The sequence below is a fragment of the Vicugna pacos genome, unplaced genomic scaffold (assembly GCF_048564905.1).
Source record: "Vicugna pacos unplaced genomic scaffold, VicPac4 scaffold_16, whole genome shotgun sequence".
NCBI classification, from domain to species: domain Eukaryota; kingdom Metazoa; phylum Chordata; class Mammalia; order Artiodactyla; family Camelidae; genus Vicugna; species Vicugna pacos.
In genome coordinates this window covers 3,449,238-3,521,326 of record NW_027328737.1, presented here as the reverse complement: position 1 = coordinate 3,521,326, position 72,089 = coordinate 3,449,238, and the positions used below count along the sequence as shown (strand labels likewise).

Below are 72,089 nucleotides of genomic sequence, written 5' to 3'. Positions count from 1 at the left end.
CAGGGCCATGTGGCAGTTTATAGTTGTATCAAACAAAGAGGTTTAAGTAAGGATTCTGGGCCTCCAAGAGCATCCACATCTTATAAATCATTACCCTCAAGATGGGGAGGGAATACCGTGGCAGAGGGGTCTTGCTTTACTCTTAAAGAGGGTTTTATGGCTAGTAAACTGCCAGTCTACCTGTCTACTGCCCTGCTTATTTCCTTCTACAGTTGAGTGGCCTTCCTTTGAAAACTAACAAGGAGCCTTGCAGAACAAACATAAAATTAATGCAGATTCAGGAATTCGGGGGACTTAAAATGTCTTTTATACTCATTTAACCCCTACTCTCATCCCCACCCGATATTTAACTGAGACTTTTTGCACAATCATCCTCAACACTCTGATTCAATTAGGCAACATCTCTATCTCAGGATTGCTGAGATCACATTCCCATTAAAAAAAAGTTTTTACAGGAACCTCTCAAAGGAATAAAATAAAGACTAAAAACCTCAGCATTTGAAGCATATATGATCAGTTTGTATAAATGAAAATAAATGGCACAACTGTGTTATATGAGATGGAGATGTGCCTGACAGAGACTGATTAGGACTATGGATTGAATTACACTAAAAAGGAGTAAGAAGGCTGTCTTTGTGACACTGCTCTATTCTCTATTTGTCCACTACATTCTGAGCTGACAGCTGTCCTTCCTGAGCCTTGGAGGAAAGGCTGAAAGAGCATTTTTTCCTTCGGTCATCGATAGAATTTTTATTGAGCTTATGAGTGTGAGACAGATGAGAGTATGAGTTTATGGACAGATCTTTTAAGGTAATTTATATTTGGGTTTGGTCCTCAAACTGACTACAACCTGGAGGGGAAGATAAAAGCTACAGAATTAAGATTGAAGGAGGCAAGATGGCGGAGTAGAAGGACGCTTGTAAGTCAGCCTCTCCCACAAATACACCAAGACACACATCTACAGACCCACTCAGCCAACAAGAGCACCTGCGGAACTCCAACAGATCATCGCCCTCTTCAAAAGATAAAGACACCAAAAATGTGGTAGGAGAAAAGGAAAAAAGAAAGAACAAAAGGCAAAGCAGCGCGGGACGGGTCCCGCGTGGAGGGAGTGGCAAAGGAGAACTGGCGCTTGCTCGCTGGGTCTCCCGTCTCCAATTGAGAGGCCAGCGGGATGGAGGGGGAGCCTCAAAGGCTCGGATCTGTACAGAGCAGCCCTTGTCTGACAAAACTAAGTTAAACGGGCACAAAGCATCCCCCTGACACCCAGCCTGAGACGTGGGCCGGCAGCGGCGGGCAGGGCCAGGCTGCACAAGCCGGGCGGAGGACGGGGGCGGCTGCACGGAGGCAGCTCTGGGGGACTGCAAGGGGCTGGGTGCCGTGGCTGTGGGAGTACAGGACAGAACAAACTGGGCCCTCCGTAAAACAGCAAGGTTGATGTGCTCTAGGGGGAAGGGTGCATACCTCCATCTCTGAAAACCCGCGGAAAGTTTTCAGGGGAAGAGAGGCGGGGCTCAGGCACAGCCGCCATATCCTCCGGCGCTGAGCACCCAGGCGGGGGCGGGGGCGAAACCTGCATCCGCACCAAAGGGCTTAGCAGCCTCAAGGGCCAGACTGAGATGGGCCTACAGACTGGGGTAGATAGGATCCTTCCATCCTGGTCCCTCAGAGAACTTGCTCCACAAAGACAAACAAGCAGCTGGGTCTTGGCTCGGAGCAGGGATGAGGCTGACCCTCAGTCTTCCCAAGCCCACCCGGGGAGGGCAACCAGGGCGGAGCGCCGACCAGGGAGGAGCGCCGGCGCGGACCGCGCAGCCGCACAGAGCAGCGGAGCTACCGGCGGTGCAGGCAGGGGGACAGCGGCCCCCCCGCCTGTCAGGCAGGAACACAGCCCCTGACCGAGGTGCTGGGAGGGGGTACGACCCGCCCTCCTGCCTGGCCAGTCTGCAACATCTGACTGAGGCATCCCGAGGGGCAGTGACCCGCCTGCCCGCAGCAGAGGAGAGCTGCATCTGACCCCGTGTTAGGAGGAGGCGCAATCTGCTTTCCGACAGTTGCTGGGAGCAGCACAGAATAGGGCGCCAATGGAAGGCCTATGAAAACAAGCTGAGCTTCCAAAACATGAAGAAGACAGAAGGACTTCACAATAAAAGCACACAGACTCCAAGAGAACACCGACAACCCCCCCTTTTTTGTTTTTTGGTTTTTGTTTTTTGTTTTTGTTTTGTTTTGTTTTTAAATCTGTTTTTACCTGTTCTATTTTCAATTACTCTCTTAATTTTTACTTCTTAATTCATTTCTATTTCTCTTGGGTTTTGATATCCTGTTTTTGATTAGACACAGGCTTCAAACACATATATTCATCTCCCCACCCCTTTTTTTTAAAGTTTTAAAAGGACGTCTCCACCCGATCAATACTTTGCTTCAACCCGCTCTACTATTATTTATTATACATTGTTTTCAGACCCTCTTCCTCCCTTCTTTTAAAAATCTTTCTCTCTCTCTACTATTTTTCTCTGTTTTCTTTTTTTCTTTCTTCTTTTTTTCTAAGTTCTATTCCTAAATAGGCATTAGATAGATAAAATACTTAAGATCCAAAATAGACAACAGATACTCCATAAACCACAGTGACAGAGAGGTATGAGCAAGATGAAGAAGCAGAGAAACCTTTCCCAATTAAAAGAACAAGAGGAATCCCCTGTAAGAAAGCTCAATGAAATAGAAATCGATAGCCTACTAGATCAAGATTTCGAAAAAAGAGTGATCAAATTGCTGAAGGAATTTAAAGGGATAGTGCTTAGAGAAATAAAATATGTCAAAAATGAAATTGAAGCTATAAAGAAGAGCCAAGCAGAATGGGTAAACTCATTGACAGAGATGAGGAATGATCTAACAGCTGTGCAAAGCCGACTAGTTAATGCAGAGGAACGAAATAGTGATCTAGAAGACAGGGCAACAGAAAGCACCAATTCAGAAGAACTACAAGATAAGCAAATAAACAATAATGATAATAGCATAAGGGACCTATGGGATAATATAAAGTATCCCAATCTTCACATAATAGGGGTCCCAGGAGGGGAAGAAGGATCAAAGAGGATTGAAAAGGTTTTTGAAGAAATCATGACTGAAAACTTCCCAAACTTAAAGAAGGAATCAGATATACAAGTACAGGAAACTCAGAGGGTCCCAAACAGGAAGAATCTAAATAGACCCACACCAAGACATATCATAATCAAGATGGCCAGAGTCAAGGATAAAGAAATGATTCTAAAGGCAGCAAGAGAAAAGCAGAGTGAATTACAAGGGAACCCCCATAAGGCTCTCAGCTGATTTCTCTACACAAACACTACAGGCCAGAAGGGAGTGGCAAGATATATTCAAAACCCTGTATGATAAAAAGATGCAGCCTAGGATACTTTATCCAGCAAGGCTATCCTTTAGGATAGAAGGAGAAATAAAGACTTTCACAGACAAAAAAAAGCTGCAGGAGATTAGCAACACTAAACCCATGCTATAAGAAATATTAAAAAGGGCTATTCTAAGTAGAAAAGCAGCAGGATGCTACAGAAATGAGAAACTCACAACTGGGAAGGTGATAACTCATGAATTACAAATAAAGAAAACACGAAATTATAAAAGAAGACATACAAATCACTGAGAGTGGGAGAGGGAGGCAGGGAAATATAGAATTTTTTTTCTTTTTAAAATTCTTTTAACAGTAGGATGGGTTTGAGATCATGTTATTATCAGTTTAATAAAAACGGGTATAGGTTAATAGATTTACAAAAAAGTGTAACCACAAGTCAAAAATTTACAAGGGAGTCACAAAAATTAAATAAAATCCATGATAATACAAAGGAAAATTACCAAACCACAAAAGGAAGAAGAAAGGAACAAAGAGGATATACCAATTCAACTGCAAAGATAAGTTCAAAATGGCAATAAACACACATCTATCATTAATTACTGTAAATGTTAATGGACTAAATGCTACAGTCAAAAGACATAGAGTGGCAGACTTGATAATAAAGCAAGAACCTTCAATATGCTGCATACAAGAGACCCACTTTAGGGAGAAGGACACATATAGATTGAGAGTGAAAGGATGGAAAAGATATTCCATGCAAATGGAAAAGCAAAAAAAGCAGGTGTTGCAGTACTGATATCAGAAAAAATAGACTTTAAAACAAAGGCCATAAAGAAAGATTTAGAAGGACATTTTATAATGATTAAAGAGTGATACAAGATGAAGATATTAGACTCCTTAATATATATGCACCCAATATAGGAGCACCTAAGTACATGCAAGAATTACTAACAGAGATAAAGGGCGATATTGATGGGAATACAATCATAGTTGGAGATTTTAACACTGCATTAACATCACTAGACAGATCTTCCAGACAGAAAATAAACAAGGCAAAAGAGAAATTAAATACTACAATAGAAAAACTAGATTTGGTGGATATTTTCAGAGCTTTGCACCCCCCGAAAATAGAATATATATTCTTTTCAAGTGCACATGGAACATTTTCAAGGATCGATCATATACTTGGACACAAAAGAAACCTTAACAAATTTAAGAAGATAGAAATTACCTCAAGCATCTTTACTGAACACAATGCCATGAAACTGGAAATCAACAACAGAGAAACAAAGGAGAAAAAAAGAAAAGAATGGAGATTAAACAATGTTATTGAATAAACAATGGATCAATGAGGAAATCAAAGCTGAAATTAAAAAATACCTTGAGACAAATGATAATGAAAGCACAACCACTCAAAACCTATGGGACACAGCAAAGGCAGTGCTAAGAGGGAATTTTATAGCAATACAGGCCTTCCTCAAAAAAGAAGAACAATCTCAAATAAACAAGTTAACCCACCACCTGAATCAATTAGAAAAACAAGAACAAACAGCCCCAAAAAGCAGCAGAATGAAGGAAATAAAAAAGATCAGAGAGGAATTAAATACAATAGAGATTAACAAGACCATAGAAAAAATCAACCAAACCAAAAGCTGGTTTTTTGAAAAAGTAAATAAAATCGACAAACCTCTGGCCAAACTCACAAAGAAGAAAAAAGAGAGAGCACAAATTTGCAAAATAAGAAAGAAAAATGGAGAAATTACAACAAACAAAATAGAAATACAGAATATCATACGAGAATATTATGAAAAACTATATGGAACCAAACTGGATAACCTAGAGGAGATGGACAAGTTTCTGGAAACATACTGTCCACCAAAACTGAATCAAGAAGAAACTGAACACTTGAACAATCCAATCACTTGAAAGGAAATAGAAATAGCAGTTAAAAACCTCCCTACAAATAAAAGTCCAGGACCGGATGGCTTCACTGGGGAATTCTATGAAACATACAAAAAGAACTCATACCAGTCCTTCTCAAGCTCTTCCAGACGATTGAAAAGGAGGGAATATTCCCAAACTCATTCTATGAAGCCACCATCACCCTGATACAGAACCAGGGAAAGACACTACTAAAAAAGAGAATTATAGGCCAATATCACTGATGAACATAGACGCCAAAATCCTCACCAAAATTTTAGCAAATAGAATCCAACAACACATAAAAAAGATTATACATCATGACCAAGTGGGGTTCATCCCAGGGACAGAAGGCTGGTTCAACATACGCAAATCAATCAATGTAATACATCACATCAACAAGAGAAAGGACAAAAACCACATGATCATCTCAATCAATGCAGAAAAAGTATTTGATAAAATTCAACACCCATTTATGATAAAAACTCTCACCAAAGTGGGTATAGAGGGAACTTATCTCAACATAATAAAAGCTATATATGACAAACCTACAGCCAGCATAGTTCTCAATGGTGAAAAACTCAAAAGCTTCCCACTAAAATCTGGGACAAGAGAAAGATGCCCACTAACACCACTCCTATTCAACATAGTCCTGGAAGTCCTAGCCACAGCAATCAGGGAAGAGAAAGAAATAAAAGGGATCCAAATTGGAAAAGAAGGTTTAAAAGTGTCATTATATGCTGATGACATGTTACTGTATATAGAAAACCCTAAAAAGTCCACAGAAAAGCTACTAGAGCTGACTGAAGAATTCAGCAACGTAGCAGGATACAAAATTAACGTTCAAAAATCAGTTGCATTTCTTTACACTAATGATAAATCAACAGAAAAAGAAAGTAAAGAAACAATCCCCTTTAAAATAGCACCCAATGTAATAAAATATCTGGGAATAAATCTAACCAAGGAGGTGAAAGAATTATACACAGAGAACTATAAACCATTGATGAAGGAAATTAAAGAAAACTTAAAAAAATGGAAAGATATTCCATGCTGTTGGATTGGAACAATCAATATTGTTAAAATGGACAGACTGCCCAAGGCACTCTACAAATTTAATGCAATCCCTATACAATTACCCAGGACATATTTCACAGAACTAGAACAAATCATAATAAAATTTATATGGAACCATCAAAGACCTAGAATTGCTAAAGGATTAATGAAGAGAAAGAAAGAGGCTGGAGGAATAACTCTCCCAGACTTCAGACAATACTATACAGCTACAGTCATCAAGACAGCATGGTATTGGTACCAAAACAGACATATAGACCAATGGAACAGAATAGAGAGCCCAGAAATGAACCCACAAACTTTTGTTCAACTCATCTTCAAAAAAGGAGGCAAGAATATACAATGGAATAAAGACAGTCTCATCAGCAATTCGTGTTGGGAAAACTGGACAACAGCATGTAAAACAATGTAGCTAAAACACACCCTTACACCATATACAAAAATCAACTAAAAATGGATTAAAGACTTAAACATAAGACAAGATACAATAAACCTCCTAGAGGAAAACATATGCAAATTTTATCTGACATACATTTCAAAAATTTTCTCCTAGAAGAAATTAAAGGAAAATTAAAAAAATGGGACCTAATGAAACTTACAAGCTTCTGCAGAGCAAAGGAAACCAGAAATAAAACAAGAAGAAAACCTACGGAATGGGAGAAAATTTTTGCAAGTGAAACCGACAAAGGCTTGATCTCCAAAATATATAAGCAGCTCATACGACTCAATAAGAAAAAAATAAACAACCCAATCCAAAAATGGGCAGAAGACCTAAACAAGCAACTCTCCAAGAAAGACATACAAATGATCAAAAAGCACATGAAAAAATGCTCAATATCACTAATTATCAGAGAAATGCAAGTCAAAACTACAATGAGGTATCACCTCACAGCAGTCAAAATGGCCGTCATTCAAAAATCCACAAATGACAAATGCTGGAGAGGCTGTGGAGAAAGGGGAACCCTCCTACACTGCTGGTGGGAATGCAGTTTGGTGCAGCCACTATGGAAAACAGTGTGGAGAGTCCTCAAAAGACTAGGAATAGACTTACCATATGACCCTGGAATCCCACTCCTGGGCTTGTACCCAGAAGAAATCTACTTCAGGATGACACCTGCACCCCAATGTTCATAGCAGCACTATTTACAATAGCCAATATATGGAAAGAGCCTAAATGTCCATGAACAGGTGACTGGATAAAGAAGATGTGGTATATTTATACAATGAAATACTACTCAGCCATAAAAACTGAGAACATAATGCCATTTGCAGCAACATAGATGCTCCTGGCGAATATCATCCTAAGTGAAGTAAGTCAGAAAGAGAAAGAAAAATACCATATGAGATCTCTAATATGTGGAATCTAAAAAACAAAAACCAACAAACAAAAACATAGCATAATTACAGGACAGAAATAGACTCATGGACAGAGAATACAGATTTGTTTTTACTGGGGGGGGTGTAGAAGTTTGGAAGGGATAGACTAGGATTTCAAAATTGTAGAATAGATAAACAAGATTACACTGTATAGCACAGGGAAATATACACAAAATATTATGATAAATCACAGAGAAAAAATGTGACAATGTGTATATGTCCATGAATAACTGAAAAATTGTTCTGAACACTGGAATTTGACACAACTCTGTGAAATGATTATAAATCAATAAAAAATGTTAAAAAAGCTACAGAATTAATTATAAAACAGGGAAAAAAGTGAGTGTTATGAGAAATACTGATTGTGAAGTCATGATATTAAAAATTGAAAATGTCTAATTTCCCATATGTGTCTTTGAAAATTTAGAAGGGAATATTCTCTCCCCTTAGAAATCTTTGAACAGAGAATGCATTCTTCTGTCACAGAAATATCACTACCTGTGTGATTTGGGGGAGTCATTTCATATGCTTGGGAGTCAATCTCTTTATTTATAAAATATGATATTATAAACTAGGTGATCTGTTAAGAATTCAATTCCAATGAGGGTACGAGTGAAACAGTTCCTCCCATGCTTGGTAATCCATGTCACCATTAGCAGGAAGATAAAGTGCTCAAGTTCATTAAAACCATATCAGCTCTGGGTTCATCTCAAATATGTAGCTTATAAATATGTTTATTTTTTCCAATTCTCATTAATAAAATCACCCTCCATGGTAACAACACATATTACTAACACTGGAAAAAGTGGGCTTCTGAATTTGGGATATTGCTCCTTGGAATCCTCCTCTGAAACTGTAGCATCAAATAGATGTTTCTTTGTTTCTTCTTCCTCCCATTTCACTTCATATAAACTGCCTGCATTACAGTGGGGAGAAAACTGAATAACCTCAAACACTGTTCTCGAAGAACTTTAATACTACTCACATGATTCGGGCCCAAAAGGAAAGAAAGTATTTAGGAACTAGAAATTACTGGCATCCCAGGGTAGGCCTCATAATGAGAAATACAAAACCACTTGGTGTTTTATGTCTGTTCCCAGTTTTTCTACTACATTGCAATCTCTTTGAAATATGTCAGGTGAAGTCTTGAAATATGCTCAAATCCTTAAAGGAATATCTGAAATTCTCTAAGGGACCCTCTGATCAATTTATTTTGATCAAAGAAAATCAATTATTCTGTTCATAGAAAATTCTAAAAGACTCAGTTACTATTTCCATAACCAAATTTGTCAAAGTGTAAAATTGTGTTTAGATGTCTCATCATAAATATTAAGCACTTGTTTTGTGCCCATCAGTATGCTAGATATCAAGCACAATATCAAAAAAGCATCAACCTTGGTTTCTGACCTCAAGCTGCTCAGAACTTAGGTGAACACATAGAAAACAACCAAGTACTACTTACATGAAGAGATGGATCAGTGCAGGTGGTAGTAATCAGAAAGAGTCCCATGAAAGACAAGCAAAATTTAGAAAGACCTAAGTTCTATTCCTTTGCCTTATCTGCCCCAAATATTGTCTTAAAATGACCAATCCACCCTCAGGGCTCAGTCAATCTGTTTCTGGTAAGCTGAGAATATCCAGAAGAAACAGACATAGAAATACTCTGTTTTCTACAGCATCCCATTGGTTTGGGGAAATATCTAGGGGTAGACTCCTCACATTCATATGATAAATGGGATGACTGTGAGCAGCAATGTGGCCTGTTACTCTACCCACTGGCACAAGCAGAGTTACAAATAACAGAAATGGAAGGATCACTACAAATAGTATTATTTAACTGCATGACCCACATGGAACAATCAACTCACTCCTAGGTTTGGCAGGGCCCTTCTGAGTTGATTCCCTGAAAAACAAAGCAAAACAATAAAACCCAAACCAAACCAAAAAATAAAAAATATATATAAAAAAGAGAGACTCTGAGTGTCATCAGCTTTGCTCCATGTTGCTGCCTTGATAAGAGTTCAGTTCTCTCTGTCATAAGAAACATTTTATGATTAATGGAAGACAGAATATTATCCAGTATTAACAGTTCTTTTCCAATTCTGTATTATAAAATTATTTCTGATAATGGAAAATTCTCTATTACTTTAAATTAATTAAAATATTGAAAGTCTACAGTGTATAAAAGAAAGCACTGGAGTTCTGGAGAGGTGAGGCAGAATACCAAGGTAAATAGGAATTATTCCTTTTCTCAGAGATATGTACTCTACAAGGGAAGCATGCAGCACCTGAAAGGGGAGGAGAGGTTGGTGGGCCATGCAGGGTTGAAGGAGGAGCATAGGAACATGGGTCTGGGAAAGGTTGGCTAGCTTTACTCTGCTCAATTGAAATACTAATTTGGAATATTTTCTTAACATCAGGGTTCAAGTTTGTTAGTTCTACTGAGACATCAGGTCAGAAGAAAAGAACAATAGTGAGAAGGCATTCATGGCTTTGCATTCTCAGGAAGTCATCCTGCTGTTTCAACTGTGTATGATTGAACATGTTGTCATTGATAAAGAATTTTTATTTATTTTTGATCAAAGACTTCACCATGTTTTCTTGAACTTTTCAATCTCCTGTTTGCCAAGGTTTAATATGAGCTCTCCTCGGGCCTGGGAGAAACTCTGAGAATGACCCCTAAGAATGAGCTCAGTGGTGAGAAGTCCAAGGACAGGATGAGGTTGACATAGCATGTGTTTTTGGAATAAGGTAGCTTGACTAGAAACTGTAATTGTGCAAGGCCAGCTATGCACTTCTGTGTGAGCTGATCCCTTATCATGGTCCCAGTCTTAAATATTCATGACCAATTACTCTGTGTTCTCAGTGCCCACTGTGCTGATTGATCCTCTGCCTTAACTATATGACATCCCTTCTTTTATGACAAGTGTTAGGAAGATGATCTTCCAGGCTCTTCTTCAAAGGAAAAACATGATTTCCTGCAGCAGGATGCCCGCCATCTCCAGCTAATCTGTCTTCTGGGAAGACGTCCAAATATTTCTTTGAAACTTTGCCATGCATCCCATTTAAAAAATATTTACTGTCATGTGGGTCCCATATTGGAATCTGCCACAAAGGAGCCAGCCAGTTATTGACTATTGTCTCTTTCCCATCCATAAAATGAAGACTTCTAAGAAAATATTTGCAAGTGAAACCAGGCTGAAAGCTTAGAATTAAAGCAGAGTTGGTGTTCCTTAGCTCCTGTGAAGTGATCTTAAAAAAGCCCTGATGGGTTCTGCTAGTGACTGAGACAGCGCTTGCTGGGATCCCTGTAAGCATTCAATCTGTGTTCCCTGGACCATGTTGAAATCTGGGCAAAGTTTTCCTGATACAGTGAAAGCAGCTGGTTTCTGAGGTTCCTCATAGTCAACTCTTTCATTTCTTGGATTTGAAGTAACCCAGGTCTAATACCAGCTACACCTTAATTCTATGCCCCTCCCATTTGTTTGCTCAATGGCTGTGTGTGTATGTATTTGTGCATATGTGTTTCTTGGCCTAATTTTAGGCTGTCTGTTAATTGTAATACACATTTAATACTGAGCTTCAATTCTAAACTTAACTGATTCTCTAAGACTAGGACATAATGTGTATGCATGTATATATGTGTGTGTGTGTGTGTGTGTATGTATGTATATATACACACACATATATAGTTTGTTAAGAATTTTTAAGAATCAAAATAAATCGTAAAAGAACAAGATTCAGAACATTTTAGAGATAGAGAAAAAGAGATATGTGCCCGAAAGTGTATGAGAATTGGTATCTTGGGTTCTGCTGGTGGCTCTTCAGGCCATGAGATCTGGGGGAAGCCACTAACTGTCTAGGCAGGAGTTTCTGTTTTCTATGTGTTTAATGTAAATATCCTGGACTATATCAGAAAAGAAGATAGGAATATTTCATATTGCAGATATCTCAGACTTTGTTTCACTTTACTCACTCATTTATCATCCAACAAATATTCATTCTATGCCTACTATGTGCAAAACACTGGATTGTTTTCTGAGGAAACATTGGTCCATTTAATGGATGTGGCCTTTGCCCTCCTGGGGTCCACAAGTCTCCAAGCTTTCCTCCAGGGACCGTTAGGCTGGACATGATAAATAAGTGAGGACTAACTAACCAAACCCCAGTGTGTCCTCACACCACCATTCTCTGTGGCTTTGTCTCCTGAATCCTATGTATCCAAATGCAGGTGCACCTTCCAATTATCCACTTATTCTGCTAATTTATCTCTGCTAACTTCTTTATATCCAATTCAGTCTCTCCACCGAATTGTTTTGGAGGATATAAAAGCAAATATACATGTGCCCTCAAGAAACTTAGAGTTTAGAAAAAAAGAGGCAAATATGTAGCTGGATATATGAGCAAATTCAGGGCTGAGTAAAATCTCCTAATACAGGATATTGACATGGTTCAGATCCTATGACTCAAATACGCTTTATAATAGCTGAATGTAAGTAGGTCACCTTATGATAAAGAGCTGTATGATAATAAACCAGGTGTCCTTTATATCATTACAAAATTGAAGGGCAAAAGTAGTTGGGTCTTACATTGGTAGATGAAAGAGTGGGTTAAATTGGAGAGGACTTCCCAGATTTCTCAGAGAAATTGAGACCTAAATGGCAAATTAAAAAAACTTAAGGCTTAAGGAAGCCTGTTGTTTTTGTGAGCAGAATAGCTTTTGGTGTCTGGTAAAGGCCTCTGTGTAACTGGGGGAGTTTCAGACAGATTGATTACAAGTAAAAATGAGGGAAGAAGCATACTAAAGGATGAGAACAAATATATAGGTGAGTGTAAATTTTGCAATTTTACCTTCATCTTTGAGTGAACTTTATTATCAAATTAAATCCCTGGGTTTGCTTAATTTACTTAACCAATTCAATAAGCTGACATAATATTTTGCTCTTCATGGTCCTCAAGGACAAAAATAAAAAGCTATGTATATTCTGACAAAATACAATCATAATACAAATAATTTATAATTATAAACTGTTTTATAGTTCATGCATAACACTCAGTGTATTACTGTCATTTCTAATATGCTCTCTACTCTGTAGTCTGCACACCTGAGAGTGGCAGAAACTATTAACAGTCCCATCTTGCTGAGTCATTCTGTTCATCCTCCTATAGCTCAGCCATCATTCAGAGACCCAGCAGTTTGAGAGTTGACAAGTGCTTAGCTATGGATCCCTAACTTCTTCTGGAGGAATGCTGCAAGACTGTGCACCTCAGAAGGTCAAAGGTCACATCCATCACATAGACTAGCACATCCCTAGAACCCAGTGCAGTGTTGTGCAGGCACCAAATAAATATTTGTTAGATAATAAATGAATGAGTGAAATGAAATCTTAGACTTCTGAAATGGACATCTTCTCTATCTTGTATAGTGCAGGGTCATCTCAAGATTTAATCCCTAGCTCTGTCTACATTAACATGTTCTTACTTGATTGAAGAATCAACACACTAAAAGACTGGGATTTGGAAGTGAGAAGGAGTACATCGGAGTGATTCAGGAAACCAAGAAATGAGATACAAGTGGCAACATTTGTCAAAGTAAGATAAAAAATTACTTATTACAAGATTACTTATTATATTTCTCATTGCTGTGCATGTCTTCATCTTCACCTTCTGGTAACATATACATCCACATTGATTTGAGCTATTTTCCCCAAATTGAGGATCTTGTGACTTTGAGGTACCATAATATCTTGAGATTTTTATGATAATTTTTGACCAATGGGTTCTGGAAATGCTGGAAACCTTGACAGTATAAAATAACAAGACAGTGTGTAAAAACATGAGTCAGAAAATCATGGTTCCCTTTAGACATAGCTACTTAAATATAGCATTGTGACTAAAAGTATGGATTCTGGAGCAAGACTGCTTAGATTCAAATTCTGACTTTGCCCTTGTGAGTTGTTTGAATTTTGTTGTTAACTAATTTCTCTGTGCCTTAGTTTTCTATTTGAAATTTGAGTTGTGGTGAGGATCGAATAAACAATACTGTTAGAGCAGTTCTAGGCATATAGGAAGTGCTGTATTAATCTTAGCTCTTGTCGTGATCCTGGGTAAGTCACTTATCCACTCTGGGTTTAAAGTTTTCAGGTGTAAAATGAAAGATTTTGACTAGATTTTCTCTAAGGCCCTCCTGAATCGATTGTTTTCAAATGCTTACAGTCCATGTGCTTTTCTATATGTATGTATGTAGTTTGTGATAGGAAAGTGCATGATTAGTTTGTAAATGCTTTCCTTGTTTGATGGAAGGAGAGGTTATTAGGGGATTGAGACAGTTTTCTTCACTAGGCTAAATTCCTTGAGGGCAAGAGTGCATCTTTTCCTCCTCAGGATCCCAAGGCCTAATGTGGTGCCTGGGGAGAGTGGGTGCTCTGTAAACTGTTAATGGATATGGAATAAATGCCTATGTCTTGTGTACCCAGGTATGTGGGAATGGGAAAGGTTTGTAACACCTTCCTAAGACTTATCTCAATTAAAGCTACTTACACTGAATATTCAAATATCATTAGTGCTTTCTACTGGAGATATTCCTAGTACAGAAATTCAAGTTTGAGTTTTTGATGGCAAATTCTGATTTGAGTTCGTAAGTCCTGGATTTGAGAAGTAGGATATAGCAGATACACATAGTTTACTGTGTTGCAAGCACAGATTTTGTGTTATGGCATTGAGGATGGCATTATCAGCATTAAAATGCCAAGTCTCATTTCTTTGTCATGAATTTATGCCTTTCTTCCAGAGCACCTGTGTCTACACATTTGTAGACATGTTGTGTTTGCTCATTCATTTTAATTTAAAAAGAGAGAGAGAGAAATAGCATTAATTAAAAAAACTTAATGTTAAGAAAATGAAAAGACAACTAATAGTATGGTAGAGAATATTCACAAATAATATATCTGACAAGGGACTTGTATCCATAATTCATAAAAATGAAACTAAGCAAAACAATGGGATTTACACTTCCCATTTAAGTTATTATTTTCTCTATACCTCAAGTTTTTTTTTTTTTTGGATTACTGGTTTCTTTTTCATTAATGGAATATATTCTAATATTATTTTTTAATTTATTTAGTGATTTTCTTGCTATATAATTTTAGTTATTTACTTAGTGATTTCTTTAGGCCTTACCATATATGTCTTATCAAAAACAGTTTCAGAATTACACCAGCAATTTCAGAGAATGTAGAAACAGCATTCCCATATAGCTGCATTCTCTTTTCTTTCTTGCTGTGGTATTCTTACCATAGGTATTATCTCTATGCATGTTATAAGCCCAACAATACATCAGTATAATTATTATTCATTTATGTATTTTATGTCTTTAAAAGAAACTGAGAGAAGAAAAGAGAACAAGTTTATATGTATAACTTTTTCTTTTTTTTAAATTGATTTATAGTCAGTTTACAATGTTTCTTTCAGTTTCCAGTGTAGAACACATTTTTTAAGTTATATGTATAATTTTTCTCATATTAGCCTTCTTTCCATTTCAGGTTCTATGCATTTGTTCCTCTGGATTCAAGTGAAACATCTGAAATTAATTCTTAGCCCAATGTTGGTTTGTTCTCATCAACCTCCTTGCCCTGCTCTTGGTAAATATATTACATTTCTGTATGTTATTTGCCCACAACTACAAATAAATATATATTGCTTTAGGCTTTTTAAATAAGATAAGAGAAGAAAGGATAAGAAATAGGCATTTATACTCTTTTATAATTGCATAATTACTTTGATCAGTGTTCTTGGTATTTTTTGTGTGTGTATTCAAATTACTGTCTTGGGTCACTTGCTTTCAGCCTGAGGAACTAACTTTAGTATATTATGTAAGATAGGCCTACTGGCAGCAGATTCTTTCAGATTTTGTTATCCAAACATCTTTTGATTTCATCTTCATTTTTAAATGATAATCTTACTGGATATAGGATTCTTGATTAAAAGTTTTCAAAATTTGAGGGCTGAGAATACATTATCCTTTTGCCTTCAGCCCTCTATTGTTTCTGATGATACACATAGTCATTTTTCTCCTGCTGCCTTAAAATTTTTCTTTGGCATTTTTACTATGTGTCTATTCATGGGTCTTTTTAAGTTTATCCTACTTGTAGTTTGCTGAACTTCCTGGATATGTAGATTTAAATTTTTTTAGTAAATTTGGGAAATTTTAGCCACTAATTTTTCAAATAATTTTCTGCTCCTTTCTCTTTCTGTTATTCTGGTACTGCCTTTATATGTCTGTTGACATACATTAGTGTCTCACATTTCTCTGAGGCTTTGCTCATTTTTTGTTCATTCTTTTTTCACTCTGTTCTTTGGATTGCATAATTTCTATTGATCTATTCTTATGTACTTTTACCTTCTGCCATTTTAAGTGTATTATTGATCCCATCTAGTGAATTTTTAAATTTCAGTTATTGCTCTTTTCAGCCCCAAAATTTCTATTTGGTTATTTTTAATAATTGTTGTCTCTTTATTAATGTTCTCTATGTTATGTGACACTGTCATCATGTTTTAGTTCTAAAGACATGGTTTCCTTTGTTTCTTTGAACATGTTTATAATGGCTTCTTTTCTCACATCTGGTCATTCCTGCAGGTGGCTTTATTGCCTGCTTTTCTTCTGGTATCTAGGCCATAATTTCCTGCTTATTTTGCATGTCTCAAAATATTTTTTGGAAAATGAACATTTTCGATATTGCAGCAACTTTGAGTACTGGCTTCATCTCTCCCCTCTTTCAGTGCTTGTCATTGCTGTCAGTTTGTTTACTTGTTTAAGGACTAACTGGATCATTTTAGTGATGTCTGTTCCCTTCTTCTCCTCCTCTTTCCCCTAAACAGACACAGGATAAAGCCTCTGATATTTTTTCTCAGAGATTTGTCCTTGTATATGCCCAGCCACTCTGGGATAACAGGGTTTTAGCAGGACTTTGGCAGTGTTTGTCTAGTTACCTGACCACACTAACTACTGGTTAAAAGCTCTATTGTTCATATCAATGCCCTGGAGAATAAATTATTTACATCCTAATCCAATCATATTCAGGCTGGTATGAAGGGACAGTTCCTAATGGCCAATGTTTGAAAGTTATTCAGACTCTAGTTCTTGCAGTTGTTTTCTCATTTTTCTCCAGCAACTAGTTGGCTTACCATTTAGCCTGCATCTTCAATGAATTTATCAGTCTCCTCTCCATTGCCTCTCACAACACTTCTACTGTTTTTGAAAGCACCCTTAGATTTGAACTTCATATGCTGTTGCAACTAAAGTTGGCTCCTTCGGGGAGATAATTTAAGCTCTCTGTTTTATGGCCTACCTTTACTCCCAGGGAAAATCTCTGAGCCACAACTCTGGTGCTGGAGTAAGTAACAATAGGTCAATTCTAAGTGACAGCCCAGTTTGAAGAACTAAGTGCTCAGTGGATAAATGGGCAAGAGCCCTAGGTGTCTTGGTCTTGTCTCCCTTGGCAAAACCCCCTGTCCTATGAGCTGAGACAAGAGCAATTGTGACCTCAGTGTCCTACCATGTCCAAGGTAGAACCTTTGTCTCATGAGAGAAAACTTAGTGTAAGAATTGAGTCCCAAACTGTTGGCTGCACTTGTCCAGAACTTTGCCTCAGCAACAAGCATCTTGGGGCAGTATGACAAATGCTAATGCCCTGTCCTTCTCAGGAAGGCAAACCTCCAACCAGGACCTGGGGGGAGTCAGAAACTTGTGTTCTTGGTTGTACAAATCTGGGTGGATTTCCCAGCTCAATGAGTGGAGGGGGTAACAGTACAGATCTTCAAATACTAAAGGTTCATCATTTTATGGAGTTTTAGTAAATGTTCTTGAGTAAATGTGTCCTTATTTGCTGTATATCTGTAGCAGCACTTCCATTTTTGTATGCTCATAAGGCCAACTATTTTTAAATGGGTTTTTAAAAAATAATTTTCATCAGTTTTGCTGAGGAGTGATTCTGAGTTGCACAACATCATGTCAGAAGTGGATCCAGGAAGGGGAAACTGATCCAGTATAGATTAGCATTCTCTTTAGCTGAGGGCTTGATGTATCTTTGGTTGCTAGTGGAAAGCCTAAGATATATTTGTAGTATTAAAAATAAAAATTAAAAAATAATTTTCTAATGTTATTATCTTAGAAGCAAAACATAAGATGGCAATTCCTGTAGACAATTTGTTGCTTGAATCCTCTGAGAAGAAATCTTTAGAGAAGTTGAGACATAGGAGGTTGCCAGGCATTTCTCAAGGTAGATCATATGTGCATTTCTAGCAGCCAGCACTCATAATATCTTGGGATGGATATTCTGCTGTAAAGAGACTAAGAGAGTTCAATAGCAGCTATCAAAATCTAAATCAACCTCATAAATATAATCATAGTAAAGAATATATAAAGACTAAAGAGACTCAGTGATATAACAGCCACTCTTATTGGACACTTTCTACCTTTTAAGGAAGTACACTTACTATCTCTAATTCTCATGATCACACAGTAAATTAGATATTCCTACATTTATACAGGAGATTAGACCTAATCTCTTCTATGTCACTTAGCTTGGTTCTAGAGCTTAGTCTCAGATGCAAGTTCTCTGACTCCAAGGCCTGTCCTCTGTTCATTACTTACACAAAACTGTTCAAAAAGAGGTAAAGAAATGAGAAAAGAAAAAAGAGAAACAAAGGGTAAAAACAGAGAAGAGAATAAAATGGTAAGGAAAAATGTATAAAAGTATAGTCATTCATGGGAGTACCAGGGCAGGATCAACAGATGCCCCTGTAGCTCATCATTAGCACATATACCCTCCAATTTGGTCTAAGCCTTCTGAGGTGAGTTTTGTCAAGGATCAACAATGCTGAACCCAAAATCCTTTCAATGTAGCCCTATCTCTACCTTGGGTTTTTGCTGAGAAGGCTGAGGAAAAACTCCCTTAAACTTTCTAGAAGCCCAATTGTTTGACAGCATCTATGATACACACTATATCTCCTCAGAGAGTCTTTTTCTGACTGTCATACTCCAAGGATCCAACCTTAATGATTCTGAGGTTTAAACAAAAGACCCTTCAGTCACATCCTTCATTTCACATTTGACCCCTCCATCCTTATTTTTTTCTTTTCTGGCAACACCCTGGATTTGTTCTTTGCTTTGAAATCAATTCTTAATTTAATTTTAGGATCATTTCCCTTCCTAGGAACTGCTGCTTTGTGTCTTCCTATTCCCCTTCCCAAAATTGAATTTATGGTCTCCATAAGAATATATACCATGAAAAAAGTGTCTTACAAGTCTCCTTCAACTTTCACTGTATTTCACAAATTTTGATGAGTTGTATTTTTATTTTTATTTCATTGAATACATTTTCAAATCCCTCTTGAGACTTATTTGACCTATGTATAATGTTAAAGTGTGTTGTTTGCTATCCAGGTATTTTAGGACTTTCCAGCTATCTTTCCATTGTTGATTTCTAGTTTAATCTCACTGTAGTCTGAGACATACATTGTAACATTTCTGTTCCTTTCAATTTTTAAGGACTGTTTAATGATCCATAATGAGGTTTATCTTGGTGAATGTTTCATGTTAGCTTGAGAAGAATGTGTATTCTGATGTCTTTGGTATTCTATAAATGTTGACCATATCCTGTAGATTCCAAATAGAAAAACCAATCAATATAATATATCACATTAAGGGAGCAAAGAAAAAAATTGGTCATCCAATCGATTCACAAAAATCCTTTAACCAAATTTAGTAATCTTTCTGTTACCAAAAAAAACCCCTCAAAAATTAGGAATAGAAGAAAACTTCCTCAACATGATAAAAACCATACATGAAAAATCCACAGCTACATCATATTCAATGATGAAAGACTGAAATCTCCTCCCCTAAGGTAAAGAAAAAGACAGTAATGCCCATTTTGCCTCCTTTATTTAACATAGTATTAGAAGTACTAGCCAGTGTAATAAAACAAGGGAAAGAAATAAAGAGATTGAAATTTGGAAATGACATAATAAATCCTCTCTTAATACATGACATGATATTAAATATAGAAATATCAAAGATTTCACCAAAAAATAATAGAAAAATAAACAAATTCAGCAAATTTGGAGGATACAAAATCAACAATTAAAAATCAGTTGCATTTTATACACTAACATGACAATTCATAAAATTAAGAAAGCAATCTTATTTAAATAGGATCAAAGACATTAAAATAATTAAATATAAATTTAGCCTAGAAGTAGACTTGTATACTGAAAACTATAAACATTGCCAAAAGACATTAAATAAGGTATAAAGAAATAGAAAGACATCCACATTCATAGGTTGGAAGTTTTAATATTGCTAAGATGTCAGTACTATCCAACACATTCTACAGATCTGATGCAATACTTATCAAAATTCCAATATTTTTCCAGAAAGAAAAAGTCGTTCTAAAATTCATAGGGAATTCCAAGAGACCCTAATATACAAAGAAAAAATCTTGAAAGAGAAGCACAAAGTGGGAGATATCATACTTCCTGATTTCAAAACTGACTACAAACTATTGTAATCCAAATAGACATATAGACCAATACAGTAAATACATATTCTCATATGCAGCCAAATGATTTGGTATTTGTTTCAAGACCATTCAGTGGGGAAAGCACAATATTTTCAACTAGTAATTCTGGGGAAATTCGACATTCACATGCAAAAGAATGAAGTTATACCCTTACCTTCCTCTATATTCAAAAATTTACTTAAAATAGAACAAAGATCTAAATGTAAAAGCTAAACAAAATCTCTTAGAAGAAAACGTAGGGGAAACCCTTCATTCTATTGCATTTGGCAATGATTTCTTGGATATACACCAATGTGTGTGCAGACAACAAATAAAAAATAGATAAATTGGCTTTTACAAAAACTTAAAACTTTTGTGCATATCAAAGGACAATATCAAAAGATAAAGGGAACTCACAGGATGGGAGAAAATATTTACAAATCATACATTTGATAAGAAATTAATATTCAGAATATATAAAGAACCCTTTAACTCAGCAACAACAAAAACAAAAAACAAAGAGCTCAATTCAAAAATAGTCAAGGACTTGAAAAGACCTTCTCCAAATAACAGAGATAAATGGCCATTAAGTACCTGAAAAGGTGCTCATCACCATTATTCATTAAGGAAATGAGATATATTTCACACACATTGATATGGTTGCCATATCTTTAGAAACAGAAAACAAATTTTGGTGAGGATGTAGAGAAATTGAGAATCTTGTACATCATTGGTAGGAATGCAAAATTGAACAGCTGCTATAAAAAACAGTATAACAATTCCTCAGGAAATTAAACATAAAATTACCATTTGATTCAACAATTCAACTTCTAGTTATATATCTCAAAAGTACTGAAAGTAAGAACTAAAACATATAGTTGTACACCAATGTTTATAATATCATTATTCAAAACAATAAAAAAAGGAAACAATCTAGTTATCCACCAACATATGAATGGGTAAATAAATTGTAGTGTATTAGCTGGTCAGAATGGCTGTCATCAAAAGAACACAAATAACAAATATTAGCAATGATGTGGAGAAAAGTAACCCTTGGTAGCCTCTTGGTGGGAAAGTAAATTCATGCAGCCACTGTAGAAAATATTATGGAGATTTCTCCAAAAATCTCAAAACAGAATAACTATATGACCCAGCAATTCCACTGCTGGGTATATAAAACCAAAACCAAAAACAAATACAAAAACAATAATTTGAAAAGATACATGCATGTCAATGTTCATAGCATCATTATCTACAATTGCCAAGGTATGGAAGCAACCTAAGTGTTCATGAACAGATGAATGGATAAAGAAGATATGATACACACACACACATGCACACACATATAGACAGATAGATATAGATAGATATAATATGTACAGATATTTACTCTATACTATACACACACACACACAGTGGAATACTACTCAGCCATAAAAAATGAAATTTTGCCATTAACAGCAACATGGATGAACTTGGATGGCATTATCTAAGTGAAATAAGTCAGACAGAGAAAGAAAATTACTATATGATATCACTTATATGTAGAATGCAAAAAATACAACAAACTATTGAATATAACAAAAACAACAAAAAAGAAGCAGACTCACAGATATAGAGAACAAGCCAGTGGTTAACAGTTGGAAATCCAGTGGGCAATATAGGTTTGGAGGAGTGGGAGGAGTGGGAGTAGCACAATATTGAGTATAAGACAGGCTACAAAGATGTATTGCACAACATGGGGAACATAGACAGCATTTTGGAATAATTGCAAATTAAGTGGAAATGCAAAAGTTCTATTAAAATTAAAAATTAAAAAAATAAAATAGAATGTAGTATATTCTTACCATGGAATATTATTCAGCCTTAAAACGAAGGATATTCTAACACATGTTACAGCCTAAATAAACCTGAGGACATTATGCTAACTGAAATAAGCCAGTCACAAAAAGAAAAATACTAGATGATACTATTTTTATGACTTATCCAAGGTAGTTAAATTTATAGAAACAGATAGTTTACTCAAGATTACCAGGAGCATGGGGAGAGGGAAATGGGTACTTGTTCATTGGATACAGAGTTTCAGTTGAGCATGATGCAAAGGGTTGGAGGTAGATAGTAATAGTGATTGTAACATCTATGTGAATTTATTTAATTCCACAATTTGTACACTTTAAATAGATAAAATAATAAATATTTTTGCATATTTCATCAAAATAAAATAGATACTTTAAGTGGAAGGGAAATACAACTTGATTGTCTGCATTTTCTATATTAGTGGACAGTCAGCAGGGACAGAGAGAGATTGGTGCCTTAGACCAAATATATCAGGGGAGGAATTCATTACTCATGTTTGATCAGGGACTGTTTCCTGGGCAAAGAGTTGGCACCATATTCAATACAGCCTGGGACCACTGTCCATAAAACAGTGGGCCACTTGTCCACAAAAACAGTGGTCAGAGAAAAAGATCACATTATCTGAAGTAAAAGAAATTCCATCCAAATAACACTGTTGAGTAGCACAACCACAATTCCATGGAAAAATAGACACAAGGAAGAACATTCTAGAGTTGACATATCATTCCTAGTACAGTCATAGAAACAGAATCCACTTTAGTTTATTTAAATATAATAAATTTGTACAGGTGATAGAGGAATAGAGATCAAAGAACACAAAATTCTACATCAAAGCCTTGAGATTTTTGCCTATTGGTAATAAGAGGGATATTTATTACCCTTTGAAAAGATAAACAAATATCACCCTTATTCATTCATCCAACCATTAATCTATTTATTCATTGTTTCAATCACCATGCACCCTGGGTGTTACCTTATTTTAATGTTATCATATTTGTTCCTTAGGGCTCTATAATACACAAATATATCCCCAGGCTAGATGCACTAGTTTGAAGCCAAACTTAAAAAATGATTATTTGGTTGCTACTTAGATTCTTGGTCACTACACATAAGATATATACACACACACACACACACACACACACACACACATACATACATACACACATATATACACACACATATATACACATATACATATATACACACATATATAATTACAATATTTATTTCTGCCTAAATAACATTATATAAGGCCCAGACAGGGTGTAAGCTTCATGAGGATAAGATCTTTATTTTTCTCTCTTTACATAATCCAGAACAAAGGCAGGGAGGACATAAGAATTTAGCAAACAGTGTAAATAATTAGAACTAAGCATTCCTTAATGAGGATTAGAATAGATATGTGAATAAAGTGTTAACTGCTTTTTAAAGCCTTTTTATTTTTCCAAGTGATCATTATAAGTCAGTTTTATTATTTTTGTATTGAAAGGAAATAGAAACAGTATTTCAAAGAGATGTCTGCACTGATGTTTATTGCAGCATTAGCCACAATAGCCAAGAAATGAAAACATCCTAAATGCCCATCAACACATGAATGGATACAAAAGGTGTGGTGCATATACATATACACAAGGGAATATTATTCAGTCACAAGGAATGAGGATATCCTGCCATATGCAACATCAATGGTCCTTGAGCACATTATGCTTAGTGAGATAGGTCAGAGAAACATAAGTACAGTGTGATATCACTTACATGTCGAATCTAAAAAAGGCAAGGCTTCTCTTTGCTCTTCAATTCAGGATGTGTCTAGTCCAGGGGATTAGGACATCTGCTTAAGTCAAGCTCTCAGTGGGGACAAATATACAGATACTTCTGTAGAATAGTTTGCTTTTCCACTAAACCCCACGATATATTTGTCACATATTCATTACTATATGGTTTCTTCTTTTAAAGGCAAAGCCATTCATTCCTCCTTCTGAACACCTGAAGCCATGGCTAGATGGAATCATTTAAAGTCTCCAGTGCAGATGAGTTAACATCCTCACAGAGATACAGAGACTGTGTGCATAGGTCACAGAGGGGGAGACTGTAATGAAAGAGTTTCTTCTGCTCCTCTGGCACTTAAGTCAACTTAGAGACTTTAATCTAATATTTAAAATCCAAACAATATGTTACCTCAGAACTTTGGAGTGTTCATGGATTTCTGGCAATTGAAAACAATCACGCATGTGTCAGCTTTTTGTTTTTTCCAGAAGTTTCTACTAAGTACCCTCTGTGCCAAAACATAAACTATGAAGATGTACAGAAAAAAATACATATAATGGTGTCTGTCTTCAGATGAACTTTACTTTTATTTGAAAACAAATACTAGACCAAGTTAGTTGCACCTGGGCCAAGACAGCATTTATTATCATGATGCCATGTGCATCTCTAACAGGGAAACTGTGACGTCTTTTCAGGATCTGAACATAACTGCTAGCTTGGATTCTGATTCTGAGAGTCCTTGAAATGTTTGGGCATTCTCATTTCCCAGCACACAGATCCAAGTACATTTCCAGTACTCCTCTTGGAGAGGGACTGTGAAAATCATTATCATTTATCCTCATCCCAGAGTTGAAATGTCCTTTCTCTTGGGATCCTGCCCTCCCCTCCAGGTGATAGATCCATCATCTGAAATTGGTTCAGATCAAGGCTAGTGATTATAACCTTTTATCTATGCTACCTCCCAGCCTCCTATAAATGTTCTTGATTCTATTTAATTTTTTCCTCCCCATTCCTTTTTTCTCTACAGACACCTTGTTTTATTTGCCATCTTCAGAATTTTCTCTGGTCAGGTCTGCTGGCTGTCACTCCAACCGTATTATAGACTGAATGAATGTGTTCTCCAAAGTCCATTTGAGGAAACCCAAACTCCCAATGTCTCAATGTGTTTGGAAGTGGGGATTGGGGGGATTAGATAATGAGTGTGGGGTCTTCATGAATCTAATTAGTGTCCATATAACTCAGAATCATAAGATCCATTCTCTCTCTATCTCTCTCTCTCTCTTCATCATGTGAGGACACAGTAAGAAACTTGTTATCTGTAAAGCTGGAAGAGGACCCTTACCAAGAAAATAACAATGCTGGCACACTGATTTTGAACTTACAGCCTCCATAACTGGGAGAAATAAATGTTTGTTTTGTAAGCCACACAGTCTATGGTAATTTGATATAGCAGCCTGAGCTAAGACAAATCACAATGCTCATTACTCCCATTGTACGTACTTGGATTCTGATGTTTAAATGCCAACACTTGGCCTCTGTGTGTCTGGCTTTATCATTCCCCAGTACTGTCAAGGTATCCGTTTCTGCAGTAGTGGATCACCCCTTCTGTACTTGTCTACAGCAGAGACACCACCACTGAACTTAGGGATGATGGGAATTCCTCTCAACAGTGAATATTCTTAATAATTAGCAATTTGTTTTTAAACACATTAAAAGTGTAATTCAAACCTATGAAGTAAAGGTTACTCTTGCTGAGATTTCAAGGGGTAACAGGAAATTTCATACCTTATTTTTGAGGCAAATGTAAGGGATTAAAAACCAAGGCCAAAGTGAAAACAAGATTAGGATGCAAATTTTATTTTCTAGTATTTTGATCTTAGTCTTAGACCCCTTATTGAAGAGGTTAATATAATTTCTAGAAGCAATGAGCAATTCCATTTATTCACATTCCATTTACTATTTTAAATATTAGTATTGTATTTTGCTTTCTTTGTTATTTGAGAAATGATAACACAAGCTACCTTTGCAAAATTGAAAAGATAGAGTATATAATGAAAATCATGTGTCCTTTCCATCCCTGATGCCAAGCTATTCTCTCCAGGAAGAAGCAATGATACCAATTTCTAATGAAACTTCCAGAAATGTTCCATATATACATATGTATGAGTGCCCATAATAATTGCCTTTTTTTATGGTGAACACTTTATACTCTTCTGTGCCTTATTTTTTCACTCTACAACATATCTTCCAGATTGTTCTATACTTATACAAATAGAGCTCCACTATCTATTTATTAGCCATTTAGTATTCTAGTCTATGTGCATGCAAAATAAATATTACCAAATTACATAAATGAGCATTAAGTGGTTTGCAATCTTTTGCCAATAGAAGCAAAGCCACAGTGAACGTCTTGTATGTATGTACATATGCATATATATGATTTTGCACACATATATATTTCCTAAAAGTAAACACACTATATCAAAGTGTCCATGAATTTATTCTATCTAATGTGGACCAGATATCAATATTCTCTAGAAGCCACTTTTTATATTTAAAGCATTGCTGAATGAATGTGAAAAGCATGCACATCAGAAATAGGCCAGAGCATATACATGTATAATATATTATATATCTGATTCCTTTACAAGGAGAGCTACTTCTTTTTAAATAGTGAGCCCACTCCTTTCACAACGTTACTAAGAATGTTAGCTGGGGCAGGCAATAATGAAGTGATTCTTTTGCCAAGGTTGTCCAAGGCTTGTGCAAGCAAGGTACTATCATCATTTTTAGTATCAACAATCCTCTTTCTCAAACGATTTATCTCTGCATTCATCTCCTCACATTTCTTTCTAAATCCTTCAGTATGCAGATCTTCTTGGACCTTAAAAAAAAAAAAGTGAGGAAGGAAGTAAAACTTTTTAAATTCCCCATTATTTTAAGAATTTCATTTTGTCAAACTTTAAAATTTTGTCAGACTATCTTTGTATTAATTCCTAAAATTGTTCTCTCTTAATCATGAAAGGGGATTCTTGTAACAAGGAATATTTCCTGGTTTGGACATAGATATTAAGAGAAAGTGTAGTTTACAGCCTTAATAATATTCATATACTGTAAGGTTTGGCCAGGAGGCTAAGCCTGACATGAGGACAAATGTAATATGTTCCAGTCAAAAAATGCAAGTGAGAGGTAGCCTTGGTCTAACTGCACTAATTCTCAGTCCTACTCAGGATGGTACTGTCACCCATATTGTAGAAATCTGTTATAAACACATGGTCACAAAATTATAAGAATCTCTTATAAATCATGTTCAGATGGACAATGAGAGAAATCCCTCCAAGCCACATGATAGCTTGGGGATCTGTCCACACCTGGAGGCAATGCAGCAAGTGTAAAATCTATCATTTCTCTGTGTTTTTAAGTCTGGACATTTCTAGTAGTTTTATGTCAGCACAGATCTACCTCAGGGCCTTGGGCTGAGCAGGGCTTCTGGTAAAATGTAGTGATCTTAGTAGAGCATACTAGTTGTTGCACATATTAAACAGGGTAGTTGGAATATCTGTTCAATCAAGCCCTATGAGATAATTTTAAAATTCCTAAAATGACTATTAAAACCTATTTATATTATCTGAAAGTTTGGAGTGGGGGCCATACTCATCCTGAATTCTCCAAAGTCTACTTACAGAGTAGAACTCAAAGGTTTTGGAAGGATTCCAAATCTTCAGGGTTTAAAAAAAATCACAAGCAGTAGATGCACTGGTGATCCCTGCATGATCTTGCTGTAACTCTCACCCATCCCTTGCTGAGGAACCAGCGCAGGCTATCAAGCTCTACTACTACCACAGCATGATTCACCTTCAGCTGATGCTCCAAAATCTTGCTCTGCTCTCTCAGCAGGTTTTCTCTTTCCCTCGCCAGCTTCTCCATCAGCTGGACAATGTGTTCCTGGAGACTCCTATTCTGAGCCTCCACCTGCTGCTGCTGCTCCTGCAGTTTCTGTTTCAGCAGCTCCTGTTCCTTCTCAGCTGTCTCCTTCCTGGCCCGCTCCTCTGTCCCAGGGAGGTATTAGACAGGGAAGAAAATAAGGTAAGAAATGACCTCCACCCTCCTGAGCTCAGAGACAAAACCAAATTGAAGAGAGAGGTAGGAAATCTCTGAAGTCCACCCGCACCCCATGTCCACACCATTAACAGCACACTTCAGAATGTGAGGGGAAAGGTTCTGTCTGTCTGGCACCCAACCACAGTTCCATTTGCTGTTTCCAGATGCAGCAGGGTTATTCCACAGAAAGGAAGGAAGCTCTTTGTATTGGGAAGGTTTTGCTCTCACACCTGTCAGAGAGCACTGCAAGAACCTACTCATCTCACTGTGAGCCCAGCCCTACCCCGTACCTGCTATGGCCTTCTCCCCATCAGTGAGGGATTTATCTGCCTGCAGGATGGATTTCTCTATTGCCACCTGTGACTGCAGAAAGCTCTGGAGGACCTCATTTGCCTGAGGAACCAAGAAGGAGCACAGAAATTAGATTTCCAATAGAGAGATTAGTATTGCCAAGACAAGTATGTCCATGTAAATTTTACTTCATGTTTAAAATTCCATAATGGTTCCTTACAAGTCCAATCTCCTTAGAGTGACCTATCTCCCTCCAGTCTCTTGCACAGTGCTACTTCTTCCTCTGCACCCTAGATTCCAGCTAGTCAGAACAATGTTCAGTTCTACAAACCCATAATCTCTGGTGCTTTTACATACCTGCCTTCCCAATATGAAATATTGCCTCTAAGTTGTGCTACTGTTCTCCTCTGCCACTAGCTGACTATAACTTTAGATAACTTATTTTAACCTACCTATGCTTCTCAGCTCAGATTTTTAAAATGTTGATAATGAAAGTAGATGCTTCTTAATGCTATTTGAAAGATTAAATTAGTCTAGGGAAAGAGCTTAACATTTTGGCTATAGGAAACAAAAGTTCAGTATATATTAGTTGCATTATTATTGTTGTTGTTGTTTTATTTTTATGATTGTTTCTACCACCTAAGTAGCTCTTTCCTGAGTGTTATAACTTTGTATGCAATTGTTTATGTAGTTGACTTCCTGCCTCACTTGTAGTCATCCTTGGATACAAAGACTGACTTGTAAATTGTCAGTGCTCAACATATCAAATATCATGTTGTTGATTAAAAAAATGCATAATTTCTGTTCTGACTCTTGTGGATTTAAAAAATCTGTACTCATGGTTGGGAGTCGACATTTCTACTCTCTTCAGGAATAAATAGCATGCAGTGGACCTTAAGAGCCAAAGCTGCTCAAATAGCCCCATGCTCTCTCATTATGCATGCATGGAGCTGAGCTCTCAGATTTTCAGGAGACCCCTTTGACTCTATTCTGTAGGTTCCCCATGTTTCCCTTATTCCTTACCTTCACTCCTTTCCTGGGCACTTGATGATATTCCCTTTCAATAATTTCCTTTGCTTTTCTGTAGAGTTCATGACCTCCAGGAACAGAGAAAGTTCCTGCTGAGATACTTTCTATTAGTGTCTTTGAAAGCTGATCAAGTTTAGTCTGGCAGTATTTGATTGATGTCTCTTCATTCTGCATCAAGAAATCCTCTTTCTTATTCTTTATGATTTCCTGGAGGGTAAAAAGATAGATGGATGTCACCAGAAGCAAGGAACAGAGGAGGTAAATTTCCAAAGTATCTGGTAGAAGGATTGGTCTAACTGTGGTCCTCATGAGAAAAGTATTCTGTTGGAGGACATGTAATAAAACAGCAGTCATAAGAGTTGATTTACTTACAGCACTGTAAACTCTGGAAGACCATGGTAAAGTTCCCTAACCTCCTTTTGGGTATTTCATCTGAGCTATTGAAGTTGCATTACCTGTGGTTCCTTGAAGCTGCCACATTCAGTGATTCTATCTGTCTTAAATGATAGATACAAAAAGGAGTAACCTAAGCTGAAAGTGGCCTGAGATGTGGATCTGAAGAGAAATTTTGGTTCCCAAGTATAGGAGCATGTTCACAGGAAAAGAAACCAGCTAAAGAATGTCTTTTGGGTGTTCTGGACAGGCTTGGAATCCACAGAAGTATTTATTTTAAGAGGATATCTATACTGATTTTGCATTGAAGGTCAAAGAGAGTTCCAGATAAACTGTCTGAGGTCTGGCAGTGAAAAAAGAAGGAAATGTATTCCTTTGAAACTCTGTCCCTCATGAGGACATGGACTACTTTATCCCTGAGTAAGAGATGAGCCATGGGACCAGTAACGGCACTTCTAGGCTTCATTCTTCAAGGGGAAGAGACATATGGTAAATACTAAGACAGATTACCACAAGATTCTTCTGGAACTCCTGCTTGTCATCCTTGAAGGAGTGCTCCATGAAGACTGCAGTGGCTTCCCTCTCACAGGCAACATGCTCCTCCAGCAGCTCCTGCAGTGTGTCTGTGGGGAAGCTCACTCTCTGGGCCATCTGCTTGCTGTAGTGGTTGGCTGCCTTCTGAATGGCAGCTAAGTTCTCCAGCTGGGCCAGAGTTGTCACTGCATTCTCCAAGCAAGGTACTGCTCCGCTATTGATAGTGTCCACGTAGGTCACAACAAGAGTTCTCAGCCCTGAAGAAGCCAGAAAATTTAGGGGCTAAGTATCAAGTTATCAGTCAATGGCTTCAGGATTCTGAGACTTCACTTCTAGGGTCATATACACATGCACACACACAAACACACACATGCAGCCCAAACTTCTTCTATTTTTATCACCTTCATTTTCCTACTGACTCTTCATTTTTATGGTTTTCCAGGCCACAGGACTAAAAATGTTAATATCTATTTCTATCTAACATACTAAGGGTTACCTGAAAAATAAAGTGTCTCATTTTAAAAATTGAAAACAATATAGATTTCATAGGTAGACATATGAAGGAAGGTGTACCACGTTTAATTTATTCCTAATTCTGAGGCTTTGAATGGATTTTCAGTGATTTATGAGCTTATATATATTTTTGGACCACTCTAAATTCTCAAAATATCTTTTGAATTCTCCTTGTGAAGAACACTTACTGTATAGGACTTCCTTTGAAAATATTGAGTATTCTGTTTTTATACCAAGAGAGTGATTTCATTCTAAGTGGAGGATGTTTTCAGATAAGTGGAAGTCACATATTTCAGTGACAAAAATTGCAATTTGGGGGAGGGATTTGTAAATCCCCCAAAGTGAGATAATTATAAAGTATACAGATTTCTTCATGGAGTATAAATGTCTGTAAAATCAGAATTCTTTATAGAATCAAACAAAAATACTAGAAAACTCATTATATAAAATATTCAGCACATATCAGTACCCACGGAAATGGGAAAAAGAGACTCACGTTTCCCAGTGACCATGATTCCTTCTGTGAGGGTCTTGATCCTTGCATCAGCGAAGATGTAAGAACAGAAATTTTTTGTTTGCTCCTGGAATTTAGGATCCAGTTGGTCTTCAGATACCATCCCAATATTGGCTAGAATTTCTTTGTCATTTGTTGGCCGGTCAAAGACAAAACACTTCCGTCTTGGAAAGAATTGCCTGATGCACTCTCTGGTTAGATTGGATGTTTGGGCTTTAGGATTCTTCCCTGAGGGACAGAAAAACGGGGATTAAAGTGTGGAGAGTCTTGAGGCAAGGGGGCTACAGCTGCTTCCAGCAGGGATTTGTGTGTCTTTGCCATCTTCTATGCATAGAAATCCTTTAACATAGTCAATGCTTCTTTGCACATCAGACTTACACCAATGATATAACTGTTGAGAAATTTAGGGAGAAATCTGATACAGTAAAGCAAACCTATGGCTGGTCTCTCCAGAACTGCACGGAGTAGAGTGGTTGTCTATTAGGTATCTACTGAACTAGCAGCTAAAAGGATGAAAGGTCAAATTAAACTTTCTAGTCAACTCGACCTCATGTAGGAATTGGGCTGTGAAAGCAAAAAGAAGAGCTAAAAACAAGGGATCATGGACAATAATTGGAATATTAGGAATGACACCATCATTATATAAGGAAAACTGTTTTGATGCTAAAAGTAATTGATGCAGTGTTATCTATTTTTTAGCAAAAACCTCTGAAGGGTAAATGCACCTGAAATGTAATTTTAAGGTATCACCACTAATCTATAAACTCTTGAGTAAATGATTATATCTGGTCCTCTCCTGCCATCCAATCTCTCAATAGGTGTTTTGAGAAAGCATAAATAGAAACATGAAAGTAAGAATGAATAAATTGGAATTGATATTTTTCACAAGGTTTCGATAGACACTCATCCTTGTAAATGTAACCCATGGAAATAATTTATTATCTTGTAATTAAATCATGGGTAAACATGTGGGAATTAAGAGAAAGCTATGATATGGAAGATAAAATGAATGTTCTAATAATTAGTATTATTGAAAAAGCATAGATTGTAAAGACAGTCACTACTTCAGGTTTATTTAGAGCATACAATCATTTTGTAGATGATATAATTATACAGGATTAGAAAATTATATATCCCTCTTTGATAAAAATAATATGTGAAATATATATTTTGTTCATTAGATAGGCTTTTCACTGCAGTTTCATGTCTAACAATTAGCTGATTAGTTGTTTTCTTCAACAGAAACAAGCAGAAGCCAAAATAGGAATCACAGTGTCCAGTCTTCAGAAAGTTTCAGCACCCATTTAAATCTGGATGCTAAATTTAAAGATGTATAAAAAACAAATTGGCTCTAAGTAATTTCTCTTTGCACTTTACTTTTCTTAAGTAAACTTCAACTGTAGCCCCTAGATCTTTGCAACCCACTTTCCAGCCACCATTTCCACAGACTTTGATTTAGCCTCAAATACAAATGCAATCACAGAGATAAGGGACAGTGTTTAGTAGATCCCACCCTCTATTGGACCATACACTGCCCAGGCCATACTCTGATACCTGGAATCAGCTTCAGGGCATTCTCCAAGTACTTATCTTCTGTGATAGGCTGACCATGTAACTTCAGCTCCAGGGTGAAATCCCGTACAGTCCAGATAAAGTCTGGAAAGAAACTCACAAATTCTGTGGAATCTTCTACTCTATCAGGTGTTTGAGAGGACTTCACCCTGATGAGTTTTGCAAGTTCTGTCACATAACTAGGACTTGGTCAAGGAAAAGAAACTCATTACCAACAATTCCAACATTTCTCGAAATAAAAGTATTATAAACACTCTCTTTTGCCATGTATCCCATCTGCTCCACACGAGGAAATTAAATGACAGGGAAGGAGAGACTGATTCTATCTCCATTCCCATGAATTCAGTGAAACAGTGTTTCAAGACCTGGAAGGATACTGCAGCTGCTCCAGGGAATGGTGGTTGATGGTGCTCATGCTGTTGTAGACAAAGCTACTGCACAGAAGCACGGCCAGGGCAAAGATCCATGAATCCTTCTTAGACTCATCCTAGAAAGCACATTAGAAAAAGAGAATTAGAAATTTACCCCTAAATTAGAAATTCTTCCATACATTTATTCATTCATGGTTTCATTTATTATTTCATCTAACCTACTCAACATGCTAAGAAATTGCTTGAAGACAGATGTAAATGAAGATATCAACTTTGACAATTACAGAGACATTTCTTGTGTTTACAATTTTTTCATATATAAAAGGATTCTAATATTCACAGTGCTTTCTTTTTCCTCAATTGGATAAAGTAAAATAACATATACAGAAAAACTAATACAATACCTGTTGTGCAATTAGGTATGCAGTGATGAGTATGGGCACTTATTCATTCTACATATATTTATTAATCAGAGTCCATATAAAATATATCATAGTTGGTATAGCTGGGCATTTAAATTGTATCCAATCAATAAATAATTGCAGGAAGCTACTAAATATCCCCCACTGTTCTTAGATATTAAAATAGCAGTGCTAAAATTGAAAATTATTCCTTTCAATATGACTATTTCAAAGCAGTGAGCAAACATCCATAACAGTATGTGCAACAAAGATAGCAGTATCTGTAAAAGGCTTACTCTCAGTAATGTATATAAGCAGTAGAACCTATAGCTTTAACACTAAACTAAAATTTAGAAGTCTATCAAGGAAAAACAGAGCTATGAAAGTTGGAGAAAAAATATATGGTCTGAAACCTTCCTCAAAGTCTTGAGCTGAATATTAAAGAACTGGTAAATATGGAACTAAAGAAATGAAGGAGATCTCAAAGACAGAAACACCCAGAGAAACAAAATTAGAGATGGGAGAATACAGGGGTCTTGTAGTTAAAATAGTGTCACTTGACTTGACTGGAGCTGATGGCAAGTGGAGAAGTTAAGGGGAGCTTTCATGTAGCCTAATCAAAGGCCTTAAAGCCCAGGCTAATTTGTATAAATCATAGCATTGTCTAAATAATGGCATAAACCAGAAATTGTTTTTATTATAAATGACATGTAAAGTTGCTCCCAGTGCAAATGCAAAAACTGTGATTTTTGTTGAGAAGTTTCTAAATGGGAGTTTGGGGGGATAATATTCTATTCATTACTTTCTTTCCCAAAAACCCAATTTTTAAAAATAATCAATTAGGGTAAGAAGTAGCACTTACAGCAATTATTTCAACAACAAGATTATATCATTATTTTATATATGGCTTTAAAAAAAGCACAGGAGAAGCAAGATGGTGGAGTAGAAGGATGCTTGCAGCTCACCCTCTCCCACAAATACACCAAAACTCACATCTATGGACCCACTCAGCCAACCAGAGCACCTGCCAATCTCTGACAGAACATCGCCCTCTTTGAAAGATAGAGATGCCAAAAATCTGGTAGGAAAAAAGGGAAAAAAAGCAAGAAGAAAAAGCAAAATGGTGTGAGACCAATCCCACTGGGAGGGAGCGGCAAAGGAGGACTGGTGCTTGTTCACTGGGTCTCACCTTTTCAAAGGAGGGGCCAGTGTGATGGAGGGGGAACCTCTGAGTCTCAGATCTGCCCCGAGCACCCCTTGATTGACAGAACTGAGGTAAATGGGCACAAAGTGTCCCCACAACACCCAGCCTGAGACAAAAGCTGGCAGCTGGGGATGGGGCAGGTGGCCCAAGCTGGGTGGAGGACTAGGGTGGCTGCACTGAGGCTTACCAGGGGGCTACAGGGTTCTGTGTACCATGGCTGGGAGGGAATATGGAGCAGAACAACCTCAGTCCCCCATAAATTGTGGAAAAAGCAAAACAACATGGCTGGTGTGCCCTGGGGGGAGGGGTGCTATAGCCATTTTCTCCTCAGACCTGTGCTGCCATTACTGGCACTTCTCATGAGAAAAGAGGTGGAGCACAGCCAAGTTGCCTATTCTTCTGTTTGCAGCACCCAGGCCGGGTTGGGGCTGAGCCCTGAAACTGCACGCAGGGGATCCGCAACCTCCTAGGTAGGACTGAGACTTGTTTACAGCTGAAGTCAGATAGAATCTTTCTGCCCTGGTCCCTCAGAGAACTCAAGCTGCCAAGACAAACAAGGAGCTGAGATTTGGCATGGAGCAGAGGTGGGGCTGTTCCACGGCCTTCATTTAGCCCACCTTCAGAACACCAACCCGAGGCAGTGTGGGCACAGCAGCAGAGTGACCAGTGATGGGAAAGAGTGGGTGGCAACCCACTTTCCTGGCAGAAACACAGCACCTGACCATGGTGCTGGGAGAGGGCACGATCCACCCACCTGCCTCCCCCGAGTGCAGCATCTGACTGCAGCATCAGGAGGGGGAGTGACCCTGCCCACCTACCAGATAAGAGCTCAGCACCTGACCCAGTGTTGGGAGGGGTGCGCCATTTGCTAGCCAACAGCCACTGGGAGCAGCACAGAAGAGGGAGCCAACAGAGGGTCTCTGGAAACAGCAAGCTGAGTTCATGAAACAGGGCAAACATGTAAAGACCTCTCAATAAAATCATTAAGAGCACAGCATCTCCATGAGAACTAGATAACTGATACTCCTTAAGGCACAGTGCCAGAGAGATATAAGCAATATGATGAAACAGAGGAACCACTCCCAATTAAAAGAACAAGAGAAGTCCCCTGAAAGCAGTATCAATGAAATAGACATTGATGGCCTACTAGATCAAGATTTCAAAAAAGGAGTGATCAAGATACTGAGTGAACTAAAAGAAATAGTGTTTAGAGATATAAAATATGTCAAAAATGAAATAGAAGCTATAAAGAAGAACAAAGTAGAATCAGTAAGCCCATTTGCTGAGATGAGATCTGACCTAAAGGCTGTACAAAACAGGCTAGATAATGCAGAGGAATGAATAATTGACCTAGAAGACAGGACAACAGAAATCACCCAATCAGAACAGCTGAGAGAACAGCAAATAAAAAACAATGAAAACAATATTAGGGACCTATGGGATAATAGAAAGCATGCCAATCTATGCATAATAGGGGTTCCAGAACGGGAAGAAAGAACAAAAGGGATTGAAAAGGTATTTGAAGAAGTCATAACTGAAAACATCCCAAGCCTAAAGGAATCAGATATCCAAGCACAGGAGGCTCAGAGGCTCCCAAACAGGAAGAACCCAAACAGACCCACACCAAGACATATCCTAATCATGATGGCCAGAGTCAAGGATAAAGAAGTGATCCTAAAGGCAGCAAGAGGAAAACAAATAGTGAGTTATAAGGGAACCCCTCATAAGGCTCTCAGCTGATTTCTGTACACAAACACTACAGGCCAGAAGGGAGTGGCAAGATATATTCAACACCTTGAGTGAAAAAATAGCTGCAGCCTAGGATACTTTATCCAGCAAGGCTATCATTTAGGATAGAAGGAGACATAAATAATTTCACAGACAAGCAGAAACTAAGAGTTTAGCAACTCTATACCCATGCTTAAAGAAATATTGAAATGTCTACTCTAAATAGAAAAGAAGCAGGATGCTACAAAAATGAGAAATTCATAACTGGAAAGGAAATAACTGCCATGAATTACAAAAAGAATAAACACAAAATTGTAAAAGAAGACATCTAAATCATTAAGAGTGGGAAAGGGAAGCTCAGAAAGCCATTGTGGAAAACAGTATGGTGATTCCTCAAAAGACTAGGAATAGACCTAACATATGACCCAGGAATCCCTTTCCTGGGCATAAATCCAGAAGGAACCCTACTTCAAAATGACAACCACACACCAATGTTCATAGCAGCACTATTTACAATAGCCAAGTCATGGAAAAGGCTTAAATGTCCATCAACAATTGACTGAGTAAAGAAGTAGTGTTATATTTATATGATGGAATACTATTCAGCCATAAAAACCGACAACATAACACCATTTGCAGCAACATGGATGTTCCTGGAGAATGTCATTCTAAGTGAAGTAAGCCAGAGAAAGGAAGAAAAATATCATCTGAGATCACTCATATGAGGAATCTAAAAACAAAACAAAACATAGACACAAAACAGAAATAGACTCACAGACATAGAATACAAAGTTGTTGTTGCCAAGGAGGCTGTGGGTGGGAAGGGACAGAGTGGGATTTTAAAATGCAGAATAGATTAACATGATTATACTTTATAGCACAGGGAAATATAAACAAGATCTTGTGGTAACTCACAGTGAAAAAAATTGTGACAATGAACATATATATGTTCATATATAATTGTAAAATTGTGCTCTACACTAGAATTTGACACAACATTGTTACATGAATATTACTTAATACAAAATGTTAAAAAAATTAACACAGACTTTCTAATTTCCATTGAGAAAAAAGAGAGAGCTATAAAAATGTAGGTACTATTTCCAAATAAGTCTCAAAGGGGGGAAAGGAGGGATAATTCATTTCACCCATTAGTATAAAGCTAAAACACAAAAAACCCAGCTTAAAATGTTTCTTTTAGGACAAAAACTTACTTTTATAGAACTTGCACATTCAGTGGTGCCTCACAGATTTCCAGAACACTGTGAGTAGTTGATGAACTTCATCATAGAAAATGTAAACCCATCTCTTAAACCCAACCCTTAAATACACTCTTCACCTAGTAGCTAAGGAAGTGAATCAGAAATCTTTCCTCACTCACAAATTGATGTTTCTCCTCTTTCTTACTTATGCTTAAATGTAAGTTCTCAAAACGAATCAGGTGCTATCTGGATGATCTTTCAAGACTGAAGGACTTATTCCTCCAGCTGTCGGGAGTGCTGGTGGAAAACAGTCTTCAGGTGTCAGCCCTTTTAATTAGAAAGGCATCTGGAGCAGCTCTTCAAAAATGTATCAGCACCCCTGTTCAAACTCTGGATAACTCAAAAAAGCCATTCCAGCCACAGAACTCCCACGGAATTCCCAGAAATTGGGGATTGCAATGCAATGAATTTTCTTTCTCTCTCCAGCCTGCTTCTCTCCCAAATACATGGTATCAAATCTGACTGCAGATAATGTGGTCTTGTCAATTGAACTAGAGACTCTTTTAGGGCAGGATCTTTATTTTGGTCACTGATATCTTCAGTGCTAAGTCCAAAGGCCTGGAACTCAGCTGTTCAATAATGATTTATTAAATGTAATCAAGTCATCCACACAGTGCCAAGAAATAAAAGATTTTATCTAATACACCATGATAACTTACCTAGAAGTGACATTCAAACAAACCATAGTTTGCCTCATTTACTATCATTGATTTCTATATCTTACATATTAAATTAGTAAAATTTCTAGGCTCATGGATAGATAAGGAGAAAATCCAGAATAAAAAGGATTTAACTATGAATTTCTGCCTTACCGTTCCCACATCCCCGAGGCCCTCAGTGTCCAGAAGGACCAGGATATGATTTGGCTTGCGTGGATGAGGCACACACCACATCCAGATGCCCTTAGTTTCAGACTGCACTGTTGAGCCTAGAGGAAAGCCTGTGAGGAGAGGTGAGAAAGCAGCATTCAGTGAGAGCAGACAATCTAAGAAACCAGGGGGCTACAGACTCAGTTCTTTGGAATGTCAGTACCCCAGCATACGAGATTGTGCTTTCCCCATTTCCTCAAGAATATCCTACTTTGTGTGTCATCTGTTTCAAAGAGGAAGGAATATTAATTGTGATAAGGATACCAAGCAAGTGCTCAACATGGAGGCAAAGGGGAATCCATGAATCAGACAAAATGGAGGTCACAGATAATCATAACAAGAGTATCTTGAAAGAATGGTGTGATTCAAAGCCAGAGAGAAATGGACTGAAGACTGACGTGGGAAGAGAAAAAAGTGGAAAAAATACATCAAGATTATATTTTTTGTCAGACAAAATTATTTTTCAAAAGTGAGGAGAGATGTTAACCACAGTAGGATATGACATACAGGAAATATTTTTAAGATTATAGATATTTGAACATCTTTATATGTTGATGAGAATATTCCATAAAAAAGCAAAATGTGTTTCAAGAGAGAGTAGACACAATTGCAAGAGTCAAGTGATTAAACATGCAAAATAAGGTAGGATTGTGTGACTGGTTAGGAGAAATTTTGCTTTACAGGAATAAAACATAGAATATGGTAACAAATTACAGTAAGATAGTGATTTAGCAGTGAGAAATAGGAGTGGAAAGTTGATTTGTTAAGAGAAGTTTGGCTCTCCCTGCACATGATCAGGAACAAAAATGAAGAAGCTGAGGTATTAGCTAGAATCAAGCAATAAGCCCTTGACCCAGTAAAATACTCACCATGATTCTGACCTGCAAGACGGTTCATCAAGTAGGATTTTCCTGTATGATATGGTCCTACAATGGCCACCACAACCACTGGCTGAGAAATCTCACCAAGAATCTGTAGAGCTTTTTGGTTCACTGACAGCAATTCATTAACACTTTCCAGTAGACAAACAGGGTCCATCAAGTTGGGTCCGGATGCCATGGCAACCTAACAACCTAGAAGAGCTTCCTAGTGGAAATCAGATTATAAAGTAATTCTTTAACTCAGACTTATACAAAGCATCCATCAACTTAGGATAGGGTAAGTAAGACTTCTGTGTTTTCCATGAGACAAAATGTAACCTAGAATTAGCATACTGCAGAGGTTTTCCCCCATCATTCCCTCAAGTCTCTCATGATGTTGGTAGTGAAATAATATAATATCACTCTCCAAACTGTTACTTCAAAATAGTAATATAATTAAAGTTATTGTTACGATGCACTGAAGGCCTACAATATACAAAGCCTTTTGATAATAACTTTCATATCCAGCTAAATTGATATTCACAAGAAGATGAAAGTTAGAAAATAATATAACTACTTTGGAAATGAGGTAAATGGTTCTCACAAAGGCTGAGTGAATGTCATTGAGCAAGGATTAAATATCTACATACTTGAGCAAAATGACAGACTACCAAGCTCTAAGACCTTGTTTCCCCAAGGAGACATCAAAGACAACCAAAATACTGGCTAGAATAACCTTACTGTATTTCCATAAAACAGTCGAAGGTCCAAAGCAACCAACCAAATACCAAATCAAGAACAGCCTCATTCAAAATGGTAGGACATTCTGTGGTGTTTTTGTTGCCCTTGGTCCCCATTGTGGTAAAGTCTTTGAGGAAGTGGCAAATCATTTTCCAATTCCCCCCTGATTCAGAGAGAGGGAATTTTATAATGTTCTAACCTGTCAGGACTGCCTCTTCAGGTCTCTGTTTCATCTCACATGAATCTCAGGGAATGATGGCAGAGGGGTAGGTGGTAGTAAAACTTGGATATCAGGTGGAAATAAGTAGAGGGCATTTCTAAAGAATAATATGGAGAGACAGCTCCACAGATGCCTAAAGCAAGAGGTTACCAGTAAATATATAAAATAGACTATCTAAGATATCAATCGAGTTTCCAATTCCTTTCTTCAAGCTCAACAGAGCAGAGCAGACTGCATTTACAATGATCTGACATCTCATAGGCTGCCTGAAAAACTGTTATCTTTTCCCCTAATTGGATCTTAGGCAGGGAGAAGCAGTGGGCATTGCTTGGGAAAGCTGCAGGGAGAATGACCTGCAGACACCAATGACAAGATATTATGGGTGTGTGATATTGAGATTTATAATAAGAAATAAAAATGTGATAGTTGTCCTTATTCCTGGTATATAACTCTTAAAACACTATGTGATGAGAGAGATTAAATTATTTTTCTTATAACTTTTGGTCTTTTGTCCTCAATTCTTAAAACAGCTCCAGACTGATAAAGATGAAAGGAGAGTCTTTTGTTATTCATAAAAAGCACCTTTCAACCACATGTGAGTTTATGCTAATGAGGTGATTTTGTAAAGCCCCTAGATCACTACAGAATGGAGTTGGTTGCTAGAGGAATCAATTTTATTAGAAAGTTGGAACATTTAGCCTGATGCTCCAACCACTGGGGAGCAGAGAAGAGCTGAAATTTGAGTTAATCACCAATGACCAATAGTTTACTCAACCATATCTAAGAAGTCCTCCATTAAAAAAAACTAACTGAAGGGGCTCAGAGTGCCTCTGGCTTGATGAACATGTGGAGGTGGTTAGAAGGTGGCACATCCAAAGGGGTCATGGAAGCTCCATACCCTTTTTTCCATACCTCACCCTATGCATCTATTCTATTTTGCTGTTTATAGGTTGTATCCTTTTTTTAATATAAACCAGTAATCTAGTAAGCAAACTGTCTTTCCTGAGTTCTTAAGCCATCCTAACAAATTATTGAACCTTAGGAAGAGATGGTGGGAAATTCCAATATATAGCCAGTAAGTCAGGAGTACAGGTGACAACTGGGATTTGTAATTGGCATCTGAACTGAGGGGAAGTCTTGTGGGACTAAGCCCTTAACCTGTAGAGTATGAACTAACTCTTGTCAATTAGTGTCAGAATTGCTTATTGTGAAAAAATGCTCACATATATGGTGACCAGAAGTAAGTATAGAGAATAGAGAGTTGAGAGGAGAAATTGAATTTTTTCTTTTTTTTTTTTTTTTGCAGTGTGGAGACACACAATAGACAATCAAAAGTTCCAAGGAGACACACTTTGGGAAATTAATATACTTATAGGAGCACATATATGGGAAAACTGAAAAAGTAACACACAGGTCGAGGGAAGATGCATGCTCAAAAAAGCCTAAAAAGACTACAGCTTCTCCTAAGCTTCTTCTTAAGCCTCAAAATCAAGGGCCATCTTAGGGAAGGACTTCCTTGTCACAAAGCGAGTATGCAAAGAATGGGAATGTTGACTGCTTTCATAAATGCTCAATTTTCAGGGGGTTGGAGGGTAATAACTCAGTAGTAGAGCAGGTACTTAATGTGTCCAAGATCCTCAGTTCAATATCCAGTACCTCCATTTAAAATAAATAATTAGATAAATAAATATTCAAATTTTCAACAACAACAACAAAAATCACAAGGCATACAAAATAAATGAAAATATGCCCCTTCCAAAGGAAGAAAATAAAGTGGTAAAAAACAAAAAACAACCCCGAAGAAACATATGCATTAGATGTTTTAGGCAAAGACTTTAAAACAACTTTTTAAAAACATGATAAAAAAGCTAAAGGAAATCTCAGAAAAGAAAATCAGGAAAACAATATGTGAACAAAATGAGAAAATCAATGAGATAAAAATAATAAAAAAGAAACAAAACTGAAATTCTGAAGCTGGAAAATACAATAAATGAAATTTTCTAGAGGACTAGACTAGGGGATATAGCTCAGGGGAAGAAAATTTGAGTGCACATAAAGGGGATTAGAATTGCACAGGCAAAAAGACTCAGCAAACTTGAAGACAGGACATTTGAAGTTATCAAGTCTCAGGAGCAGAAGGAAGAAATAACTTTTTAAAAGTGAATATAGCCTAAGAGAATTATGGGACACTGTCAAGTAGACAGATATATGCATTATGAAAGTCCCTAAAGCAGAAGGGAGAGGCAGGACAGAGAGATTACTTGAGGAAATAATGGCTAAAAAATTCCCAATGTAATGAAATACATGAATCTACAAATGCAAGATATTCAACAAACTCCAGTAGGATAAATCATCAGAGACCAATGCTGAGGCATATTATAATCAAATTGTCAAAAGACAAAGAGAGAACCTTGAAAGCAACAAGAAAGATGTAACTCATCACATCCAATAAGATTGTCAGTCAATTTCTCAACAAAATATTTGGAGGCCAGAAGGCCGTGGAATAATATATTTAAGTTGCTAAAAACTGAAAGTGATGTGGTGGGGTGGGGGACCTGCCGATCAAGAATACTGTTTCCAGAGGAGGCGGGTCAAGATGAGGGAAAAAATTTCTCACAGAAAAGTGACTGAAATCTGGCTGAAGAATTTCTATACAAACAAGATTTTGAGAGATATTTCCACATAATTAGGTAGTGCAGGAGTAAAAATTTCAGGTTGGGACGTGTGCACCTGGGGAAAGACTAAGAGGAAAAGGAAGACTGTGCAAATAGAACCTAACCCTGAGGAGTGAGTGAGTCAAGCCACAGATTGGGCATCCCAGACCTGGGGACCTACACAGAGGAGACAAATCCCCTTGGCTACTGGAGAAAGACTGTAGCAGAAAGGCTGGAGAAGCCTAGACTAGAAGGAGTGAATGGGTGCTGGTTTGCCACCAGACAGATTGGAAATAGGTCTGCCCTAGCAACTACCAACTTATTATACTCTCCAGGAAGATATTCTATGAAAATAACAACAAAAAGAGTACTTTTGTGTTTATATCTATATGAGATAAAAGAGAATGTATTTCAAGCACTGTTAAGAGAAACAAAGAAGGATATTATGTTAAAAGAGTCGTTTATCTAGAAGATAAAACAATTCTAAATATGTATACCTGAACATCAGAGTTCCAAAATATATGAAATAATCATTGACAGAATTGAGCAAAAGATCACTCAACAATCATAGGATAGTTTAATGCCCTACTTGCAATAATAGGTAGAAAAAACAGACAGACGGTCAAGAACAAATTAGAGGGCTTGAACAACACTACAGATTAATTGAACCTAGTAGACTTATACAGAACATTCCCATCCAACAACAAGAGAACACATGTTTTCCCAGATTGGCATGGAATATTTCCAAGGATAGACCATATTTTAGGCCACAAAACAAGTCTTAACAAATTTAAAATGTTTAAAATCATACAAAGTATCTTTTCTGAGCCCAACGAAATGAAACTGGAAATTAATAGATGGAGTAAAACTACAAAATTTACAAATATGTGAAAGCTAAACAAAACAAAATAAGGAGTAAAAATAAATTACCTCAACATAAGGAAGGCTATATATGGAAAACACACAGCTAACATCATCCTCATAGTAAAATATTGTAGACTTTTCCCACCGTCCTGACTCCCCTTTTTCAGAAGGAGGCTGAACACTTTAGGTCAATGTTGCCTCACATTTGCTCCTTCTTCCACTTGCCACTCTTCTTTTGTTACAGGAGGATGTCCTGAATCTTGAGAGATTTTGGTCAAAGTGCTTAGCTGAGAAGGGTCAGGTTTTTGCAACTTAATCTGGTAAATGAAAATAAGACTGAAAATATAAATATTGTTTTATATTATATTGAGAGACACATACATATACTTAGAGAGAAAAGCAAATGTAGCAAAATGCCACCAGTGGGTAAATCTAGGTGAAAAGAATATGAGATTTCCTTGTAATTGTTTTCCAAGGCAAAATTTGATTTTAAATTTTATGTATTAAAAGCACAATTATGCCATAGTTCTTCTGGCATATTTTTGATTGGCATTATATTAAAAGTTCCCTATAATATCTATGCATATTTCATAATCAGGTTATATAAACATGATATTATACTCAAATGTCTCAACTATTCATTTCCATATTTATAGATCAGGTATTCAAGATGCCTCAAATACTATCAAAAATATTTTAATAAAATAACAGCTTTATCAGTTACTAGTGAGGCCTTAAACATAAAGCCTCATCTAGCAAAACCTGAGTTTTTAAGAATAATTATAGGGGTAATATAAAAAAATGATAAGTCCAGTCTGGAGGATGTTTTGATAATAAAATTAGATAACTATAAGCTTATATATGAGCATAGCATGCAGCACAAAATGGGATTTCAATGTATGTTTACTGAATTAGATGGTGATTTATCCAAAATAATTGCACTAAACAAATTGGGTTACACATTTGAACACAATCTGCAAACTTAAGGTTACTAAAAAACAAGGTCTATGATTTTTTTATCAGAGCAAAGCAGCAACGAAAATTCAAACACTGCTCCTGCACCATCTCCTTTTGTCTGATTCTTCATTGTGGGAGCAAAGAATACAAAGGTAAAACAGGACCCTCTAACAGCTACATTATAATGATTAGAATTGTCCCATCCCCTCTTTAAAGGCAAAACTAAAGGAAGCTGCAGAAAAATGTGAGAGAAACAACTTTATAAAAACCAGGTCTGTGGAACAGAATAGAGAACACAGAAATGAACCCACAAACATTTGATCAACTAATCTTCAACAAAGGAGGCAAGTATATACAATGGAATAAAGACAGTCTCTTCAGCAAATGATGTTGGGAAAACTGGACAGCAGCATGTAAATCAATGAAGCTAGAACACTCCCTTACACCATAAACAAAAATAAACTCAAAATGGATCAAAGACTTAAACATAAGAAAAGATACAATAAACATCCTAGAAGAAAACATAGACAAAATCTTATCTGAAATACATCTCAAAAATGTTCTCCTAGAATAGTCTACTCAAGCAATAGAAATAAAAGCAAGAATAAACAAACGGGACCTAATGAAACTTACAAGCATCTGCACAGAAAAGGACACCATAAGTAAAACTAAAAGACAACCAAAGGAATGGGAGAACATTTTTGCAAATATGAAACCGACAAAGGCTTGATCTCCAGAATATATAAGCAGCTCATATGACATAATAAGAAACAAACAACCCAATCCAAAAATGGGCAGAAGAGCTAAACAATCAATTCCCTAAGGAAGATATACAAATGACAAACAGGCACAAGAAAAAATGCTCAATATCACTAATTATCAGAGAAATACAAATCAAAACTATGATGAGGTATCATCTCACAGCAGCCAGAATTGCCATCATTCAAAAGTGCACAAATGAGAAATGCTGGAGAGGCTGTGGAGAAAAGGGAACCCTCCTACACTGCTGATGGGAATGCAGTTTGGTGTAGCCACTGTGGAAAACAGTATGGAGATTCCTCAAAAGACTAGGAATAGACTTAATATATGACACAGTGATCCCACTCCTGGGCATATATCCAGAAGGAACCCTACTTCAGGATGACACATGCACCCCAATGTTCATAGCAGCACTACTTACAATAGCCAAGACATGGAAACAGCTTAAATGTCCATTAACAGGTGACTGGATAAAGAAGTAGTGGTATATTTATACAATGGAATATTATTCAGCCATAAAAAACAAAAAATGCCATTTGCAGCAACATGGATGCTCCTGGAGAATGTCATTCTAAGTGAAGTATGCCAGAAAGAGAAAGTAAATTATCATATGAGATCTCTCATATGTGGAATCTAAAAAAGGTTTAAAAGAATATAAATACAAAATAGAGACAGACTCATAGACATAGAATAAAAACTTGTGGTTGCCAAGGGAGTGGGGCAGGGGAAGGGACAGACTAGGAGTTCAAAATTTGTAGATACTGACAGGCATTTGCAGAATAGATAAACAAGTTTATACTGTATAACATGAGGAAATATACACAAGATCTTTTGTTAGCTCACAGTGAAAAAATGTGACAATGAATATATGTATGTTCATGTATAATTGAAAATTCTGCTTTACACTGGCATTTGACACAACATTGTAAAATGACTATAATTCAATAAAAAAATTTAAAAAAATCAAAACAGGCCTATGATTTCTTAGCTGTGAATTAGCCACATAATTTTTAATACAAATTAACAAACTGCAGCTCTTCAATCCTGTTCCAGGTTGGTTTTCAAAATGAGATCTACAGGAAAAAATCACCCGAAGGGATTGCTAAACCTAGGTTGTGTATATATAAAACATGCTAGAAATGATTCCAATGTTTTTATGAAAAACAAACCCACAAATGCGAGGGCGGGGTTTGAGGGACAGGGGAAGAGAGAGAATGAGAGGGAGGAAGAGGAAGCCAGAGAGACAGAAAGAGAAAGAGTTTTGATGTGATCATAATGTTTAACTAATAAAGATCAGGGGTGAGGGGACTAAATTTATCTCTATACAGAGATTTACAGAGCTCTCACTGTGAGCTTTCTTAAATTGACTAATAGAAATATTAAAAAGAAACTATCTCTATAGATAAGAGTTCCCTATAACCTCCTTGCCAGGAACTCTCTTATTCTCTGAATTGTAATGCCAGCCCACAGAACTTGACAGAGAAAGACAGGCAGGCTCCCAGGACTCTCTTAAGGAGCAGCACATCCAGGGGAACACAGTGTGCCTGGCTGTCACCTTTCAGCTTCCACTGGTCCATACTGAGAAGCTGAACTTCTCTCGAACTAAAGCCAGTCACAGACCCCTGCATGCCAGAGAGCAGGCCACTTGCCCTTTATTAGATGTCACTTTGAATCTGAAATCAATCTTGCAAATTACTACATACAGAATAGATAAGCAACAAAGTCCTACTGAACTATATTCAGCATCTTGAAATAAGTTATAAAGAAAAAGATTATATATGTATATATATATATATGAATCACTCTTCTGTACACCAGAAACTAACACATCATTGTAAATCAAATTTATTTCAATAAAAAAAAGAAATCAATTTTGTGCTGCACGTAAAAGACAAGGACATACCTGCTTCATACACTGGGGGTACAAGAAATGTTCTCAGAAGCTTCTCACACTTTGCTCACTAGCTCCTCCCACCTGTTGTCTCTCCTTCATCAAAGCTAAAAAAGAGTGAGGTGGTCCATCTCTTCTTGGTCCAGCTAGTATGATGGTAATAAACTGAAGCTGAAAGCAAAAGTAATTCATGATGTTTTTCAGTTAGCAGAGTCATGCTAGATCCACTGATTACAGCATGAATATGGGTGTGTGGTTCATGGTGAAAGGAGATTAGAAAATGTTATTTAATAGTCACATCTTAACACATGCCACAAGTTTCTGTGGGCTGCCCTGCACTGGAAGGCCTTCATAGCTCCACTTCTTGATACATCTCTCCCCCATATAAGGTTGCCGAGTTTGACTTAATTTTCCTTGGCAAACAAGAAAAATGGAAAATCCATGGCAGAAATGTAAACAAGGATGTATACAACAAGTATATCAAGTATTTTTCTCTTGGCGAGGTTCCTTGGGTATTTTTGTTAGTGATTTAAAATTTTAAGATTTTAAATGTGTTCCTTAATATATATGTTTAAATGAATATATTTAATCATAATTAGAAAATGAAGATTAAAGATGAAAATGAACAACCTATTGTATTATCTGGAGATGCTCACTATTGGCATTTTGCTCAGCATGCCTGTACTTCCCTAACACATGGATCCTCTCCTAACATAGATATCCTCTTTCCACATGAATTTAGCCAATTGGACCAGTTCCAAAGGGATGTATTTGGTCAGATAAAAAAGTGACTGGTTGCACACATGTGTTTGTGAGAAAGAAAATGGAGCATTGTATAAGAGAAAGATGAGAGGTGCAGCAGGGAGTTGGCCAAGGATGCCAGGCTGTGAGGGTACAGGGAGTCTTCCTCCTTTCTTCTCTTCTCTACCTTCCTCACCATTCTCCGTGTCTATGGGAACTTCTTCATAAAAGGCTAGATAGTAAATATTTTAGACTTTTTGAGACATAACGTCACTGTCACAACTATTCAGTGAGAGCATCCATACAATATGTAAACAAATGGGCATAGCTATGTTCCAGTAAGACTTTGTTTACAAAAGTGGACAATGAGAAGCCATCCTGGTTTAGGTAAATGTGATGCTATGATATGTCAGGTGTTGTCATCAGCTCATGTAAGTATCATTGTCTTACAAGCCAAGTAAAATGGTCCAAGTCCAGACTCTCAGGCTGAGTGTCTGCTTCTAGGGCCATTTGGGTTAAACAGTGTCTAAATATCCTCATTGTCTTGGAGCAGAGATACAGAAAAGGAATATGTGTACTGTCCATGTGTCTACACATCATGCACATGAGTTCCTGCCTGATCCCCAAGCAATGCATCCATACATCTATGCCAGTAACTGTCTCACTCCCAACAATATAGCACTGCCAGTAGCTCCTAGATTGGCCAAAGGGAAACAAAAAGTGATGAAATACAGTCAGTGTTAGTGAGGGAGGGCCTGGTTTGGTGTGTGATATCTGCCCAGCTCTGCAGGCCTCTGTGAGTGAGAGAAGAATCCTGACATCTGGGTACATGTCAAGGTGACCATAAACTCAATTTTGGAATGAGGAATAGGAAGACACCAAGCACCTATCTGGGTATTTTTTGAATTCATCTGAGTAGATAAAATATCTTCTCTGTTTCAAATTAGCCTTTTCCACATGTGGTAGTTGCTTTTAGGGTCCCTACATTTCTCAAGAGCCCCAGAAGGGGAAAAGAATCCTAAAGCTGAGTGATTATAGAGATTTTAAGGGCTAGAGTGGGAAGGGGAAAGTCTGATAAGGGTGGATTGAGAGTTGAAGTATGTAGTTATGGGAACATATTAATAGATCTCAGGATAGAGATCTATTAGATTTGAAGGGGAACATATTAGCATCTCCTGTCTTGGAATAGCCAGTATCCTTTTCATTTGGCTTTTAAGCAGCCAGAATGTAAGTGTTGCATGGGATAGAAGTAAGAACCAGGAGTACCTTATCTAATAATTCTTAAACTATTGGAAAGCATCCATCAAGTTTCTCTTGTGTTATGTTATATTGGGGGTTCTTAGAGTGGGGCATGGACAGAAATACTTCCACTTACCATAGCATTGTATTATGGGGTTCTCCACCCCATACATGCCCAACTTCAGTTAAATTCCTTGTCTATAAAGAAGAGAAGTCCTGTCCACTAATTGGCTTAAGTCCACAGTAAGATTGATACTAGGTTGAAGAGGACAGGGAAGATTAAGGAAGTCAGGTAAAGCCATTAGAGGAAACAAAAGTGAAAGAAATGAATAAGAGACCTGTGAAAGAAGTCCTGCAGTATCACAATGAAGTATAATACTCCAATCCATTAAGTTATTGGGGTAGTTGGTCTAAGAGGAAAATTGTGTTGAGACAGAAGGGATCTTATAAATATACTGAGGGACTGGGAGGCAAACTATGAGGCAAATTATCAAAACCCACCACTGGCAGTTTGGTGACTTTGAAGAAGGTGCCAGAAAAGGAAGCAGTGTTAAAAGTGAAATATGTCACTCCAATATCAAAGAGAAATACGGTAGGGTGCCCTTCAACTCACAAGGGTAACCTCACCCTGTGAATTTAGTGGGAATTGTGGTCAAAGAATGATTGCTTCCTCAGAGCTAAGTTAGTATTCCTCCTATGTAGAGAGTTTTGGAGGCTTTTCTTTCTATTTGGAGTCTAGACAGTCCAAAATCCAATGGAATTTTTCTTTGTAATGTCAGCAATTATCTTGTTCAATAGAAGCCCCTATTTTGGGGTCCTGTCTTTGTTCAGGATTTTGTGATTGTTTTAATTGTAAAGCCATGTGATTTGATAGTGAATTTTCTATTTTTTAGAAACGTTATCCTCACAGTGCTGAGCTAATGTCTGAAGACTAGACATCTCAGCATTCTAACACTAGACTTTTTTCCTGTCATGAAGCTTAAGTCTTATACCATTCAGAAAGCTGTGGCTAGAACAAAGGCTATTTTAGTAATTAAGTTCAAGCCTTGACCGCTCTTTCCAAATAGTTTCTAATTGCTGGTGTTAATTTACCACATTTCATCCTTCAGTTGTTTACAATTCTGAACACATGACCAAACAATTTTAACAAGATAAAAATTAGAATGGCTTCTAACCGTTTTTCTCTAACTCTTTCACTTTCTGACTGAACTCAGCTGTAGTTTGAGACCCCTTAAGTTCTTCCAAGATATTGGTCCCTTTAGCTTTCTGAAACCAAAGAAAAACATCTCCACAAATAAGTGGATAAGTTGATATAAGTTGGGGGAATCTCAGAGAGTAAGCAGCCAAGGCTTCTTGAATTTTTGTGTAATTTCCCTCTTTCCTTTTGGGGACTTGGGGAAATCATTAGCCATGCAATTTAATTGAAGACAAAGGTTTAAATGCTACTTTCTCAGTTTGTTTATGGTTGGGAGTAGGTGACAGGAATGATTTGAGCATTGTCTACAGAAGGTGGAGATCCAATATATTTATTCTCCACAGTAAACTGATAAGCAGGAGAGCATTTTGACAGGGAAAGTAAAAGAGAGAGTGAAGAGGGAAGAATGGAGGCCCTGGAAGGATAGGGCATAAGGGATTGTGTTTGAGCAAGCAAACTCCTCTGATATCCTCTTGTGGATATCTGTGGCTGAGCAGCCGATCATCAGGCTCCCACTAACCAGCAACTGGTAGATTGCTTTCCTCTGTGGCAGTAACCAGGATGCTGAATCAGTCATAGCCACACTTTAAAATAATTAATTAATTGATTTGTTTGTTTAAGGTCAGCTAGTCTTCTGTTGTTGGTAGCTTACGAGAAGTTTCCCCTATTTTCTGTCCTAGTCCCAAGGTTTAGAGTCAAGGAAGAAAGCAAAGCATTTCATAAATATATGAAGGTGTTCCCTGTGAAGACTGGACACCTTTGGATAGGCAGCGTGCAGCTCCCGGATTGTGACTAGGTGGGATCAGAATGGCCCTTCTCATGTGTGCAGACTGACCTTCATTCTGGGTGCAGGGAGTTACTGATCTATTTCTGCTGCTTTTTTTCCCTCCAGGAGGGGGCATAAGCCTTTAAAATATATATATATATATATATATATATATATATATATATATATATATATATATATATTTAAAAGTCACATGTTCATTTGTACATTGGGAAAAACATAGTGAGAGAAAGAGAAAGGTCACCTGTGATGTCAATAGAGTGACAAGTTGTTTGTGGCTTGCATTGCATCATCATGTGTGTATATGTATCTTTGAAGAGTTGTATCCTATTAGAGAAGATGTTCTAGGCCCCTCTTCTCACACAGCACCATAATTGCAAACATGTTCCTCAGCCGTGCTCATCTTTTTCACCTGTGTAGCCGTCCTCATGCTCACATCAGTGCTTTTGTAGCCTGCTATTCATTGTGTGGATGGGAAGATTTAAGAGGTGTCCCCCATAGCAGCTCCTTGTTGTCACTCAAGCCTCAGCTCATACACTGCCACCCCAATGTCACTTTCCCTCTCCCTCAATCTAGGGAAACTCCTCTGTCATTTGTTATTTCCTTCATGCCATACATCAGTCCTATTGGTAATGACTTTGTTCATTTAATTGTTGGCTTGTTTTTGGCTCTCCCCTGAGAGCCTAGGACTTCTCTATTTTCTTTATCACTCTGTCCTCAGGGCTTAGGGTAATATTTATGCCAAGAATTTGCCTGGGTGATAACTGTTCACTGACTGAATTCATTCTGTGGCTGGACCAAATGTACTAAATGTGTTTAAGTGATTTATTTTTGCAGTGCATTTAGATTGTACCCTGAGTTATAATATTTTTAACAGCACTGCAAGAATGCCTTTGTACACTTGGACAGTTCTTTTCTCTCTCCAAACATTAAATTGTTACATTTTAAACATACAAAAAAAGTGGAAAAGATAGTGCAATGAACACCCATATTCCTTCCATTAAGATTTAAACTTTGTTAATATTTTGTCACGTTTACTTTCTCTCTCTACATACTTTTTTCAATGAACCATTTAAAACTTGTTTCATTACACTTCACAATACCCCTAAGTATTTCAGCATGCATCCCCCAAGAATAAGTATCTTCTCCTAAATAAACATGTATTATTAGTGTACCTGGGAAAGAATGGTAATTAATAATTCTCTAATATAACCTGATAGCCAATATTTGAATTTCCCCAATTGCATCTAGCATACTTTTATAGCTGTATCATTTATTTATATCTTTGAATCAGGGTCAAACCAAGTATCATGCCCTATATTTATTTGTTATACCTGTTTATATAAACCTAGAAGTATCATTTTGTGTTTTTAATGTGTTATTCATTTTAAAAACAGCGTTGAATTTCAAAAGAAACTTGTTTTCATATAGAATATCCCACCTGTTTATTTTCTCATGGTGTCTTTTATCTTGTTTTTCTTTCCCTATATTTCCTATTGCTTAAGTTATATCTGGATACCGGCATAAGTTATGTGATTATAATCACTTATAGTCATGAGTCTTTTTGATATTAAAATTATCCCAAACTTGCCCATGAGATGTCCATATGGCATATTTGATATGATCTATTTGATATGACCTCATTAATCTTTGAGTGTACTTTTGTTTTCTGGCACAAAACTATATCATAGCCACATGTTGTGTTTTTCCCCTTCACCTGCAGTCAATCTGTGATTTCTCTAAGGAACATTGTTTGCTACATTTTTTTAAGTGAACAAAAATTTGAAAACAAGTATCTGGGTGTTGCATTTGTTCATTATTTCTGCAGTGCTGTTGCTTCAAAAACATTTTAGTGGGCCAAACTGCTACATATATATATTATATATATTTACATATATTTATATATAATATGTATACAAATACACACACTTTTTAATTTAATTTTTATTAAAGTTTAGTCAGTTTACAATGTTGCATCCATTTCTGATACACAGAATAAAGTTTCAGTCATATATATATACATATATTCATTTTCATATATTTTTCTTTATATGTTACTACTAGATACTGAATATAGTTTCCTGTGTTATACAGTATAAACTTGTTTATCTATTTTATATATCTTAACAAGCTTTTAAATGTGTAGTGCAGTATTGTTAACTGTAGGCATAGTACCATACTGCAGCTCTCTAGAACATACAAATCTTGTGCAACTGACAACCTAAAGAAAAACCAATCTCCCTTTCATCCTATTCATAGCTCCTGGCAACCAGCATTTTATTCATTAAATCTATGACTTTGACAAGTTTTAGGCACCTCATGTAAGTAGAATCATGCAGCATTTGTCCTCTTTCACCAACTTAATTCGCTTATGTAATGTCTTCCAGTTTTATTCATGTTGTGTTAAATGGTGGGAATTCCTTATCTTTTTAAAGCCGAGTAATATTCCATTGTATGATTAGACCACATTTTCTTAATCTACTCATTTTTTGCTGGACATTAACTGTTGATAACTTTGTCTGTCTTATAGTTCTTTGTTATTCTTTTCCTTTCTTGCTGTCTTCCTTTCTGTTTTGTTGATTTTTGTTATTCTTTGTTTGTTCTCTCTTTATCTTTTGTCTTTGTTGGTATTTTCAAGTCATGTGGTTACCATGAGGCTTGCATAGAATATCTTAGAGTTATGTCCTTTATAACTGACAATAATTTGACTTAAATCACATACAAAAACTCTACTCTTTTACTTCTCCAACTTTATATTTGTCGTCTCATTTTATATATTTTTATATTATGCATCCATTCTTAACATTTTATAGTTATGTTTATTTTCAACACTTTTGTATTTTAAGTCTTATACCAAAATAAGCTGTGATTTACACACTACTATCACAGTGTACAATATTCCATATTTGTTTATATATTTATATTTATCAGTGAGTTTTATACTTCGGTATACTTTCCTGTTGCTATTTAGTGTCTTTTCTTTTCAACTTGAATAACTCCCTGTAATATTTCTTGGTGATGATCTCCTTCAGCTTTTGTTTTTCTGAGAATGTCTTTATCTCTCCTTCACTTTTGAATACCAATTTTGTGGGATATAGTAGTCTTATTTTACAATTTTTCGTCTGTCAGCATTTTGAGTGTATCATTCTACTCCTTTCAAGCCTATAAGATTTATGCTGAGAAATTCTCTCATTTCTGGGCTCACTATTCTGTTCCATTGGTCCATATGTTTGTTTTTGTACCAATACAATGATGTCTTGATGACTGTAGCTCTGTAGTATTGTCTGAAGTCTGGGAGAGTTATTTCTCCAGCCTCTTTCTTTCTCTTCAGTAATGCTTTGGTAATTCTAGGTCTTTGATGGTTCCATATAATTTTATTATGATTTGTTCTAGTTCTGTGAAATATGTCCTGGGTAATTTGATAGGGATTGCATTAAATCTGTACACTGCCTTGGGTGGTGTGACCATTTTAACAATATTGATTCTTCCAATCCAAGAACATGGGATATCTTTCCATTTTTAAAATCTTCTTTAATTTCCTTCATCAGTGGTTTATAGTTTTCTGTATAATCCTTTCACCTCTTTAGTTAGATTTATTCCTAGTTATTTTATTATTTTGGGAGCTATTTCAAAGGGGATTGTTCCTTTACTTTCTTTTTCTGTTGATTCATCATTAGTGTAAAGGAATGCAAATGATTTTTGAACTTTAACCTTGTGACCTGCTACTTTGCTGAATTTTTCAATCAGCTCTAGTAACTTTTGTGTGGACCTTTTAGGGTTTTCTATATATAGTAACATGTCAACAGCGTTTAATGACATTTTTATCTCTTCTTTTCCAATTTGGATCCCTTTTATTTCTTTCTCTTGTCTAACTGCTGTGGCTAGGACTTCCAGGACTATGTTGAATAGGAGTGGTGAGAGTGGGAATTCTTGTCTTGTCCCAGATTTTAGTGGGAAGATTTTGAGTTTTTCACCATTGAGTAATATGCTGGCTGTAGGTTTGTCATATATAGCTTTTATTATGTTGAAATATGTTCCCTCTATACACATTTTGGCAAGAGTTCTTATCATAAATGGGTCTTGAATTTTATCAAATGCTTTTTCTTTTTTTATGTTATTTTATTTTTTTTTACATATTTTATTGATTCATAATCATTTTACAGTGTTGTGTCAACTTCCAGTGTTCAGCACAAATTTTTAGTCATTCATGGACATATACACACTCATTGTCACATTTTTTTCTCTGTGATTTATCATAACATTTTGTGTATATTTCCCTGTGCTATACAGTGTAATCTTGTTTATCTATTCTACAATTTTGAAATCCCAGTCTATCCCTTCCCACCCTCTACCCCGACCCCCTGGGTAACCACAAGTCTGTATTCTCTGTCCATGAGTCTATTTCTGTCCTGTATTTATGCTTTGTTTTTGTTTGCTTGTTTGTTTTTGTTTTTTAGATTCCACATATGAGCGACCTCATATGGTATTTTTCTTTCTCTTTCTGGCTTACTTCACTTAGAATGACATTCTCTAGGAGCAACCATGTTGCTGCAAATGGCATTATGTTGTCGGTTTTTAAGGCTGAGTAGTATTCCATTGTATAAATATACCACATCTTCTTTATCCAGTCACCTGTTGATGGACATTTAGGTTGTTTCCATGTTTTGGATATTGTAAATAATGCTGTTATGAACATTGGGGTGCAGGTGTCATCCTGAAGTAGATTTCCTTCTGGATACAAGCCCAGGAATGGGATTCCTGGGTCATATGGTAAGTCTATTCCTAGTGTTTTGAGGAATCTCCACACTGTTTTCCATAGTGGCTGCACCAAACTGCATTCCCAGCAGCAGTGTAGGAGGGTTCCCCTTTCTCCACAGCCTCTCCAGCATTTGTCATTTGTGGATTTTTGAATGACGGCCATTCTGACTGGTGTGAGGTGATACCTCATTGTTCTTTTGATTTGCAATTCTCTGATAATTAGTGATATCGAGCATTTTTTCATGTGCATATTGATCATTTGTATGTCTTCCTTGGAGAGTTGCTTGTTTAGGTCTTCTGCAAATTTTTGGATTGGGTTCTTTATTTTTTTTTTATTGAGTCGTATGAGCTGCTTATATATTTTGGAGATCAAGCCTTTGTCAGTTTCACTTGCAAAAATTTTCTCCCATTCCGTAGGTTTTCTCCTTGTTTTATTTCTGGTTTCCTTTGCTCTGCAGAAGCTTATAAGTTTCATTAGGTCCCATTTGTTTATTCTTGCTTTTATTTCTTCTAGGAGAAAATTTTTGAAATGTATGTCAGATAAAGTTTTGCCTATGTTTTCCTCTAGGAGGTTTATTGTATCTTGTCTTATGTTTAAGTCTTTAATCCATTTTGAGTTGATTTTTGTATATGGTGTAAGGGTGTGTTCTAGCTTCATTGTTTTACATGCTGTTGTCCAGTTTTCCCAACACCATTTGCTGAAGAGACTGTCTTTATTCCATTGTATATTCTTGCCTCCTTTGTCGAAGATGAGTTGACCAAAGGTTTGTGGGTTCATTTCTGGGTCGTTTATTCTGATCCATTGGTCCATATGTCTGTTTTGGTACCAATACCATGATGTCTTGATGACTGTAGCTGTATAGTATTGTCTGAAGTCTGGGAGAGTTATTCCTCCAGCCTCTTCCTTTCTTTTCAGTAATGCTTTAGCAATTCTAGGTCTTTGATTGTTCCATATAAATTTTATTATGATTTGTTCTAGTTCTGTGAAATATGTCCTGGGTAATTGTATAGGGATTGCATTAAATCTGTAGATTGCCTTGGGCAGTGTGAGCATTTTAACAATATTGATTCTTCCAATCCAGGAACATGGAATATCTTTCCATTTTTTAAAGTCTTCTTTAATTTCCTTCATCAATACTTTATAGTTTTCTGTGTATAATTCTTTCACCTCCTTGGTTAGAATTATTCCCAGATATTTTATTACTTTGGGTGCTATTTTAAAGGGGATTGTATCTTTAATTTCTTTTTCTGTTGATTTATCGTTAGTGTAAAGAAATGTAACTGATTCTCCAACATTAATTTTGTAACCTGCTACCTTGCTGAATTCTTAAATCAGCTCTAGTAGATTTTGTGTGGACCTTTTAGGGTTTTCTATATATAGTAACATGTCATCAGCATATAATGACACTTTTACCTCTTCTTATCCAATTTGGATCCCTTTTATTTCTTTCTCTTGCCTGATTGCTGTGGCTAGGACTTCCAGGACTATGTTGAATAGGAGTGGTGATAGTGGGCATCCTTGTCTTGTCCCAGATTTTAGTGGGAAGCTTTGAGTTTTTCACCATTGAGAACTATGCTGGCTGTAGGTTTGTCATATATAGCTTTTATTATGTTGAGATATGTTCCCTCTATACCCACTTTGGTGAGAGTTTTTAATCATAAATAAAAACTGAATTTTTATTTTTATTTTAATTTTATTTTGATGAATTTTATCAAATGCTTTTTCTGCATCGATTGAGATGATCATGTGGTTTTTGTCCTTTCTCTTGTTGATGTGATGTATTACATTGATTGATTTGCGTATGTTGAACCAGCCTTTTGTCCCTGGGATGAACCCCACTTGGTCATGATGTATAATCTTTTTTATGTGTTGTTGGATTCTGTTTGCTAAAATTTTGGTGAGGATTTTGGCATCTTTGTTCATCAGTGATATTGGCCTATAATTCTCTTCTTTTGTAGTGTCTTTTTCTGGTTTTGGTATCAGGGTGATGGTGGCTTCATAAAATGAGTTTGGGAGGAAGAGTTTGAGAAGGACTGGTATGAGTTCTTCTTTGTATGTTTGGTAGAATTCCCCAGTGAAGCCATCCGGTCCTGGACTTTTATTTGTAGGGAGGTTTTTAATTGCTATTTCTATTTCCTTTCAAGTGATCGAATTGTTCAAGTGTTCAGTTTTTCTTGATTCAGTTTTGGTGGACAGTATGTTTCTAGAAACTTGTCCATCTCCTCTAGGCTATCCAGTTTGGTTACGTATAGTTTTTCATAATATTCTCGTATGATATTCTGTATTTCTATTTTGTTTGTTGTAATTTCTCCATTTTCCTTTCTTATTTAGCAAATTTGTGCTCTCTCTTTTTTCTTTTTTCTGAGTTTGGCCAGAGGTTTGTCGATTTTATTTACTTTTCCAAAAAACAAGATTTTGGTTTGGTTGATTTTTTCTATGGTCTTGTTAATCTCTATTGTATTTAATTCCTCTCTGACCTTTATTATTTTCTTCATTCTGCTCCTTTTTGTTCTTGTTTTCCTAATTGATTCAGGTGGTGGGTTAACTTGTTTATTTGAGATTGTTCTTCTTTTTTAAGGAAGGCCTGTATTGCTATAAACTTCACTCTTAGCACTGCCTTTGCTGTGTCCCATAGGTTTTGAGTGGTTGTGTTTCATTATCATTTGTCTCAAAGTATTTTTTAATTTCAGCTTTGATTTCCTCATTGATCCATTTTTTTTCAATAACATATTGTTTAATCTCCATGCTTTTCTTTTTTTCTCCTTTGTTTCTCTGTTGTTGATTTCCAGTTTCATGGCATTGTGGTCAGTAAAGATGCTTGAGATAATTTCTATCTTCTTAAATTTGTTGAGGTTTCTTTTGTGTCCAAGTACAAGATCGATCCTTGAAAATGTTCCATGTGCACTTGAAAAGAATGTATATTCTATTTTTGGCGGGTGTAAAGCTCTGAAAATATCCACCAAATCTAGTTTTTCTATTGTAGTATTTAATTTCTCTGTTGCTTTGTTTATTTTCTGTCTGGAAGATCTGTCTAGTGATGTTAATGCAGTGTTAAAATCTCCAACTATGATTGTATTCCCATCAATATCCCCCTTTATCTCTGTTAGTAATTCTTGTATGTACTTAGGTGCTCCTATATTGGGTGCATTTATATTAACGTGTGTAATATCTTCATCTTTTATCACTCTAATCATTATTAAATGTCCTTCTTTATCTTTCTTTATGGCCTTTGTTTTAAAGTCTATTTTGTCTGAAATCAGTACTGCAACACCTGCTTTTTTGGCTTTTCCATTTGCATGGAATATCCTTTTCCATCCTTTCACTCTCAATCTATATGTGTCCTTCTCCTTAAAGTGGGTCTCTTGCATGCAGCATATTGAAGGTTCTTGCTTTATTATCCAGTCTGCCACTCTATGTCTTTTGATTGGAGCATTTAGTCCATTAACATTTACAGTAATTAATGATAGATGTGTGTTTATTGCCATTTTGAACTTATCTTTGCAGTTGAATTGGTATATCCTCTTTGTTCCCTTCTTCTTCCTTTTGTGGTTTGGTAATTTTCCTTTGTATTATCATGGATTTTATTTAATTTTTGTGACTCCCTTGTAAATTTTTGACTTGTGGTCACCCTTTTTTGTAAATCTATTAACCTATATCCGTTTTTATTAAACTGATAATAACATGATCTCAAACCCATCCTAGTGTTAAAAAAATTTAAAAAAGAAAGAAAAAAATTCTATATTTCCCTGCCTCACTCTCCCACTCTCAGTGATTTGTATGTCTTCTTTTATAATTTCGTGTTTTCTTTATTTGTAATTCATGAGTTATCACCTTTCCAGTTGTACATTTCTCATTTCTGTAGCATCCTGCTGCTTTTCTATTTAGAATAGCCCTTTCAATATTTCTTTTAGCATGGGTTTAGTGTTGCTAAACTCCTGCAGATTTTTTTGTCTATGAAACTCTTTATTTCTCCTTCTATCCTAAAGGATAGCCTTGCTGGATAAAGTATCCTAGGCTGCATCTTTTTTCATTCAGATATTTGAATATATCTTGCTACTCCCTTCTGGCCTGTAGTGTTTGTGTAGAGAAATCAGCTGAGAGCCTTATGGGGTTCCCTTGTAATTCACTCTTTGCTTTTCTCTTGCTGCCTTTAGAACCATTTCTTTATCCTTGGCTCTGGCCATCTTGATTATTATATGTCTTGGTGTGGGTCTATTTGGGTTCTTCCTGTTTGGGACCCTCTGAGCTTCCTTTGCTTGTATATCTGATTCCTTCTTTAAGTTTGGGAAGTTTTCAGTCATGATTTCTTCAAAAACCTTTTCAATCCCCTTTGATCCTTCTTCCCCTTCTGGGACCCCTATTATGCGAAGATTGGGATACTTTATATTATCCCATAGGTCCCTTATGCTATTATCATTATTGTTTATTTGCTTATCTTGTAGTTCTTCTGAATTGGTGCTTTCTGTTGCCCTGTCTCCTAGATCACTATTTCGTTCCTCTGCATTAACTAGTCGGCTTTGCACAGCTGTTAGGTCATTCCTCATCTCTGTCAATGAGTTTTCCCATTTTGCTTGGCTCTTCTTTATAGCTTCAATTTCATTTTTGACATATTTTATTTCTCTAAGCACTATCTCTTTTAATTCCTTCAGTAATTTGATCACTCCTTTATTGAAATCTTGATTTAGTAGACTATCGATTTCTATTTCATTGAGCTTTCTTTCAGGGGATTCATCTTGTTCTTTTAATTTGGAAAGGTTTCTCTGCTTCTTCATCTTGCTCATACCTCTCTGGCACTGTGGTTTATGGAGTATCAGTTGTCTATTTTGGATCTTAAGGATTTTATCTATCTAATGCCTATTTAGGAATAGAATTTAGGAAAAAAAGAAAAAAGAAAAAAAGAAAAAAAAGAGAAAAAATAAGAGAGAGAGAGAAAGATTTTTAAAAGAAGGGAGAAAGAGGGTTTGAAAACAGTGTATAATGAATAATAGAACAGCGGGTTGAAGCAGAGAATTAATTGGGTTGAGACGTTCTTTTAAAACCTTTAAAAAAAAACGGGGGTGGGGAGATAAATATATGTGTTTGAAGCCTGTGTCTAATCAATAACAGGACATCAAAACCCAAGAGAAATAGAAATGAATTAAGAAGTAAAAATTAAGAGAGTAATTGAAAATAGAACAGGTAAAAACAGATTTAAAAAAATAAATACAAAAAACAAAACCAAAAAAAAAAAGGGGGTTGTCGGTGTTCTCCTGGATTCTGTGTGCTTTTAATGTGAAGTCCTTCTGTGTTTTTCCTGTTTTGGAAGCTCAGCTTGTTTTCATAGGCCCTCCGTTGGCGCCCTCTTCTGTGCTGCTCCCAGCACCTGTCAGCAAGCTGATCGCGCCTCCTCCTAACACGGGGTCAGATGCAGCTCTCCTCTGTTGCGGGCGGGCGGGTCACTGCCCCTCCGGATGCCGCAGTCAGGTGTTGCAGACTGGCCAGGCAGGAGGGCGGGTCGTGCCCCCTGCCAGCACCTCGGTCAGGGGTTGTGTTCCTGCCCGACAGGCGGGGGACCGTTGTCCCCCTGCCTGCGCCACCGTTAGCTCCGCTGCTCTGTGCGGCTGCATGCTCTGCGCCAGCGCTCTGCCCTGGCCGGCGCTCCGCCCTGGTGGCGCTCCGCCCAAGTTGGCGCTCCGCCCTGGTCGCGCTCCATGGGTGGGCTCGTGAAAGACCGAGGGGCAGCCTCGTCCCTGCTCTGAGCCAAGGCCCAGCTGCTTGTTTGTCTTTGTGGAGCCAGTTCTCCAGGGGACCAGAATGGAAGGATCCTATCTGCCCAGGGCTGTAGGCCCATCTCAGTCTGGCCCTTCAGGCTGCTAAGCCCTTCGGTGCGGACGCAGGTTGCGCCTCTGACCCCGCCTGAGTGCTCAGCGCCGGAGAATATGGCGGGTCTGCCTGGGCCCCACCCTTCTTCCCCTGAAAATTTTCCGCGGGTTTTCAGAGATGGGGGTATTTACCCTTCCCCCGAGAGCACATCAACCTTGCTGTTTTATGGATGGCCCAGTTGTTCTGTCCTGTACACCCACAGCCACGGCTCCCAGCCTCTTGCAGTCCCCCGGAGGTGCCTCCGTGCAGCCGCCTCCGTCCTCCGCCCGGCTTGTGCAGCCTGGCCCTGCCCGCCACTGCCGGCCCGCGTCTCAGGCTTGGTGTCGGGGGGATGCTCTGTGCCCGTTTAATTTAGTTCTGTCAGACAAGGGCTACTCTGTACAGATCCGAGCCTTGGAGGCTCCCCCTCGGTCCTGCTGGCCTCTCAATTGGAGAGGGGAGACCCAGCGAGCAAGCGCCAGTCCTCCTTTGCCGCTCCCTCCCTGCGGGAACCGTCCCGCGCTGCTTTGCCTTTTGTTCTTTCTTTTTTCCTTTTCTCCTACCAGATTTTTGGCGTCTTTATCTTTTGAAGAGGACGATGATCTGTTGGAGTTCCGCAGGTGCTCTGGTTGGCTGAATGGGTCTGTAAATGTGGGTCTTGGTGTATTTGTGGGAGAGGGTGATTTACAAGCGTCCTTCTACTCCGCCACCTTGCCCAGAAGTCCTAAAAACTCAAATGCTTCTTCTGCATCAATGGAGATGATCATGTGGTTTTTGTACTTTCTCTAGTTGATGTGATGTATTACATTGATTGATTTGCATATGTTGAATCATCCTTGTGTCCCTGGGATGAACGCCACTTTGTCATGATGTATAATCTTTTTTATGTGTTGTTGGATTCTATTTGCTAATATTTTGATGAGGATTTTGACACGTATGTTCATCAGTGATAATGGCCTATAATTTTCTTTTTTGGTAGTGTCTTTGCCTGGTTCTGGTATCAGGATGATGATGGCTTCATAGAATGAATTTGGGAGTATTCCCTCCTTTTCAATCTTGGAAGAGTTTGAGAATGACTGGTATCAGTGAACCCACAAATATTTGGTCAACTAATCTTCAACAAAGGGGGTAAGAATATACAATGGAATAAAAACAGTCTCTTCAGCAAATGGTATGGAGGAAACTGGACAGAACATGTAAAGCAATGAAGCTAGAACACTCCCTTACACCATACACAAAAATAAACTCAAAATGGATCAAAGACTTAAACATAAGACAAGATACAATAAACCTCCTGGAAGAAAATATAGGCAAAATATCATCTGACATACATCTCAAGAATGTTCTCCTAGAACAGTCTACTCAAGCTTTAGAAGTAAAAGCAAGAATAAATAAATGGGACCTAATGAAACTTACAAGCTTCTGCACAGCAGAGGAAACCATAAGTAAAACTAAAAGACAGCCTATGGAATGGGAGAAAATTTTAGCATATTAAACCAACAAAGGCTTGATCTCCAGAATATATAAGCAGCTCATATGACTTAATTAAAAAAACCCAATCCAAAAATGGGCAGAAGAGCTAAACAAGCAATTCTCCAAGAAAGACATACAAATGATCAATAGGCACATGAAAAAATGCTCAATATCACTAATTACCAGTGAAATGCAAATCAAAACTACCATGAGGTATCACGTCACAACAGTCCGAATATCCATAATTTAAAAATCCACAAATGACAAATGCTGGAGAGGCTGTTGAGAAAAGGGAACCCTCTTACACTGCTGGTGGGAATGCAGTTTGGTGCAGCCACTGTGGAAAACAGTATGGAGATTCCTCAAAACACTAGGAATAGACTTATCATATGACCCAGGAATCCCACTCCTGGGACTCTATCCAGAAGGAACCCTACTTCAGTGTGATACCTTCACCCCAATGTTCATAGCAGCACTATTTACAATAGCCAAGACATGGATACAGCCTAAATGTCCATCAACAGATGACTGGATAAAGAAGAAGTGGTATAGTTATACAATGCAATACTATTCAGCCATAAAAACCAACAACGTAACGCCATTTGCAGCAACATGAATGTTCCTGGAAAATGTCATTCTAAGTGAAGTAAGCCACAAAGAGAAAGAAAAATACCATATGAGATCACTCATATGTGGAATCTAAAAATCAAAACAAACAAACAAAAAAACCACAGCATAAATACAAAACAGAAATAGACTCATAGACATAGAATACAATCTTGTGTTTGCCAAGGGAGTGGAGGGTGGGAAGTTATAGAGTTGCATTTCAAAATTATAGAATTGATAAACAATATTATGCTGTATAGCACAGAGATATATATACAAGGTCTTATGGTAGCTCACAGAAAGAAATATGTGACAATATATATATATATATGTTCATGTATAACTGAAAAATTATGCTCTACACTAGAATTTGACACAACATTGTAAAGTGATTATAAATTAATAAAAATGTTTAAAAAAAGGAAATACTCTCATAGTCTTATGGGTTCTCTTGTATGTGACAAGTTATTTTTTTTAATACCAATTTGTAAATTCTCTCTTCATCTTTGATTTGACAATTGCTTATATTGTGTATCAGTGTCGACTTTAAATCCATTCCCTTTGGATTCTTTATGCTGTATGAATATTGATGATTATTTCTCTCCCTAAATTTGAGATTTTTTCAAAATTATTTCTTTCTAATAAACTTTCTGTCCCTTCTCTCTCTCTCCTCCTCCCCTCATACTGTTCTAGTATTTCCTTCCTTCTACTCACTTTGGGCTTTCTTTGTTTATTTGTTTGTTTGCTTTAGTTTCTTTTGGTGTAAGGTTAAATTGCTTATTTGCTTTATTGTTTCCTGAGGTAGGCCTTTCAACGATACATTTTTGTCTTAGAATGATTTTTGCTGTGTCCTATAGATTTTGGAATGCTGTATTTCTATTTTAATTTGTTTCAATTTATTTTTAAATTTCCTCTTTGATTTCTTTGTTGACCCATTTATTTTTTAGAACCTTGATCTTTAGCCTCCATGTGTTTGTGACTTTTTTTTCCAGTTTTCTTATTGTAATTGATTTCTAATTTTATATCGTTTTGGTCAGAAAAGATGCTTAATATAATTTCACTCTTCTTAAATTTATTGAGTTTTGTTTTGTGGCCTCATATGTGATCTATCTTATATAATGCTTTATGTGCATTTGAAAGGAATATGTATGTGCTGCTTCTGGGTGGAATGTTCTGTGTTTATCTATTATGTTTATCTGGTCTAAAGTATTGTTTAAGGTCATTGTTTCCTTTCTGCTTTTCTGTGATGTAGCCATTGATGTAAGTGAGGTGTTAAAGTCCTCAAATATTATTGTATTATTGTCATTACTATTATTATCTTACTGTCTCCCTTTGTGTTTTTTAATATTTGCTTTGTGTATTTAGGTACTCCTATGTTGGATGCATAGATATTGACAATTCTTGTGTCCTCTTTTAAAAAATATTTTATTTATTATTGTATGAATTAATTATTTAATTTTGGGGGCAGGGTAATTAGATTTGTCTATTTTTAGAGGAGCTACTGGGGTTTGAACCCAGGACCTCATGCATGCTAAGCAAGAACTCTACCACTTGAACTATACCTTCCCCCATACAATTGTTATATCCTCTTGTTAAATTGATCCCTTTATCATTATGTAATGCTCTTCTTTGTGTCTTTTTACAGTCTTTGTTTTAAATCTATTTTGTCTGATGTAAGTATTGCTACCCCAGCTTTCTTTTTGTTACCCTTTGCATAGGATATATTTTGCCATTCATTCACTTTCAGTCTGTGTGTGTCTTGATCCAAAGTGAGTCTTTTGTAGGCAACATATACATGGATCTTGTTTTTCATGTTTAGTCACTCTATGTCTTGTTTGGAGACTTTAGTCCATCTACATTTAGAGTAATTATTGATAGGTATGCAATTATTGCCATTTTCTTAATTTCTTTCTGGTTGTTGATATTTCTTTGAAACTGCTTCTGCTTTAATCTCAATTTGGTTCTGGAACACCCATTTTATATACTTTAGATTTTTTTGCCTTATCCTCTAAGATGCCTCACTTCTCTTCCATATCTTCTTCTCCTTCTCCTCCTACTTCCTCTTCTGTGCTGCACTCAGGATATTGTATTCTGACTTGTCTCCCCGAACAGCAGTTCTCTTGTCAGATGTCTCTAATCTGCTTTTAATAATATATTTTGGGTTTTTAATTTCAGCTATTCCATTTTTCATTTAAAGACTTTTCCATTCCTTTTGAAATTTGCTGTCACTATATAATTTTCTATTACTTGCAACTATTTTAAAGTTTGTCTTTTATTTTTTTAAACAGAGAAAGTTTATGAGTTTGTAATCTGTATTCAATAATTTTCAACATTTAAATTTTGTTAGTCACTTTATTCTTTTTTTTTGGAGGGGTGTTTGCTCATTGTTTCCTTTTGAGCTTGGCAATTTTTAAATTGTTATTGCTATTTAATTTCTTTCAAAACTTCTTGTTGGAATTGTAAAATGAATAGGGTAAAATTATCTTACATTGTGAAGGATTCACATTTAATTCTTTAAGGTGTCTGTGGATATTACCAGTCCAGAGTCATCCTAAACCAAAATTTTGGCTTGAGTTCCTGGACCATCCAAGTGATGCAACCCTGTAGTAACTATATTTACTAGCTTCTGTATTTAATGGTTTGGCATCTTGGGACTTTGCAGTCCCTGAAAAGACTGATCAATCTGGGGTTAGCCAATTATTAGAAATAGTAAAGGACTCCCTTGCAAGTGTGCCTTTTGTATAAAAACCAACCAATCAATAGGCTATATTCCAGCCACCTCCTCTATCAGCCTTCACACTCTGGGCCACTATCCAACTGCTCTAATCACCTGAGGATCAGATATCAGTCAACTATGGACACCCCCATACCATACAGCCTGCTGAAATTATTCAAACTAACCAATCTTAACCCTGCCTACTTTGCTTCACCCCTTCCCTTTCCCCTTCCAGCAGCAGCCACAGTAAAGCACTTGCCCAGGTTTCATCTTGCTCACTCTGCTCCTTACTGACCCTGGTACGTTCTTGTGTGGCCCCACATTGGCATGGCGTGCCCTCTGCCCTTGGGAGCTGTGAATAACAAACCATCTTTTCAATGACAATCATCTCCTTATCTGTTGGCCTCACCATATTGGAATAATAACAAAACGTACACTTTAAAACAAACCCTGGGTTGCAAATAAATATGATAGGTATGAATCTTTTTTTGCTTCTCTTCTCTTTCCTTTCCATACTGTATCAAATCAACATTGAATATAATGCATTGGGAGTGAGGGAAGGCAGATTCCCTTCAAGTTCACACTTTCTTTGTAGGTGTACTCCAGTTGTTTTCTTCCTTGGTTTGCAATTAAAATCACTTGGGGAGGAGACCTTATAAAAACACTCATGCTTAGCTCCAAGTCCAGCTCTGTTAAATCAGACACTCTGGTGATGGTCCAAAGATCAAGTGTGAGCATTTTTAAGAGCATCCCTGTTGATGTTTATGTACAGAAAATGTAAAGAATAACTAGATTAGTCTTTCACTATCTAAAGGCTGTCTCCTACTAGACCCTGTCTGTTCTCCTAACACCTTCTCCTGACAAAGCTGAACTTTGCAATTTTGCCAAGGAAAAAATACTTGAGGAGTTCAGCTCTATTTTTCAGAATAGAGAATAAAGAATACACTTGGAGTTGGGAAGTCAACGAATTGACAAATAGCACAATCACATTGAGAATCACACAAGTTATATAGTGATCACATTTAATCATTAACATTGAGCAAGTTTAGCACAGTTCTAAGAATACATAAGTGATTAATATATATTAGACTGTTATTATATTTTCTAATATAACATATAGTTTTATGTATAATAAAACCCATTCTAGTTTTATTATCAAATAATTCTGGAATTCTAATTAATGACTCTAGGAGGTGTGAAATAATGGATAACTTTCAGGAGAGATGAGATAGCATCTATTCCCTTTAAGCTGAAAAAAACCAAACAATGCACAGTTATTCATTTGCCTCATGTAGATTAGGGAGTATTCTGATCTGAAGTTATTTTTTGAAGTGAAAGTCTTAGCCCCTCAAACTGCAGCAAGTATGCTTTACTAGGGCCCTACTATGGGAATTTTAAGCTTGGAATTTTAAATGTTCAAGCAAAACATATTTCTTCATTAATAAAGACACTTTGCCATTGAAGCTTCATCACCTTTTTTGTTGAATGGAACTGTGTTGTCATTGCATTAATCTTCAGTGTTCTTGAGAGGCAAGAATATGCAATTATACATCCGATTTTATATTGCTTTTATTTCTCATAATTAGTTAATATCATGTTATTAAAACCTAAGACCTTTACCTTTATTTTTCTTCTTTTCTCCTTTGATATTTTAGTTCATGCATTTTTACATTATTTTTAAATTGAGATATAACAGGCATATAATATTATATTACTTTCAGGTGCACAAAATCATGGATTTGAGAAAGATATATTATATATATATCATATTTATGTATGTGATACAAATGATCACAATAAGTCTAGTTAACATCCATTGCCACAAATAGCTATATATATTTTTTTCCTATGATGAGAAAGTTTAATATCTACTCTCTTAGCAACTTTCAAATATATAATACAGTATTATTAACTATGGTCATCAAGTATATTGCATCCCCATAGACTCTTTGGGTGAGCTCTGGATTTTGAACTCTGGCCCCTTATGTCACACCTTCAAAATTGATGGCACATTCCTTTGTTTGACAACAGCTTCTATGCTCCACTTACCTCATTGAGTTCCCCCTTTCCCTTGAAATTTGGCCTGATGATGTCATTCAGTACTAGTTTAACATTTTTATTGCTTTTGAAAAGATACTTTTCCTTAATCCAGAAGTTTAAATTATTTGCAGTACAAGGCTTTGTCTGAAATTATTATTCAGATTCGGTCACTCTATTTCCCAATTCTTAGGCTTCAGTTATTTCCAATTTTCATTGCTCATCCTCTTGCCTCTGTTCTCAAACCCACTCTAGCAGAACATTCCTGGTACCAGTAAGCTTTCGTCTATGTCCTGCCTCGAGTGCCTTTCATCTATTCTGTCTCAGGCTTTTCTTTAAACTGTGAAAAGCAGCTCATTTTGCACAAGCAGAGCCTGTAAGTTTAGGGGTGTTAGAGACATCTACAAAAACTCTCAATCAATGGGAAATGTGAGTTGTTGGATAAATCTCCACACTGCCCTTCAAAGGGATACTTCTGAAGTGCATTCTATGTAGTTCTTCAGAATATACATTTTGGGATTGACCTCATTTCCCAGAAAGAGAACCAGTCCCATAACTCACCTTTCTTGACTTTTCCATTTTCCCTGTCTTATGGTCCCTCTTTGCCATCTACACCTCTCTGGATTCCCGTCATCATTTCCCAAATAAGCCACATACATCCAAATATCTTTTGCTGTGAAATTGTCGCTCTATAGGAGCTTAAGATCTTACTACTTCTCTCTTCATTTCAATTAACCTTTAAAGAAATTACATTATAGCTGTTTATGTTAGGAAACATATGATGGCAAAATTATTATTTCATGCATGGGATATATTTCTGTATGTGGATTTCTACTTCACTATAATTGAATTTCTATAAAATCTACACTGAATTTATATTGAATTCAGTAAAGAACTTTTCTCAGGGAAAATTCACACATTACTGGATGGATGATGGTTTTGAGTTACCACATGATGGCAGGGTCAGCAAGCCATTACACCTTAGGTTTGGCCTTGTGCAGCACCCGTGGGAACTGTGTTGTTCTCTAATCTGTGCTGGGGATGAACAGACAATGTTGTACAAGTGTAGGCAGGGTACCCCTAAAAAGTCTGTTATAACCTTCACCAATGCCCCACCCTCTCAGCCCAGCTGAGGTCACCTTGACATGTACCCAGATATCAGGCTTCCTCGCTCACTCACAGAGGCCTGCAAACCTAGGAAGATGCCACACGGCCAAACCAACCTCTTCCAAACCACTACCACTGACTATATCCCATCACTTTCTGTTTCTCTTTTGCCCATCTAGGAGTGCTATGTTGTTGGGAGTGAGATAGTTACTTGCATAGGCATGTGGATGCATGGCTTGGGGACCCAGGCAGGAACTCACATGGATGATGTTTAGACAGATGGACAGTACATCTGCACCTCTGATGCAAGACAATAAGGATATTTAGATACTGTTTAACCTTGATGGCTACTTGTATACTCATCCCACAGTACCTCTTAATAGCAAGTGGATTTCTACAAGGGCAATTATAATCACAACTTTAGATGACCTTGGTCTGGGTAAGTAATGACCTTTATATCAATGTTTGATATCTGTCTTATCCACTTTTCTGCCACGGTATTGATATGGTCGCTTTGAAAATATTGGACATTCCAATAATTTTTGTAATGATAAAAAGTCCTCATAGTTGGCATTTTGCACCAATTACTGTAGTCTGTTTTCCCCAAAGCAGGGACACTCTCCTGAAGAACCACCATATAATGTGCAAACGAGGAAGTGATATGCTTTCCACATTATTATTTAATCCATAGGCTCACTTCAACTTTCACCAGTAGGTCTAACTGCATGTTTTCTTTTTCTAGAATTGTTACCGAGATTCTCTCATTTTGACAACCTTGATGGGTTTAAAGCATACACAATAATCACTTAATCTGGGAGAACTTTTCTTTATGGCTTTTTTCACTAGGGATCTTTTTAGTGTGTATTATTATAATGCATTGTATCAGTACTACATTCCTGATTATTTTGATTGTGTTTAAAAATACATAATATGACACTTAAATCATTTTAAATCATAACATTTAAATCATTTTAAGTACACACTTTTGTGGTATTAGCTGTCTATACATAATTGTATAAACAAGCTTAGTAACATGCATACCTCCTTTAAGCATGGGAGATACCCAGAAAATTGAGTAATTCCCTGAAATGGCCCAAGACATCACTTGAAATACCATCTTCATCTAAAACCAAAAGAAAGGAAGGGTATGTTCATTGTACAGATTTAAATCTTAGCCTTCTTCATTAATAAGAGTGTTTTGTTGTTGTTGTTGTTGTTGTTATTGTTGTTGATGTTGTTTGAGATTTAGTCATTTTTCTATTCCTGACACAGAGGGGGACACAACCTTTCAAATGGAGATTTCCATTATAAATATAAAATTGCCTCAAAAAGGCAAAATTGACTTGGGTTTCATAGAATCTCATGGTTCTTTTTTAATAAATCTGTCCATTGTAATCTTCAAGCTAAAGAGATCTATTTTAGAGTGTAATTTGCCATCCTTCACATGGGTATACCCCAATTTTCTTATGTATTCATTCATGGAAGGATATCCTCATATTTTAAAGATTTTAGGCATTATGAGTAGAGTTGTTGTGTATAATTGCAGGCTAGGTTTCGTTTGGACACTTTCAAAGCAGTTGTCTAAATACTAGAGACACACTGTTGAGTCCTCAGGTGAACTTTGACTAGCTTTGGAAAAAACTGCCAAACTGTCTTTCAAAGTAGCCACACATGGATTCCTCCAGCAGTGAGGGAGATTTCCTGTTTTTCTTCATTCTCTATCAATCACAGGTAATGTCATTTCTTTGGAGTTTAGTGGTTCTAATACGTGTGCATTTCTATATCATCATTTTAGTTTGTAATTCCTTAATGGTATATGATTTTCTTTGGAAATGTGTCTGTTAAGATCTTTACCAGTTTTTATCTGGGTTGTTTGTTATAAAATTCTTGATGTAATTTGAGTCCACATCCTTAATCAGATATGTGTTGTGTAGACTTATT

The 72,089-nt window shown here is 36.8% G+C and overlaps 1 protein-coding gene across 1 annotated transcript; it reads right to left on the bottom strand.

The window, feature by feature from the left end:
- Positions 1-26,575: 26,575 nt before the first annotated feature.
- Positions 26,576-39,760, bottom strand: LOC102539396 (guanylate-binding protein 6-like). The gene is made up of 10 exons (XM_072957048.1): positions 39,571-39,760; positions 38,645-38,772; positions 33,244-33,353; positions 32,849-33,045; positions 31,277-31,522; positions 30,244-30,524; positions 29,335-29,547; positions 28,311-28,413; positions 27,775-27,968; positions 26,576-26,803 (listed from the first exon to the last, which is right to left on the bottom strand). Exons 1-10 carry the CDS (start codon positions 39,758-39,760, stop codon positions 26,576-26,578), a joined length of 1,890 nt encoding a protein of 629 aa, XP_072813149.1.
- Between the last annotated feature and the right edge of the window lie 32,329 nt (positions 39,761-72,089).

Bases quoted from the DNA above. Each gene is read 5' to 3' on its own strand.
- LOC102539396 (XM_072957048.1), bottom strand. From the start codon at position 39,760: ATGGCATCCGGACCCAACTTGATGGACCCTGTTTGTCTACTGGAAAGT. The intron at 33,046-33,243 runs GTATCCTTCCAG...ACCAAGTCCTAG, and splicing joins CATTCCCTGGAGCAGCTGCA to TTATGTGACAGAACTTGCAA. The intron at 26,804-27,774 runs GTGAATCATGCT...TTTTTTTTTAAG, and splicing joins TTTTGGAGCATCAGCTGAAG to GTCCAAGAAGATCTGCATAC.